Raw genomic sequence first — 59,999 nt, forward strand, 5'->3', positions numbered from 1 at the left:
TCTTCAGTAATAAAATTCTTTTTTGTAAATTTCCAGGGTAATAATGGAACATTCGAAATGTATATTGATGATGATCGGGGTATTTTCGATGTGACGCAGAGACATGGTATCAATGAAGCCACATTTCTAATCAGGGTGAAGGATCCCACCAAATTGGATTACGAAACCACCAAAGGTAATTGGTTAGCCTTGAATTTATTTATTCATTACGAACTACTGTATTTGACATTAAGTTTTAACAAGTTCCAACTATGTTTCTATTTTGTAGCGATATTGTTTAATGTATTTATATTTATTCTAGTAAGTTACACTGTATTATTTATTCAATTGCATCTGTAATGTCGAGGTTGAGTGGTAGAGAGGACTTCAAAGTCCTAACTCCGCCTAATGAAGAAGAATTCATTATTTAATTTTCATTTTTTTTAATTAAAATAATGTCTTGCAGACTAAATCATGTCTTGTAGACTATATTTATTGAGAAAAATATGAGTATTTACTCACTGACTGGAGCATGCTTTCGAATCTCATGGGGATTCATTGTCAACAGTTAACAATGAATTCCATGCGATTCGACAGCATTCACCAGTCAGTGAGTGAATACTCATATTTTTCACAATTGATATAGTTCGTAAGTCATCATTCTAGAGTTAAAAAACTGTTTAGCTTATATTCATTGACATTGATAATATTCGAACTTCACTGTTTAAAGGGTTGAAGATGTGATTACATGTTACCTGAAGTGTTTACCAACACTTGAAATAATAGAATCTGACAGTTAAGATTTTATCTATTGGTAGAAAGCAATTTAAATCCATTCATGCCACTTCTAAGATTAAATTGTCCAAAGATTTATGGCATAGAGAAAAGATAGCATAAGAAGATATCCCATGGTATAGGGTGCTATGTTCCAAATTCCAATATTAACTCAGGCAGAATAGTTCAGCTTAATAGGTCTTAATAGTTCTTTTTCTTGAAGCTGTGTGAGAGTGTGACGCTGGTAGTCTTTCATACTATGCCGTTCTTAAGGTGCGTACAGATATACGCGCCGCGAACATGAGCAATTCACTTTTAATCAGCTGACTATATCTGTATTTTTACAGAAACGGTAAGATACAGATATAAAAAGCTTGGCATCAGCTGATTAAAAGTGAATTGCTCATGTTCGCAGAGCGTATATCTGTACGCACCTTTACCCTCTCACCCGGTCAAAACAGTAATAACAGACAGTAATGGACAGTAATCACCTTGAGTTAACACAAATCGGTTTGAATTTGGAACATAAACGACCTATACCATGGAATATCTTCTTATGCTATCTTTCTCCATGATAATTCAAGTGGCAGAACATTCCATTCACGGAAGCCAAAAATTCCTAAACGTTTATATATTTTCACTGATAATTAATTTTTTGACTTTTCAATAGTGATGAACTTCACACTGGTCGCCAAAAAGAGTGTACCAACAGATCCGAAATTCAGCTTTGCATCGGTGACTGTCTACATTCGAGATGTCAACGACAATTTTCCTGAATTTGCCAAACCTGTGTACGAGGTAAGTACGATTTTCAATTGAAAGAAAACTGTGAGTCATTTGTTTTCATGAAAAACTAATCATACAAATCTGTGCTCCATTTATACTGCTAGTTGGTAAGGCATTTATTAATGAGTGACAAATCATAATTCACAATATGATCGGGAGAGGATAACAAGCAGAGCCCAAAACGAAAGCTGCGCGGGGCTCAAAAGTAATCTACTATTGGAGAGTTTAATTAGACAATATCTATTGATCAATACATATCGCATGACCCTTCCAATAATTTATTCAGATTTGGTGATCAGAAGTGATTAAATTCAGATCAGGTGAATTATCATGGATAAATTTTTGTATTTCCACAAACAGATAATATATGTTAATTATATGTTATTAACGTTTCCATTGAAATGAAAATACAATATCTTGTTCAATTATTTTTTCTTCCGTCGTTTTCTTGATTCTTCCATGAAGTCTTATGAAACAACATAAGTTTGAAGACACTTCATTCACATCGGCTACTTTTATATAACCTGACGATGGTGTGATCACCGAAACTATAGTGAGGTCCACGTTATAATGGCAGTGTAGAATTGACAATACTGTTGCTGTCCTTTTCTATCATACAACAAAACAGATAACGCTATCTCTCTTTAGCTTTGCAATGTTGTCTGTTTGCCAGAATATTTTATTGTTACTTTTGACAGTGACTGTACAAAAGTAGACAAACAATATTCTCAGCCGCCATTTTTTTCACCATTCTATCAAAATACTCTAGTACACAAATCGTATAATTGATTTAAAATGTATTTTTGAAACAATTGAATAATTTTTAGACATTACTTTATGAGAAACACAAATTAAAATACCTGAATTGACTTCTTAAAAGTTGATAACTAACCATCCTAGACTTCATCCATGCTTCAGTTAGCCTACACGTATAGGTTAGACCTACTCGTACCGGTATAATTAATATTGAAAGGTTATTTCAGAATTATTCTCATTTGAATTACTTATTTTAATAGGATTTCTATTTTTCTATTATTTTTAAAAGAAATTGGAATAGAATGTCTACCAAATAGCTTAATTTCTGTTGTTTTGAAATTCAGATTTGTATATCACAGCTTTTTAAATTAGCCGCCATTTCAGGTTTGTATAAAAATAAAAATCTGATCTCAGTCATGAAAGCAAATTTTCGAATCAAATTATGAAAAAATATAAATATTCCTGATTAATTTGACATTAAATTGATTATTTTATCAAGGAAATGATAATTATTATTAGATCAAGTTTAATGGGATGAATTGAGTAACAACTGTGATGAATTGAGTCAGTGGCAAAATTGAGAGACTTGTCAACGTTTATCTCATATCTTTCTTCACTGCCATTATAACGTGGACCTCACTATAGTTGTGAACTATTTTAAACTTTTTTTAAAAATTAAGGGTGCTTTGAGATTTTTATATTGTTTTATAAGTTTGAAGTTATCAAACTTCTAGTTCTATTCTGATAATCAACTGTCATCTTCAATTTTTCAATCTCATTCCAATGTTCTAGTTTCCTTGTTTCACTGTTGATCCCATGTTCTATTGAGTGAAATACTGTTGTCAAGTAATTTTTGTTCTGGTGTTAATACCGATTTAAATGTTGTAACTTTCTTGTGTCACTGTTGAATGAAATGCTATTGTTGATTGAGTGAAATGTTGTTTCAGGTGTCAATACCGGAGAACTCGGGCCCTGGCACAACAGTAGTCTGGGTACAGGCTACTGATGACGATTCTGGAAATTTTGGATCTCAGGGAATTCGTTACACCAATCTAAGGGGTAGCGTCGCTGAAATGTGAGCTCTTACTATGAATTTAGGTTAGGATGACTTCATTTTTTCATGCTTTACTATAATATTCTATTAATATGCTGCTAAGAGTACAGTAGATGAGGCAAAAACACCGGCAAAAGGAGGATTCCTTGTGCGCCAGTGTGAGTCGTAAAATCAGCCCAAAATAAGATAATACCTGTAATGCAGCCCATGCAGTGTTTATCATTAAATTGTGTAATAGAATTGTACTCAACACGAGCTTTATTCGACATTAAATATGTGTCTTAGTAACAGAGATTACAGATTATAAATATTACAGCTGTTTTATCATCACAATCTTCCCCCCTTAATATCAATCGGCACTCGTGGGGTATGGGGCGAGCTGGCGAAGTGAGACTGTCGATTCTCTGCCGTCGTTGTGGCGAACAAACGCATATTCAGGGTTACTCTCGATTAATTCAACTTTTTCAACTTGCGATTCTTGTTTTGAGTTTTTTGTCATCTTCTTCAACCATACTGGTCCAGGTGTCAATAGCCAGGTTGGTAATGGTTTTCCATTACTTGAGTTTCTTGCATGTAAAAACATCCGCTCATGTGGTGTGCAGTTGGTGCTTGTGCATAATAGGGAACGAATAGAGTTAAGGGCATCGGGGAGAACTTGTTCCCAGTGACTGTTGTTCAAACCTCTCGATTTTAGGGCTAGCATAGATTATAGGATGGATTATAGGGCGATGTTCTGCTGCTGGCAATTCCTTTTGATAGTAGGAATTTTTCAAAGCTGATGACATAAACGATGTTCTTCTATCGGAATGTATGTAAGACGGTACACCAAAAAGAGAGAATAGTGATGTAAGGTGTTTTATTACTGTATTAGTAGTCATGTCAGGACAGGGGAAGGCAAATGGGAATCTGGAATATTCGTCTATAAGAACTAAAATATACTTGTTCCTTGAACTTGATTGTAGTGGGCCTTTGAAATCCATATTAAGACGTTCAAATGGTCGAGTTGCTTTGATAAGGCGGCCAGTTCCTTTGGCATAGCGTGGTTTCATTTCAGAACATGTAATACATTTGGAACATACTTCTTTTACATCATCTATTGAATATGGTAAGTTCTTTGTTTTGGTCCAATGATGGAGTCGAGTAACTCCTGGATGACACAGGTCCTCATGAATTTTTATCAGTTTTTTATATCTGTATGGCATCCAACAGTGGCACAGACTCTTGATAGTGATCTGCTGGTATATTCTCTTTTCCAACTCTATAAATTATATTGAACTTATATTCTGACAATTCAAGGCGCCATCGTTGGATTTTGTCATTCTTAATCTTGCTGGTTTGTTTATTACTAAACATGAATGAAACTGATTTCTGGTCTGTGATAAGTGTAAATTCTCGTCCAAGTAAGTAATGTCGCCATTTCCTGATTGATTCCACAATGGCATAAGCTTCTTTTTCCACTGCAGAGTGCCTAGTTTCAGATGTGGAAAGAGTTCTTGAGAAAAACGCCACTGGTCTCTCATTCTGTGTTAATACTGCTCCAATAGCGTAATCTGAGGCATCAGTTTCCAAAGTGAACGGGACTTTTTCATCAATGTGCACTAGAACTGCAGATCCTATTTCTTTCTTTAATGATTCAAATATATTTCTGCATTCTTCATTCAACGGGAAGTGAGTATTATGCACAAGTGGATGGATCTTTTTTGAAAATTCTTTTATCCATTTGGAGTAGTGTGCAAGCATTCCAAGGACACGCTTCAATTCTTTCTGATTTTTTGGAGCTGGTAAGTCAAGGAGTGGTTTCAATCGATCTGGATCGGGCTTAATCATACCCTGACCAATTTCGAATCCCAGAAAGGTTAAATTCTCCATAGATATTTTACACTTTTCTTCATTAATCGTGAGGCCATATTTTTCTGTTGCTCTCCAGAAATTTTCTAAATTTTCATCATGTTCTTCTTGGGTCCTTCCGCATACAATAATATCATCTAAATAGGCATAACATGATGTCAAATTTTCTTGTTCTATGATTTGATCAATCACTTTCTGGAAAGCAGCTACTCCATTCGTGACTCCGAACGGAATTCTTTTGAATTGATACAGTTTGTGTCCAACTTCAAATGCGGTGAAATGCCTTTCCTCAGGCAAGATTGGTATCTGGTGATAGGCAGATTTTAGGTCAATAGATGAGAATAATTTATATTGCGCTACCTTATTGGCTAATTCTTCCATTAGTGGTAGTGGATAGGCATCCAAATTCGTGAATTTGTTGATGGTCTGTGAATAGTCAATCACCATACGTTTCTTTTGGTTCTCTCTTGAAGTAACAAATGCTTGAGCTCTCCAAGAAGAATGACTATTTTCTATAATATCAGCATCTTTAAGCCGTTTGACTTCATTCATCATAAACAAGTAATCCTCTTCTGAATGTCGTCTCGATTTAGTTATTATAGGCCGACAGTCCGGTTGAAGATCACGAAACAATGAGACAGGTTCTACTGTAGCTTGGGCTAGAGCACACTTTTTAATTTCATAAGTAGGCCTTCTTGCGTCATTGTCTTCATTCAGTTGTAGTGCTGCTTTAGATCCACCGAAATCAAAAGTGATGGATGAAAAGTTCTTTAGAAAATCGTGTCCCAAAATTACACTAGCGCAACATTTGTTCAATACGATCAAAGGAAAATCATTATATTCTTCGTTCTGGAAATATATTTCACTCAAAGCGCACTCAGTTGTTTTAGTGTTGCAGGCACTTGAAGCAAATGTAATCAAATTGGAATATGGCATAGTTTTCATCTTCGATTGTACTACTAGTTTCTTATCTATAAAACTTGCTGTGCTCCCAGTGTCTAATAGTGCCAATGTATCTATTCCATTAACACGTATAGGAACAAGACATTTTGAGAGGTCAGTGCTGGTATTTGCTGCTGAAATTACTGTGGCAGATACCATTTGGTTTTTTTTATCGTTCCGTGCTCTGCATACTTTTGAAAAATGGCCTATTCGATTACAAGTTAGGCATGGTTGTCCTTTTGCTGGGCATTGGCTATTATCAGTATGATTATTATAGCCACAAAATCTGCATTGAATCTTCTTTTGGTAAGAATTACGGACTAAAGTCGTTTTCTCGGTATTTTTATTCTCGTTTGCTAGGACTGTGTTAACATATTCTGAACTGGTTTCGTATTCTTTAGCAATGTTTTCAGCATTCTCTAACATTCGTGCTTGTGAGATAGCGTCTTGCAAAGTTAGCGATTTCATTTCGAAAAGATGTTGTCTGATTTTCGATGATTCTAATCCGGAGATGAACGCGTCTCGGATATATTCACTTTTGTTATCGTCAGCCGTGACTGCTTGAAAGTTACATGGTAAACTTAGCCGTTTTAGTTTATTATAGAATTGATCAATTGATTCTCCATGGGTTTGTTTTGCTTTAGATAAGCAGTAACGTGCATGTACTACATTTTGAGGTTTTATAAAGCTTTCTTCAAGAGTTGTTATAGCTTCTTCAAATGATATACAATTGCAAATACTTTCAAAAATATTCGGTGACACATAATTGATCAAAACATTCAATTCATCCTTTTTCGGGATTGAACTGTTTTTTAAGAAGTTTAAAAATGTTACCTTCCAATGTCTCCACGTTTTCGGTGCTTCATCTGAATCTTGGTCAATCGATAAAACTGTTGGTTTCAGTATTTTTCCAAGCATTTGGTTTTGCGAATCGTTTTCTCCTTCACTGACTAAATCTTGACGTTTACTCGTTTTTCTTTTCGGACCCATTTATTTTATATTTAATGTCGAACAAATTGTAATAGAATTGGACTCAACACGAGCTTTATTCGACATTAAATATGTGTCTTAGTAACAGAGATAACAGATTATAAATATTACAGCTGTTTTATTATCACAAATTGATTATTGATAATATATAAAAGTCAGTGGTTAGAATTAATCCAAGTTTAGCCATGCTTCTATGGATCTTTTCCTGTGTTTATTACTTCAGAAATTATTTGTTAGTCCGATTATCCAGTCCAGTTCCGAGGCTATTTATATTACTTTGAATCCGTTTTAATCTGACGTGTGGGGATTAGCCCAATGACATCTTCTTGAAATGAAATGTCTCCGAAGAATAGTTGGAAAAACAAGACGAGACAGAGTAAGAAATGACCGCATAAGAGAAGAATTGCACATTAAAGCGATTGAAACAACAATTAATGAACGAATACTCTCCTGGTATGGACATCTCCTGAGAATGGACGAAAACAGAGAGCCTCGCCAATACATGGAGGCCAGGGCACAAGGCAGACGAATGGCAGGAGGACCACGGGTGACATGGGAGGCAACTGTTTCACGGATAACAGCAGAAAGAGGCAAGACCGTGAATCAGTTGAAGAGAATGGCTGCGGACAGAGAGCAGTGGAAAAGATAGATTCGAGGCGAATAGTAAGGGCTATGAGCCTGTTTTTTCGTTTCCAATCATTTTATGATTAAGTTGTTTTATCATTGTTAAATAAATAAATATAGTTCAATAGCTTTTCCTATTTTTTACAAATGTTATGTTGTGTTTCAGGCTATCATTGGATTCAAGAACTGGAATAATTACGATTAAGAATGATGGTGCACATTTCGATCGAGAACAAATGTCAAGGCATTATCTCACTGTCGAAGCCAGGGATGACATGGGTTTAGGAAATAGGTAAGATATTTAAACACATGACTACACTATTTCCATAATTTATTTTTTGAAAAAACCCTGCTAAATACAGTAGTATGATAATTATTGGTTTCCGGAGTGATTATTTCGATTTTAAAGAAGCTATAAGATCTTATGTCTAAAATAAGGTAATCTATATATTCTTAAGATAAAAATTATTATTGGGTTGCAGTGTGTTTATTTTGTTTCGAAAAAGAGGCTATAGGATCTGAATGTTAAAAATAAGGAAATCAATAATGTATTCCAATGAAAGTGTTCAAGTTTTCTTAGTGACTGTTTCCCTTGAGAATACTTCTAAAACGTGCAGCAATATTCCTGTTCTACTTTATGTTTGAAAGTTTTGTTACTTTTGACTTTGTCTTTTGCTTTCTCGGCTTGCTGACAATCAAATTTTATCTATTGTTGTATTGGTGTTGTTTCATTCCTTTGTAAATTGTCAGCTCTTAGGCCTCTTACGAAGCCTCTTACGATTTTAAATCCAATCTTGCTATAAAATCCAGTTCAAATTTAACTTTGGTTATTATAAATTTTTGTGCTCAAGAATAAAATACAATAATAATGGGATATAAACATTTTTTATCACACCTATTTAATTGAAAACAAATTTTGTTTTGTTTTCATGTTTTCTCATTTGATTTTTGTAATCAACTTGAATTTAATTCAAATTTTAAATTTATTTTCCATTTTCATACAATACAAAACATGATCCAATATACGGTAGTAAAAATGAATATTAACTAAATAATTGATCATAACTAATATTAAAATTAATATGAATTATCAATCAATTTTCAGGAATACCGCTCAATTAGTTTTAAACATCGAAGATGTAAATGATAATGCTCCAATTTTCCTGCAAAGCCGCTACGAAGGCAGACTCCACGAAAACCAAATGGATTTTGATACTCCCCTGGTTATTGAAGCTAGAGATATGGATCTCAATGGTAAAAATCAATTTTTATATTTTGACGTGACACGTCTTATAAATTGGTTCCGGGTGACACTTCAAGAACTGCGTTACGTTCCCACGTTATGCGCTCACAATGAGAGCGAGTGAGAGCGTTCGTTTCGGTTCACGGTCGTCTGGAAAGAGCACGAATAGGAGCAGTGGCGAGCAACGCAGCCTGCAGCAATCCGAAGGCATTCACCTGGAGAGAGAGTGAAACGGAGCAGTCAACCTGCGCAGGCGCAAGCAATCTCCTGCGACTGCGCCTGCTTAGGTGAACTCTATACTAACTATGTTAGTATAGAGTTCACTGAGGTGAATAAGTGAATAGGTTATGTTGTAGTAATCACAATAATGCATAATCACATAATCATGCATAAGTGAATAGGTATGTTGTAGTAATCACAATGTTGTGGTTCAGTGCGAGATTCTTTTATAATAATGTTTAAATATAATTCTTTGTATAATAAATGTTTTAAATAATTGCTACTATTATTTCATCCTTCTTCCTACTATACGAATGAATATTCACATTAGAATTATTTTACCACTGAAGTCGTTGTCACGTAAAACTTTCGCCCGTATACCGACTTTACAGGCAACCATACAATTTTTTTATTATTATTATTTACCGAAAATTTCATAAATGTGCTACTTTATGTGAATGTAAAATGTTGATTGAATCATAAATTCCAATAAAATTCGCATATGATAACTATGAACTATCATTATTTCCAAAAAGTGAAATCAGTTGTAGGTTGAGATATCTGTCATTCAAAATAATATAGGTAGCCTGTAATATATTATTGTTTCGAAATCAATAACGAACTGTGACTATGACTAGCCATTCGAATTCTTACTTAGAGATTAATAAGTCATCTATAAGTTATAGATTTCATTATATTACTCATACAACGTTAATCTCTCAATAATATTATTATATAATAATACTCACTCCACTCTTTGGGGCTACTGAGGCACAATAAAAGTTATTAACCATCCTTTTCATTTTATCAAAAAGCAACTAGCACAACTCTTCATTTATTTCCTATTTGCAATTCCACATGAAAATGGCTCTTGAAGAATTAAAATTAGTTGTGTTTTGATAAAATAAAAAGTATAGGCCTACTTGATAAATTCTATTGAGTTTCAATATTGTATACTATTCATGTTCCCTCAATACGATTGCTCATTGTTTTCAGAACAATTCAATCATTATGTCTGTCAGTTTTATGACTAACTTAGAAGTTGATGTTTGTTTACCGTACTACAAAATAATAATTCATCTGAAAAAAGAGACTTGAGAATTACATAAATGACGAAACTAGTCGTGTTTAGTTTGAAAATATTGATGAAATACTAGAATATTGTCAAAAAGTATCACGAATTTGTTGAAAGGTTACATACAATGGTTAAAAGGTTGAAGGCTTATCCCGATAAAATTAAGTTGAGAAGTGCTACACATACACATAATACACGATAGAATATAATACATAATACACATTGAAGTCAATCTTTGAATGCAACAAGAAGCAGACTCCACAAGACACATCAAAGCCCCACTAATATCAAAATTTTGAATAGACTGTTCATTGAAATAAGAAAACTTAATTACAAAAGGTTTAGAAATGTGTTAGAAATATTACTCGTAGATAATCCCGTCTACTCTGTCAAAGAATATATGGAGAAAAATTATAATCAAGTGATTTTGAAATAAATGAAAAATAATGTATATCTTAAAATAATGTGTATTATTGTATATTATGAAATGTATGTACTGTAATGTATATTTGTAAGTTGAGTCCAATGTACTGTGACTGTTTATTGAAGTGTTGTATTGACTGCTTTTATTGTGCTTTATTGTATTGTGTTGACTGGCCTATATGTCAAATTGTAATGTACTTTTGATGCTAATAAACTGCAGTGTGCACACACCCCAAGCTAATTTCCTATTTTCATCATATTTTTTTACAAATACGACCCTCCACATATTAGGACAGCTATGGTTGTTTTGTGGCACAAATCGCAAGTAAATTAATCCAATATATCTGTGGCTTGGTGCAAGAACTATCTATATGTCAAAATATCAACTTTCTCACAAATCAGCTTAAAGTTCACCTTGTATTTTCCAACTATGGCATTTCGATTCGGAAATGCGAGTGCTAGAAGTGCAGAAGTCGACATTGGTAGTTCTGGCACGGAGTATGAATGACAATCTAAAAAAATATGTCTTCATTGGTAGTTTTCGCACTCTGAAGTTTTCCACCCCCGAGTGGAATAACTAAATCTTGACATTGGTAGTATAAATTTTATAAATTTTTATTGCTTTGAGACACGACAATGGCACTTAAAATAATCGATATTAGTGTATTAAACTCTTTTTGAAAAAAAATGAGTATATTAAAAAAATGAGTGTATTAAACTCATTTTTGAAAAAAATGACATTGGTAGTTTTTACACCAAGCCACAAATCTATTCTATTCTACATGTTTCTAGACCTATGATATATCTTTATATCTTAAAAAATCAGTTTCTGAAGTTGAAAATATTACAAGGGTTAATTTCTACAATTAAACATTCAAGTAGCCCTACTAAAATACTTCATTAGATTAACTTCCTATTACTTTGACAGGCACAAAAAACAGTCGAATAACATACAGCATCTCGGAGTGGGACCGCTCCAAGGCCAACTTCACAATAGACCCGGCGACAGGCACTCTAAAGCTGATGGGTCGCATTGACTTTGAGCGGCTGCCCAGAGGAGGCGGTCAAAAGGCGTTGAATCCGTTTCCCGTCCACCTGAAGGTGAGGGCCACGGACATGGGCTCTCCCCCCCTCCACTCCGAGGTGCCTGTCACCATCTACATCCATGATGTCAACGACTTTGCGCCCCAGTTCGAGGTCGACAGCTATGAGAAAACTATACCCGAAGATCTGTCTGAAGGCAGTTCTGTTCTACAAGTAAGTGTACAGTGTAGTGTGATTTATTTATTATAATGAATACTTGATAAAATATAAATCACATTCTTCTCGCAACTCAATCGTCACTAATTATAATTTAAGGCCACTGCAAACAGATATGTTACACTTCACGCCAATATTGATTATTCAAGAAGGCAGTTTATTTAAGTACAAAAATAATATACCTTGTTCCGGACCATTTTCTCACAGATTCAACAGATATGTTTCCAATGTTGATGTGCCCACACCAATATTGATTGTTCAAGGAAGCAGTTTATCTATCTTAGAACTAAAATAATAGACCTTAGGAATACTTTCACAGCCGGTTTCCGAGCTCGGGATTTAGCTAACTTTAAACAACTGGAGTCAGAAAATTGGCTTCCGAAACGGGACGTAGTCGCAGTCCACGTTTAAATTGAATTTCGAAAAACTAGAAAATTGAACACAAAATAAAATAAAGAGAAAAGTGTAGTTTCAGCTATTTTGAATTATTGACCGAGCGAAGTGAGGTCTAAGATTCAAGTCGATGGTTTGGCATTTCTCTTAATGTTTGAATGTTTAAATGTTTATATGTTGCGCATTTACGGCGAAACGCGGTAATAGATTTTCATGAGATTGACAGGTATGTTCCTTCTTTAATTGCGCGTCGACGTATATACAAGGTTTTTGGAAATTTTGCATTTCAAGGATAATATAAAAGGAAAAAGGAGCCTCCTTCATACGCCACTATTAGAGTGAAAATCAGACTACAGAATTATTCATCATAAATCAGCTGACAAGTGATTAGACAGATGTGTGGAGAAGCCAGTCTATTGCTGTATTTCCATAACGTCTATAGTTTCAATCAGGTACTTGTGGATGAGAATACTGCGTGAGGTCTACTGTTCACAGAACTACTAGTTTAGGAATGTTACATTTCGTCAAAGAAAAACGTTCCCAATTATGGAAATGAGAAAATAAAGATTTATTTTGCTGCGACTATGTACTACGACTACGCCCCGTTTCGGAAAGTCAATTTTCTGACTCCAGCTGTATAAAGTTTAGAACTTACCTGAATCCCGAGCTCGGAAACCAGCCCTAAGGTTAGTAGAGAAATTGAACTAGATAAAAAAAGTGGAACTTTTTCTTCCATAACGATGTATGAGGTTCAAGATTTCTGCTCATACTAATGAATGCAATGACATTTCTCCAGCCTATATTTGTTAGAAGTGGACTCGCTTACAAACCTAGCTCGTCTTTTTTTCTATTCCTCTCCCTTTCTTCCCTGTTTTACTCCTCTTCACATTTCGTTCCTTACTTTTCTACCCTTCATCAACCTATTACATTAGAAACCATAATTTTCTTGTTACTTCTCCTCCTCTCATTTATTTAAGCACACCATGAAGCTTGTTTTTGTATTTTTATTCGAAATTTGTATTTTTAATTTTTGAGTGTTTGTGTTGAATAACGTTATTGATTGATTGAATTAATACGAGAGAGACGCTTATCATCATAAACCATTGAAGCTACAGATAATAGATTTTTGTCTTTCATTTAATCTACTGAACTCATTTTTTTTGTTCACACTGAAAGTTTGACACAAATTAAGTGAAAGAAACATAACCTACTTCTTAGACCAGTATTTGAATACAAAATTGGGGAGAGGAACAGTTAAGTTAAGGACTGTGCTTGTTGGCGATCCCCAATCATGTTTATGATTCCTCATCATTTTTATGAATTGCTTGTATTTGTTATTCTAGTGTTATTTGTTTCTGAAAAAATAGTGTTCTACTTTTGGTAGATAAATAAATGTCAAGGTAGGTAAATAGTCATCAATTGAAATGAATGTGTTTGGTAGGTGAACGCGTGGGACGGTGACGGCTCGCCGCCGAACAACGTGGTGGTGTACCGCATCCAATCGGGCGCCGGCGACAAGTTCACCATGGACGTGGCGACCGGCGTGATTCGGGTGGCGCGCGGCGCGAGTCTCGACCCGGACGGCACGCAGCCGCGCACGCTGCGTTACGCGCTGGTCATTGTGGCGCTCGACGGCGGAATTGGCGCGCACCAGCTCAGCGCAACTGTTCCCGTGCAGATCACGATCGATGACGTCAACAATAAGCCGCCTGTGCTTGCCGAACCCGGGACTGTGCGCATCAAGGAGAACACTAGGGTCAGTCAAGCTACCAATCAAATTGTAAAAGCTAATTGTAAAGCTACGTTGGCAACGCTCACTCGAGTACCTTTTAATAATAATAATAATATTTATTCATGCATGTAAATTTACATTCAATGTTTCGCATTTGTGTCAGTTACAATAAAAAATTATACAATTTGTCAGGTCATCAAAATGTCCGTGAATATTTGGAGTCAAAAATAAAGATGACATCATCTTAACTATTATAATTTCTCTAGGTTCATTTCTCACACTGTATATGATAAAAACTCCATCAAACTGTAAAAAATCTCTCTTGTAGCCAATTCCTCAGTAGTCTCTTGAATGTTATGCTATTTGAAGTATCGAGAATTTCCACAGGTAGTGCGTTCAAGATCCTTCGACTCACATGCTCTGGCTTAGCTTCAAAAAATCTTGTTCGATGAGGTTGGAGTCTCAGCATATTCCTTGTCCCAGTGTTGCAGCCATATACAGTAGCGCCTGTAGTCCACTCGTCGTTGCGGGAAAATCCATACAATGCAGTCTCCAGAATATACAGACATGGCAACGGCAGGATCTTAGCTTCCCTGAATAACTCTCTGCATGGGGTCCTTGGTGGCTTCCTGAACATCATTCTCAGTAGCCGTTTTTGCACTCTGAAGGCCATCAATAAAGCGGATGCCGCACCCTAGAATATCAAGCCATACGTTAGAGCTGCCTGAAAATATCCATAGTACGCTATTCAAACTATTCTCTGGTCCACCTCCCTTATCAATCTTGATATTGCAAACCCTGCTGTATTGAGCCTTTTTACCACTTGATCAATGTGATTGTTCCACTTCAGTCTTACATCAACATTGAATCCTAAGAATCCAAATTTTTCTACTGGCATTATACTTGTTGAATCCACAGCAAAATTTAAGTTATTGGGTGTGTCCGAATGGTCAATATTGAAGCTCATATAGGATGTTTTCTTTACGTTGACTGTCAACTCATTAGCCTCACACCACTCCTCCATGCACTTGATTACTTCTTCTCCTTCAATTTGTGATTCTCAAATGTATCACCTGTCAGTAGAAAATTAGCATTGTCAGTAAATCATACGCTGTTTACGGTTGAGGGTAAATTTCCGGGGAAGTCATTAATATACAGTGAGAACAATATTGGGCCAAGTATAGTTCCCTGTGGCACTCCTTTCTTTTCTGTTCTAGTTATTTAAAACTCAGTCCTGTTGTCCTGAAAATTCATTCAGGGTGTCCCACGAAAGGCGTAACAGCCGATAGCAATGAAAATTTAGATTCCACATTAAAAATTTGCAATAAAAAATGTCCAATGAAACTTTTTTATATCGATCTTAGTTTTCGAGCGTTCAAACAGTTTGAAATTTGGTCTTGAAGTTAACGAATGTACTTTGTCAATTTTTAGCGCTTATAAAAAGCTCAAAACGTGAAACAAATGAGAAGATTATATGAATCTTATTGGAAATTTCTTCCTCTTTCCAACCATAGCCTTAAAATTAGATTTTGACTGATAGTTTTCTAGAAAAATCTTTACATAAAATCGAAAAGTGAGGTCGATATGAGACATTTTATGTAGAAACGATGGTCTTCGGCTGTTACACCTTTCGTGGGTAACACTTTAGGTTGAGCATAATATATCAATTTTAGGTTCGAATTGAGTATTTTTATGGTGTTTTGTTTTGAAAATTGTACGATTTTATTGAACAAATGAAGAGTTTGACGATTTGGGTTATTGTACAGGTGGGTCAAGTGGTGCACAGAGTGGTTGCCCAGGACCCAGACGAGAGCCCAGTGCTGCGATACACCCTGGACGCGGACAGCTGTGAGGCTCGCAGCGAGGAGGGCACACTCGTCAAGGCGGCTGAGTTCGACTTTGTCGCCGCATTCGAGCTCAATCCACTCGACGGACGGCTTAAGGTTCGTTGTCATATTTTCACTATGCTAAAAAGTTATTAAGTCTCACTCCCAGTTGCACGTAAGTGCACTTACGTGCAACTGCCAGCTCGTATTAGACTGCTCGACAGTTATCGCTGTTCAGTGCGGCTGTTGTGGCGTTGATCAGGGGGGGGGGAGGGCTTGGCTAGGCGGTTTTGCACTGTATTCTTTAGAGATGTGAATGTGTGCGTGTGTGTGTGTGTGTGAGAGAGAGTGTGTGTGTGTGGCGTGGTGTGGTGTGTGTGTGTGTGTGTGAGTCGATATTTTTGTAATTATGATTTATCTTCACTATGAAGATTTCTTGCTTTTTGTTTTCTCTGTTTCTTTTTCATTCATTTGATTTATAATTTAGGTATTAATTTAGTTGCTTTATTGGTATTGTAATTGATATTTTGCTTCGTTGTGAAATGTTGTATGATTAAGGTATATTTTTATTTATATTTTTTTTATGTTACCAATAACATCGTGGGTTAAGTGGAAGAGGGGGCTCTTGTTGCCACAACTTCGCCCACATCACTTTTTGTAATGTTGTAAAGTGGAAATAAAAGACAGTTATCTATCTATCTATCTACGTGGTTCAAATATGAAGATTAACGCCGATTAACAAAACGACCTTCAACATTGAAGTTAACCGACCTTTGTGCAACTAGGGGTAGGTTTTTAAATGAATTTTATAATCTTATGTGTTCAATGTAGATGGTCGATAGATGACTATTGTGAATATTCTCTGTTGTATAGCCTGTAACAAATAATAAAATGAGTTGGATTGAATTGAAGGTGGTGCGGCTGCTGGACAGAGAGCGTGTGGAGACCATCCGGCTGGCGATCCGAGTCGAGGATCTGGGGTCGACTACCGGCGTGCAGACCGATACCGGTAACAAGAATCAAAAATTTATTTCTCATGATATTTTACAAAATACAGCGAGATCGTTAAGCGTCTTCATGGCTCACAGGTCTCACTCTCTGTTTAGTCAAATAATGTCATAAGTAATGAAATTAATTGGAAATAGATGTGATATAGAAATTATTGTTCTAACACTTCTTAGTAAAATTCATACAATATTAGTACAAATTTTCTTCTACACTCGACTAGTTTTGCCTGTTCACGCCATTATCAAGTGTCAAACATATAGGTGCGTACAGATATACACGCCGCGAACATGAGCATTCACTTTTAATCAGCTGATGCCAAGCTTTTTATATCTGTATCTTACCGTTTCTATAAAAATACAGATATAGTCAGCTGATTAAAAGTGAATTGCTCATGTTCGCGGCGCGTATCTGTACGCACCTTAACACAAACACACCATCACCGAGAACAGCCAAAATGGGATCACCATTGTCAACATTGTGGCTGATGACGCCGATAAGAATCGAACCATCTCGTACTCTCTTGAAGGTGAATAAATTTTATTGATCTCAACATTAGAATAAATGTTATTTTCCTCGAAATCAGTTTGATCAAATTGGTGAAATAATCATTATGCTCATTTGATTGGATTACTTGTTTGCTTACAAGAAAAATTAATCAATGTAATATATTTTATTTTTTAGTGAAATAAGCATCAAATAATAAGAATGGTGCTAACAAAATTTTGGGTAAGCTACAATAAAGACGTATATACGATTGAATGAATCAATTTGTGCTCATAAAATGATTTATTTGTGATTAAGATAACTATATTTATGAAGAAAATAGTATTTGGGCTAGCACCTGTTTCTTGTTTCTTTTCAATGTAGTAATTTTCTTGACCTAATAATGAATATTTATATGAAATATTTTGCTGTTGGATTTTTGGGTGATGTAGACTATGCTTTGAATAAAGACTGCGATTGAATGGATGAATTTTTTGTGATAAAAAATGTATATCAATTAGCAAGTTTATTATTTAAAAAATCCGGCTGCCTGAAAAGCAGTCGTTAGGTCATGTCAGAGCCCTGAAATTGATCAGTTGCGTCCTGAAAACTCTGACACCAGACCTGAGCCAGCCAGGTCACATTATATATTTTATTTTAAAAAAAAATGTATTGAATGAAAAAGACTAAGAAATTGTCAAAAAAACCACTGATTTATTGATAATTAGAAAGACCGGTGGTGTAATAACCGAAACCGGTCTTTCTAATTATCAATAAATCAGTGGTTTTTTGACAATTTCTTAGTCTTTTTCATTCAATATGAATAATTACCACAATATCAACTTCTCAACTACACAAAAAGTAAAAAATGTATATTATCACATTTGGTTGTATCATGTTAGGTTTCTTGAGCTTTTATTGTATGTTTTGGCAAATAAACTGAATTTGTATTTGTCTTACATCTCTTTTCAGTGTCAGAGGTTACGAAAATGTGATACAACTGTAGTTCACGTTTAAAAATTGAGTATTGATGAATAATAACGTGTAGTTGTTTAATTAGTAGGGCTCTTATATCGCAAAAACATGGTTCGTGGGCAAGTTCGTGAAGATGGAAACATACCCAAATATTCTAATTCTAGAATCACTTCACTGTAAGGGCAACTTCATTAAAATATCAATAAAAACAATATAAAACATGAAGCGCCACTTTGGACTGTTGTAAAAATTAGAATTGGAACCGTTTGGGCGCGTAGCCTGTGGTACTTTTCTGTAAGTTGTATAATTCTAAATGATGAATAAATAAATAAAACATATCAAGAACTAAACTTGTGAGCACAAAAATAGGAAAACGGACGACATAGGACCAATGCGTGTGGACGCAATTTTACATCCGTCTTTTGCTTGAACCAAACGATCCGTCTTTTGATTGAGCAAAAGACTGATGGTAAACTTGAGTGTCTGGACCCGGCTTAAGATTAGTAGAAAAATAAACTAGATAGAAAAAAGTAACTTTTCTTCCATAACGACGTATGAGGCTCAAGATTTGCTCATACTAATGAATGCAATGACATTTCTCCAGCCTATATTTGTTAGAAGTGGACTCGCTTACAAACTTAGCTTGTCTTTTTTCTCTTCCTCCTTTCTCATTCTTTCTCATCCTTTCTCTTTCTTCCCTCTTCACTCTTCGTTCCTTACTTTTCTACCCTTCATCAACCTATTACAAGGGAAACCATAATTGGCTTGGTATTTTTCCTACTCTCAATCATTTAAGCACACCATGAAGCTTGTTTTTGTATTTTTATTCGAAATTTGTATTTTGATTTTTTGAGTGTTTGTGTTGAATAAAGTTATTGATTGATTGAATTAGTACGAGAGAGAGACGCTTATCATTATAAACCATTAAATTAATATTGCAGCTAGAGATAATAGATTTCTGTGTTTATTTAATCTATTGAACTCAAAATTTTTTGTTTGCACTGGCATTTGGACACAAATTTATTAAGTGAAAAAAACATAACCTTCTTCTTGGATCAGTGTATGAATCAAAATTCGGAGAGGAACAGTTAAGGACTGTGCTTGTGGCGATCCCAATAATTTTATGATTCCTCATCATTTTTATGAATTGCTTGTATTTGTTATTCTAGTGTTATTTGTTTCTGAAAAATTAGTGTTTTACTGTTGTTAGGTAATAAATGTCAAAGGTAGGTAAATAGTCATCAAGTGAAATGAATGTTTGTGTTGGTAGGTGAACGCGTGGGACGGTGACGGCTCGCCGCCGAACAACGTGGTGGTGTACCGCATCCAATCAGGCGCCGGCGACAAGTCACAGACGTGGCGACCGGCGTGATTCGGGTGGCGCGCGGGGCGAGTCTCGACCCGGACGGCACGCAGCCGCGCACGCTGCGTTACGCGCTGGTCATTGTGGCGCTCGACGGCGGAATTGGCGCGCATCAGCTTAGTGCAACTGTTCCCGTGCAGATCACGATCGATGACGTCAACAATAAGCTCTGTGCTTGCCGAACCCGGGGACTGTGCGCATCAAGGAGAACACTAGGGTCAGTCAAGCTACCAATCAAATTGTAAAACTATTCAACCCTCCGTTGGCAACGCTCACTCGAATACCTTGATAATTATACTAATAATATAGTTATTCAGCATGTACATTTACATTCAATGTTTCGCATTTGTCAGTTACAATAAAAATTATACAATTTGTCAGGTCATCAAAATGTCCGTGAATATTTGGAGTCAAAAATAAGATGGCATCATCTTAACTATTATAATTTTACTAGGTTCATGTCTCACTGTAATATGAGAAAACTCCATCAAACTGTAACACATCTCTTGTAGCCCATTTCTCAGTAGTCCCATTCCTCAGTAGTCCCCATCCTCAGTAGTCTCTTGAATGTTATGCTATTTGAAGTATCGAGAATTTCCACAGGTAGTTCGTTCAAGATCCTTCGACTCACATGCTCTGGCTTAGCTTCAAAAAATCTTGTTCGATGAGGTTGGAGTCTCAGCATATTCGTTGCCCGTATGTTGTAGCCATATACAGTAGCGCCTGTAGTCCACTCGTCCTTGCGGGAAAATTCATACAATGCAGATGCAATGCAAATTCATGGATATACAGACATGGCAACGGTTCTTAGCTTCCTGAATAACTCTTCATGGGGTTCTGGTGGCTTCCTAAACATCATTCTCAGTAGCGTTTTTGCACTCTGAAGGCCATCAATAGAGGGTGCCGCACCCACAATATCAAGCCATACGTTAGAGCTGGCTAAAAATATCCATAGTACGCTATTCGAACTATTCTTTGGTCCTCCTCCCTTATCAATCTTGATATTGCAAACCCTGCTGTATGAGCCTTTTTACCCCTAATCAATGTGATTGTTCCACTTCAGTCTTACATCAACATTGAATCCCATCTACATTCTTCCACTGGCATTATACTTGTTGAATCCACAGCAAAATTGAAATTATTGGGGTGTGTCCGAATGGCCAATATTGAAGCTCATAAGGATGTTTTCTTTACGTTGATTGTCAACTCATTAGCCTCATACAACTCCTTCATGCACTGTTTACTTCTTCTCCTTCATTTGTAATCCTTCAAATGTATCACTGTCAGTAGAAAATTAGCATCGTCAGCAAATCATACGCTGTTTACGGTGAGGGTGAAATTTCCGGGCAAGTCATAATATACAGTGAGAACATATTGGGCCAATATAGTTCCCTGTGGCACTCCTTTCTTTTCTGTTCAGTTATTTAAAACTCAGCCCTATTGTCTGAAATTCATCCAGGGTGTCCCACGAAAGGTGTAACAGCCGATAGCAATGAAAATTAGATTCCACATTAAAAATTTGCAATAAAAAAGGTCCAATGAAACTTTTTCATATCGATCTTAGTTTTCGAGCGTTCAAACAGTTTGAAATTGGGTCTGAAGTTAACGAATGTACTTTGTCAATTTTAGCGCTTATAAAAAGCTCAAAAACGTGAAACAAATGAGAAGATTATATGAATCTGATTGGAAATTTCTTCCTCTTTCAACCATAGCCCTTAAAATTAGATTGTGACTGATAGTTTTCTAGAAAAATCTTTATATAAAATCGAAAAGTGAGGTCGATATGAGACATTTATGTAGAAACGATGGTCTTCGGCTGTTACACCTTTCGTGGGGTAACACTCTATGTTGAGCAAATATATCAATTTTAGGTTCGAATTGAGTATTTTAGGTGTTTTGTTTTGAAATTGTACGATTTTATTGAACAAATGAAGAGTTTGACGATTGGGTTATTGTACAGGTGGTCAAGTGGTGCACAGAGTGGTTGCCCAGGACCCGGACGAGAGCCCGGTGCTGCGATACAACTGGACGCGGACAGCTGTGGGCTCGCAGCGAGGAGGGCACCCTCGTCAAGGCGGCTGAATTCGACTATGTCGCGGCATTCGAGCTCAATCCCTCGACGGACGACTTAAGGTTCGTTGTCATATTTTACTATGCTAAAAAAGTTATTAAGTCTCACTCCCAGTTGCCGTAAGTGCACTTACGTGCAACTGCCAGCTCGTATTTGACTGCTCGACAGTTATCGCTGTTCAGTGCGGATGTTGTGGCGTTGATCAGGGGGGAGGGCTTGGCTAGGCGGTTTTGCACTGTATTCTTAAAGATGTTAATGTGTGCGTGTGTGTGGTGTATATGGTGAGTGGATATTTGTGTAATTATGATTTATCCACTATGAAGATTTCTTGCTTTTGTTTTCTGTTTCTTTTTCATTCATTTGATTTATAATTAGGTATTATTTAGTGCTTATTGGAACTGTAATTGATATTTGGCTTCGTTGTGAAATGTTGTATGATTGAGGTATATTTATTTATATTTTTTTCATGTTATCAATAACATCGTGGGTTAAGTGGAAGAGGGGGCTCTGTTGCCACACTTCGCCCACATCACTTTTTGTAATGTTGTAAAGTGGAAATAAAAGACAGTTATCTATCTATCTATCTAAGTGGTTCAAATATGAAGATTAACGCCGATTAACAAAACGACCTTCAACATTGAAGTTAACCGACTTTGTGCAACTAGGGTAGGTTTTTTAATGAATTTTATAATCTATGTGTTCATTAGATGGTAGATAGATGACTATTGTGAATGTTCTCTGTTGTATAGCCTGTAACAAATAATAAATGAGTGGGATTGAATTGAAGTGGTGCGGCTGCTGGACAGAGAGCGTGTGGAGACCATCCGGCTGGCGATCCGAGTAGAGGATCTGGGGTCGACTACCGGCGTGCAGACCGATACCGGTAACAAGAATCAAAATTTATTTCTCATGATATTTTACAAAATACAGCGAGATCGTTAAGCGTCTTCATGGCTCACAGGTATCATTCTCTGTGTAGTCAAATGATGTCATAAGTAATGAAATTAATGGAAATAGATGTGATATAGCAATTGTGTAATACTTCTTAGTAAAATACATTCAATACTAGTACAATTTTTCTTTTAGACTCGACTAGTTTTGCCTGTTCACGCCATTATCAAGTGTCAAAACATAACACAAACGTCATACAGTTAAATTCAGTGCGTCTAGCCATTGGATGTATCTGGTGTTGCTTGATGCACCTCGTCAAGGTTTCCATTAATTTAAAATTGGGCATTCTAATATTAATATTTCACTTTTCTTATGTATTTGAACACGACATGCAGTCGTTATTAAGTAAATATTAAAACTTTTACTTACTGACTGAAGTATACTTTCAATCGTCTAGCGATCATTTTCAACAGTGTAGACCGGAAATGTTTTGATGTTAGGAAGATTAGTGGTGTTATTATGTGATCAAAAAGTTTGTTGGATTTGAAATCAGTTGTTCATTCAGTATGTTGTTACTCTAGGATGGTGGCTTTATAAAATTCAAACTGTTCTGCGTTTAATTCAGTCCATTTTTTACTTTCAATATGTAAGGTTGGTATTTATGTTTGTGTAGGAGGCCCGGTTCATTTAAATTGTTGCAAAAGCTTTGTGTCGCCACATTCACATACAGCAGAGCCAGAAAATGATGGATTGATAAAGTTTTTTTTTTAAAAGAATAGGGTAATAGTAATTTCTATGTACTTCCCATTCAATCAATGTTGCTAGTATAAAGTACTTATTAGGTAATTATTAAAGTAATTATTTCATCACTTTTGATTTAGTTCTAGATTCAATTAATTCAATTCACGGACTTGTTCCATATTGATGGAGTAACTTTCAAAGGAATGTATTGTAAAATGTACACTTTCTGAAAAGTAAAGTCAATTTGAATAAACAAAAATGAATTCGGATTCAATCTGGAGTTATTGTGCTCTTTGTTACTGAAATATGTTATTTTGTAGGGTAAGTTTCAAATCAATCCAGAAACGGGAGTGCTGAACATATCTGATCGCCTGAACAGAGAGGAGCAGAGTGCCTACATGCTTGTCATTGAGGCCTGGGACAACTATCAGTTTGGATATGCTAGTGGCGAGAGTCGCAACGCTTTCAAGCAGATTGTGTAAGCATTCTCCACTCTCATCTTCAATGATCTCTTTGGTAGAGAGTTAGTGGGAAGGATATTTTTAATATTCTTTCCGAAGAATGGACATTGATAATTTGATATGTCCAAAGCTCCGCCAATTTATGTAGATGCATAACAATATAATTATCTATAGTTACTTTATTACAAATTTCTTTTTCATATCATATACAGTTCAATAATTATTTTCTTAGTCTATATTATGTGAATTCATCTATAATTTTGCTGTATTGTAAGCTATTGTATATGAGTGTATAAGCCAGTATATATTGTAATCTATATAAATAAAGTAGGTACTCAATCAATTAATAAATTGAACAATGTAGATGTAGAATGATATTAAAAACAATATAAAAACATGAAGTACTTTGAACATGAAATATGAAGTATTTTAAACTTGAAAATGGCCAAAGTAGGCAGAAACTAGTTGTTTGAAATGTTTTAAATAAAAGGGTACTTCATGCTTTTATATTGTTTTTAATAGTTTTAATAAAGTAGCCCATATAAGTGAAGTGATTTTATGTAGAATGTTTTATGATGAAATAGAAACACAATAGAAACTGATAGAATTTGTTGAGTAGAAATTGATATTGTGGAATTTCTCCTTATATTGAAAAACACAGTTTTATTTTTGTCACATCCATATCTATTGGATTGTACACAGGACTGCAGTTTCGTGTGAAACTAACACATCTACAGCTGCATGCACTACACTACAGCTAAAGATATGTTGGTTTCAACACGAAACTGCAGTGCCTGTGTACAAATCTAATAAATTTGGATGTGACAAAAATGAAGCTGTTTTTTCAACAATAAAAACTCTTGAAAGACTTTTATCTTGTTCAATAAATTAAGCACTGTCGATGTTGTAGAATTTTTACTTACTCTGCCATCTCAGAGGCATGTTGGCAAAAGTCATCAAAGATGACTCTGCCATCCTTGTATGTATTTGCCTGCTTGAAGATAATGGAGAGGAATATCTGTCAATATATCGAGGTCAATCGCAATGTACATAAGTATGATAGACGAGAGAAAAATAACTTGAGAATCAAAAAGTGCAACTATAGTTCCTCTCAAAAGAACTGGGAGTATATGTCAATTAGGTTTTTTTAATTTTCTTCCCAAAAATGTGAGAACAATGGAAATCCACTCTTTTGATAGGTATTTGAAAGTTTCATTGATGAAGAGATGCCTATATAATGTACAAGTATTATTTTATACTAATTTAAATTACTGATTTTATGTTTTATTTTGCATGATCTGAATATTGTTCTATGTTACTGCTGTGAATTGTATTGACGTTGTCGTGACACTTTTTGTTTTTGACAATAAATTATTTGATTTATGATAAAATTAAACACAATAACATTTCTTCAATAAAAACTCTTCTATTGGTAACATTCTTTTAAAACAAAACCAAGGGGTTTCGATACTCAAGACATCAACTTCAGTTGGTCTTTCACTGGGCTTTGTAAAAATAAAACATCGCCAGTAGAAAAGACTGAGTTTTGTGTTTTTATTCCAATTAGCTCTTTGAATAATTGATCCATTTTATTAATTCTAGGACTATTTCTTCCATCACTTCTCAACATTGTGACAAACTTTCTATTCCTCTGATATTATTTATTCTGTGGTATACTCATATTTATATTAACTTTCATAGTAAGGGCTATGTACTCATATATACATGAAGATTAGAAATCAAAGTACCTTCGTATCAAGTTTGAAATTACATTATAAGTAGAAACATGTTGTGAGAAATAACATTTGAAAAAGGGTTCCTTGATTTTAAATTTTCAACGAAATTTTGTATATATTTATTTTATGTTATATTCACATTCATTGTATGTTACATTTATATTTATTCTAAGATGTGTTAATGAAAAATGTGTGTTTTGCAGAGTGAACGTATTGGACGTGAATGACGAGGCGCCGGTGCTGGACCGCTTGCCTGAGCAGTGCGTGACCGTGACTGAGTTCCACGATCCCAGTGACGTCATCACGCAGCTCAAGGCCACAGATGCTGACGACCCCAACACACCCAACAGCTGGGTGCAGTTCTCCTTCATCGCTGGCAATGATGATGGTAAAACACATGTCTCAACAAGACACATAATAATATGTAATATATTATATTGCTCAGTTACTTCGATATGTGGTAATCCGCCTCAAGTCTAGGTACCTTAGCTAAAGATAACATTAGCTATATCTTGTTTATGGTAATAGCTTGGAATAAGGAAAATATATGGTACTGTCCTGTAGAATAGTAGTTCCATACGAAAACACATTAGATGATGATGATGGTAAGTCACATCTCTCAACCAATAGTATCTTGCTCTATAACTTTCAGTGAATCTGATACTGGTATGTGGTAATCCGCCTCAAGTCTAGGTACCTTGGCTAAAGATAGCATATGCTATTTGTCTATGGTAATTGCAAGGAATAAGGAAAATATATGGAGCTGTCCTGTAGAATAGTAGTTGCAAACGAAAATATATTAATGTATTTCTTATTGATGTCATGAAGAGAATGAAAATTCTTCCACACTTTGCTAATACACGTCCTCAGCTCCAATTCACGATATAGGTTGATACCCGGCGCACTCTCTTTCAAAATTTTTATAAAGATGTGGAGAGGATAATATCTTAGAGAAAAGATAGCATAATTTATGCTATATTTCCTCTATGATAACATCAAGTGGCAGAGCATTCCACTCACGGAAGCTGTAACATAATGAAGCTCTGAATATTGCCGTTTGTATTTGGAGAGTGAATTGGTGCAACTGAGTGTCGATTTGATGAATAGATGTAAGGGTGGCCTCTAACGACTGGACAAGTGTGTTGAGCATGTGCTCGCCTTGCATGTTGGGTCATCAGCGAGAGCCTTCGAACAAAAAACAGGTGTTTGACAGCAGCTTCTAACATAGAATAAACAATCAATAACAATGAACCACTGGAAAATTACAAATTGTAATGATAAAAAAATTTAACCTCAAATAGAGCAGCAAAGAAAAGTTCAACAACTAAAATTCAAAACCTAACCTCAAATGTTGTTCGAAGCCTTTTCTGTGATGACACAACAATGTATGTCATACATCACACTTGTCCTGTCGTTAGTGGCCACCGTAAAAGGTAGAAGTCTTTTTTCTTTCAATATTCCGGACCAGTACCTTGCACAATCATTTAGGGCCGGTTTCCGAGCTCGGGATTTAGATAAGTTCTAGACTTTAAACAGCCGAAGTCAGAAAATTGGCTTTTCGAAACGGGGCGTAGTCGTAGTCATCGTCAAAGTCACGTTTAAATTAAATTTCAAAAAGCTAGAAGATTGAACACAAAATGAAATGAAGAAATAAAGAGAAAATAGTGTAAAGTTCCAGCTATTTTGAATTATTTAGTAATGTTTCATTTCGTCAAGGAAAAACGTTTCCAATTATAGAAATGAGAAAATAAAGATTTGTTTTGCAGCAACTATTCACTGCGACTACGCCCCGTTTTGGAAAGCCAATTTTCTGACTCCAGCTGTTTGAAGTGTAGAACTTACCTAAATCCCGAGCTCGGAAACCACCGGCCCTTAGTAGGTTTGACATAGTATATAGTATAAGGTACAGTTTCAGCCAATCAATTCTCTATGAAGAGATGTTACGTCATCATTCCATCGAGCATAAAAAAATCTCAGAGCGTACTTTAATGTCCTTTGAAGACTCATTGAGCTCTCCAAAAATGTAGACACTGTACACCAACTATTGATTATTTATTGATTCTTCATCACAAATTGCAATGTATTTTCAGTTCTTTTAAGAACCATTGCATACTAAGACTAACAATAATCAAAATGTATGATTGTGTGCTTACAGGTCTATTCCAGATCAAGCCGGTGGACAACTGGTCAGCGCATGTGTTGAGCACCGGTCCTCTGAAGAAGCGCTACGGCAATTACAGTTTAGTGGTGCGCGCGCAGGATCTCGGGATGCCGCCAAACTCGGTGGTCGCCAATCTGCACATCTGTGTCACAGATTTCAACGACAACGCACCACGCTTCCTCAGTCCGCCGCACAATATCACCATACGCGTCGCTGAGGTAGGTTCACGCTCTTGTATAGTCAGTGAGAATGATTGGACGGTTTTTCTCACCACCTCATGTAGTAAATAGTACGAGGGTCATTTTTTCAACCTCCGATCACATATCATGAGACACAGACAAGCGACTTCCACAGAACTAAACAGCTTGTCATCTCCATTGAACGCCCTGTGATCGTTACAGCCAGATCGTCAATTGTTGTCGTGTTATAGACCCACAAACATGGCCTTGTTTGCCTAGTTTACACATTGCCAATTGGCAAGACAATTAATCGTCAGAAGACAACTGACCGGCATGAAATTACTGTCTTCGTATGAACACTTTAGGTCAACTGCCTTGCCAATTGTCCTGAACTGTCTCCGGGAGTAGACTGAGACAGTCATTGGGCCCAGCAAGCCCCCCCCCCCACCACCACTCGAAATCTCAGTTGTCGCGACAATTGGCACGTTGTGAACGGTGTAGTTCAGTAGCCCCAATACCTACTATTACTTCAGACCTCACAACTGAAGCTCTGATAAACTGTGACGTCATAACATGTAGATCGATGATCTACCAGCAATAAGCAAGTGAAATAAGGGCGCTGATGCTTGTTATCGCATCTGATAAGGTAAAAAACAAAATTCTAATTACGAGTTCTATTTTCAATGTCTTCCATTTCAATAAATATGGTTTGTTTATCATTCTTCTAAAATTCGTTTGTGGAAAGTAATAGTGAATTTGGGGTTTTAAATCATGGAATTCTGCTGTTGTGTACCTTATTGTCGTGGGAATTATAACAAGACTCTGAAAGTTTCCGTTTTCTCTTTTTCGAAAGATGAAACTTTGAAACAAAAATGGATACGAGCGATGAAGAAAGAACTTCAATCCTACAAAACAGCAGTTTACATTGAGTGTAAAAGAACAGTTTAAATAAAGTGTGAAAGGAAAGTGATATTAAAATCTGAAAGACCAGTGAAAATAAAGTGTGAAATAACAGTGTAATTAGAGTGTGAAAGAACAGTGTAAATAAAGTGTGAATGAATGTTTAATAATATGAAAGAACTGTTAAACTGATGAATTAAAAAGTAAATGAAAGTTTTGGAACTGTCCAGAACATCATCAGATAGAAAGGTTTTACCTAACTGGAAAACATTCTCCTGATGGGTTTCTCTGTACCACAGATTTATTGTGATTTAAGTCTGTGGGAGCCTCTTCCCATTAAAGAGATACCTCTGATATGGTTTATAGATTTAAATACCATAATTTATAGCACAATATAGTATAATTCTTCAATAGCTCTATCATTGAATAAAATATGTCTACCAAGCCGAAAGTATGGATAAATTATTGCATGTGGAATGAAGTGTTCTTATTTTAATAAAATTGCTATTTAATAAAATACAAATGTCTTTAATCTGGAGTTTAGATAGTAGTAAAAAATCGATACAGCAACAAAAGTTGGAGAGAATACATTGATAAGCTAGTGTGATTCTATGAAGAATCAATCTACATGTTATGACGTTATTGATTAGTTGTGGGGCCTGAAGTAATAGTAGGTATTGGTTGTGGGGCCTGAAGCAATACCTACTATTACTTAGTAATAGAAGGTATTGGTAGCGCTGTCTTGTTTTTGCCAGCTCAGTCGCAACAGACACAACAGATGACGAGCCATATGATGACGAAGATAGGCTATGTTTAGCTGTCATTTGCCGTGCCAATAGTTGACCGCGTTTAAACAACTTCTCGTTCAACTGGCCTCGTCTCCGACAATCCGCAACCACGTGATGACAATTGTCGAAAGACAACTGTCTCGCCAATTGGCGATGTGTAAACTAAGCTTATCTGTTAATTCCAAATTCAGTAATTATTGATAACACTAACCAGTTTTGTTATGAATACTTATAACTATATCATATAATATATATTTTTCAAATTAATATTATATCATACAACTCACTATCATTAAATCAACTTATCTTGATTCAATTTGGTATTGCAGAATGAGACAATTGGAACGCCAGTGATAACAGTTGAAGCAGTTGACGACGACATAGGGCCGAACGGAGCTGTCAGATACAGACTGCGTCAGGACAACACCGGAGACTGGAGAACGTTCAACATCGACCAGGACTCTGGTCTGATTACACTCAAGCAGCCATTAGACAGAGAACGACAAAAAATCTATCAGGTAAACCTCCAACCACAAACGTTGAAAACACGTGATACCTTAACGTTGAAACGGTTTAAATTATAACGTTAACATAAAGGTTGAAGTAAAGTGTTGGAAAGACGTTGAAAAGTGATTGGAATTATAAGGTTGGAAAATTCAACCTCTAACGGTTATACAAACGTAGAAATAAAATTTCAACGTTGAAAAACATTTTGTGCCACCTTACAACAGTTCCTCACGTTGTATGAATTGGAATAGGAACAGCTATTTTAAGACCTGGCTGTATCTTGAAATTGAAAGATATTGGATAGAAAATGTCAATTCAGTATGAGTGGTTTACTATAATGTTGATCTGTCTGTCGTTCTTTACAATCCAAAAACCCACTGTAATCGACTATATCCGCTATATTCTCCACTATATTCTCAAATTCCATTTGATAAACTTTCTAAAAAATGATAAATATCTCTTCAAATGGGTTTTTGGATAACTGAACTTTTTATTATCTTAAGATTAGAAACCTTGACTAAGTATAAGCATAAGAAGATGTATCATGGTATAGGGCACTGTCAGTTTAAGTTATCTTTTCTCAATGGTATAATATTATGATCTCATTACAATTTAAATTTTTCTTCTTGTGCAGATTCGAGTGGAAGCTTACGACCATGGAGTACCAACGCCATTGTCATCCGACCTTGATCTCACAATATACGTCAAGAATATCAACGACTACCAACCGCAGTTCGTTATTGAAGAATATACTGTCAATTTCACTGGTGAGCTCTCTTTCATTCAACATTAATAATATAAAAATAAGTACAGATTCTGCCTAAATGAATAAGGTACATGACACCAAATCCCACTACCTTCCACTAAGATTGCTCTTTACTATAACATCATTTTTATAATTGAATAATAATAAAATCATCAGTTCTTTTTTGTATTTTTTTTAAAGAATAACATGCATGTTTCGACTCATGATAGTATTTTCAAAAGGCGAAACATGCTTCAACTTTTGAAAATTGCTCTCATGAGTTGAAACAAGGATGTTATGTTTTAATCTATTATATAAAGGAAGGAATTGGTTTATACATGTTCGGGGTACAAAATACATGTTGACGCATCATCAAAACTGAACTGATCAACTTGAATTTTCTACATAGATTATTCACCGAGGATGGCTATAATATTCACTGAGGATGGAGATTAACTATAAATTAATGTAATAATCAAAACAAATTTAATCTATATCAGCATGTACTATAAAACTGGATTCCATCTATTTGTGCTTTCAACAGACCCTTGCTGAGCATAAGTAACACCTGCTCGTAAAATATAAAAAGACACTGATGATTTCCATTTTAAGCGAGCCATTCACTATCCGACAATTTGGTCCAACTACGTTGAATCTTTTGCCACTCATGCTCCGGCTGGTTAGTCCAACATCCCCACTCACATTTCAAATCGAACCTGACTAGGTGGCTGACATGGAGGTCGGACAAGACAGGGGAACAGTTCACTAGACTTCCGACAGCATTCGCCCCGCCCACAACAATCCTATTCACAGTTTGACGTCGAATTAATGGACTTCAAGTTGGACAAAATATCGGATAGTGAATGGCCCACTTCAATAATAGTAGTTGCCCTTTAAAGAAAAAGTAGACATTTTGTATAAATTTGAATAATTTGCATTTTCGGTTTGTTCAAAAATGTTTCAATAACTTCAGAGGATTATCTCATGAATGTTGCTTCGTCAATTTTTTACTCAACTTAAAACTCAATTTGATTGTTTTAGAGCATGTACTTCCGGGCACTGAGAGACGTCAGCTGGCGGAGACGATTGACAGGGATGAAGTGGATGACCTTGACGACCCTCCAACTCCAGTCTGCTACTTCATTGTGGCTGGCAACGAGGATGGATTCTTCGGAATTGAGCCTCTCATACATCAGATCACAGTAAGTGTTTTGATTAGATAATCGAAATTATTATGGTTGTGGTAACAGAATGTCCTACGAAAGGCGTAACAGCCGAATACAATAGATTCTACATAATAACAATAACAACAATAGTTGGCCCCTTACAGCCAACCCGTTCCACCACATGGCGCCAAGTGATTGAATGAGTATGCTTAGGCAAATTTTATGTGCAATAGAACGGCTTCTTACGTAGAAATGGAACTGATTTCTCAAATTGCGCGTTGGCACAACAATTCCAATTCCTCGATTGCCAATCTTCAGGTGGTGATAGGCAGGCAGTGATACTAAAATAAAGCATCCAGTTTCTTTCTAGGCCATTCAAGTGAGTCCAAGATGGCTTCCTGACAAAACTGGTTGTAAGAAAGCTGCTGTAGATCTGGTTGGAGGCGCTTCAGTATTCGACGCACAAATATCCTCTGAACATGAAGGATATTCTAAGTATTTCTTTCCAAAGAATGGACATTGATATATGTTCAAAGCTCCGCACATTTATGTAGATACAAAATAATATATATCTTTTACTATTGCATTTTTTCATGTCATGTACAGTTATTAAATTATTATTTCAGTTTATATTTTGTAAATTCATATTCACCTTTGCTTTATTGTAAGCTATTATATATTGTGTATAAGCCAATATATTGTAATATGCAGTTGTGCTGTGGTGCTTTTTCGTAATGAAAAACTTGAGTAAACTTTATGCCATTAGGCCAGATCGATACTACTCTATTATTTCTAAATCCCATGGTAACATTTCAATTAGACATATGATTTCTCAATACATTACAGTGTTGTGGTACGTTTTCGTAATGAAAAACTTGAGTAAACTTTATGCCATTAGGCAAGATCGAATACTACTCTATTATTTCTAAATCCCATGGTAACATTTCAATTAGACATATGATTTCTCAATACATTACAGTGTTGTGGTACGTTTTCGTAATGAAAAACTTGAGTAAACTTTATGCCATTAGGCCAGATCGAATACTACTCTATTATTTCTAAATCCCATGGTAACATTTCAATTAGACATATGATTTCTCAATACATTACAGTGTTGTGGTACGTTTTCGTAATGAAAAACTTGAGTAAACTTTATGCCATTAGGCAAGATCGAATACTACTCTATTATTTATAAATCCCATGGTAACATTTCAATTAGACATATGATTTCTCAATACATTACAGTGTTGTGGTACGTTTTCGTAATGAAAAACTTGAGTAAACTTTATGCCATTAGGCCAGATCGAATACTACTCTATTATTTCTAAATCCCATGGTAACATTTCAATTAGACATATGATTTCTCATACATTACAGTGTTGTGGTACGTTTTCGTAATGAAAAACTTGAGTAAACTTTATGCCATTAGGCAAGATCGAATACTACTCTATTATTATAAATCCCATGGTAACATTTCAATTAGACATATGATTTCTCAATACATACAGTGTTGTGGTACGTTTTCGTAATGAAAAACTTGAGTAAACTTGATGCCATTAGGCCAGATCGAATACTACTCTATTATTTCTAAATCCCATGGTAACATTTCAATTAGACATATGATTTCTCAATACATTACAGTGTTGTGGTACGTTTTCGTAATGAAAAACTTGAGTAAACTTTATGCCATTAGGCAAGATCGAATACTACTCTATTATTTATAAATCCCATGGTAACATTTCAATTAAACATATTGATTTCTCAATACATTACAGTGTTGTGGTACATTTTTGTAATGAAAAACTCATTGTAAACAAACGAGCTGAAGATGTGACTGGAGAAGCCATGAAACCAGGTTCTGTTTATATACGAGTAGTATTACATAATGTAAAAGTGTTTGGCAATTTCAATTTGTGTTCTTAATTGTTGTAATCTACGTGCATAATTTAATTCAATTGTGTAAGAATTGTGTAAGATTTGTGTATATTCAAATGATTATCGAATTCTTCTCTCCCTTTGCATCGAACAGGCAGTGAAAGAGCTGGACAGAGAGGTGCAAGAACGACATGAGTTGATAGTGAAGGCGAGCGAAGACTGCGCCACAACTCCACCCACCAACAACAGCTGGTTCGAGCTGCGAGATGAGACTCTGCTCAAGTTGATTGTCAACGTCAACGATATTAACGACAATCCGCCGTTGTTCGTCAAAAATGTGTTCACGGGAGGTGTGACAACCGAGGCTGATTTCGGCACTGAGTTCATGCACGTCAAGGTAATTGTATTTTTATTGCCGAAACCTCTAAACTTGTCCATACTAACTAGTGGGTTGATTGGACGAGTAATGAGTAACTCGAGTACAGAACTCGTGGGAATTTAAATGAAAATTGAATTTATTATTATTAAACGAAAATCCAAATTAAATGCTGTAATTCACCCCGTATACTTCTGCTACTGCAAAAATTGATAACAGGGTAAACAGCCAGATGGAAATTCGATGAGCGCTATTATTCAAAAATTATTTGCCAGCCCGGGAATCGAACCCAGTACCTCCTAATTGCCGGTCAGGAATGCTTACCCTTACACCAAACTGAAAATCTCTAGATAGCAGCGCTCATTTTATACGAAGCCATAGCGGCCAGCCAGTCTACAGAAATTGAATTTATTCTTCTTCGTTAATATGCATGCAGTGTACAAAAATATAAATATAATTACCCTGTTCAAAATTGTTTACTCACAATATGTTCCGGCTATATGATGCCATTATCAAGTGATTGAAAAATAAATAAAATTAAATTATAAATTGGGAATAAATTTATATTTAAGAGTAGCCATAAGGGAAAAAAGACAATAGTACAAATAGTATGAAAAAGAGTTCTCACGTGGGCTAATGCCTGTAGTTAATTATATTCTCAATGTTGTGTACGAATCAGCTTAACGGTATTTCGTCAAAATTGGCTTCAAAGCCTTTACTTCAATCATTTATTTATTACTCTTATCACCTTAACTTTTCCCACAATGCTTGTAATGTAAAAACATAGAATAAATGCATATAATAATAATAATAATAATAATAATAATATCGTGTGACCTGGCTGGCTCAGGTCTGGTGTCAGAGTTTTCAGGTCACAACTGATCAATTTCAGGGCCTCTGACATGACCTAATGACTGCTTTTCAGGCAACCGGGACCGACGGTTTAACGTGTCCATTCGAAACACGGGAGTGGCCCGAGATAAATATCTTGCCCGGGCCGGGATTTGAACCGGGGCCTCTGGATCATAAAGCCAGCATCTTATCCACTCGACTACGGCCACTCCGCATTTATAGTGAGGTCCACGTTATAATGGCAGTGTTTGATCCGCAATGATATTGCTATCCTTGTCTATCATTCAACAAAGCAAATAGCGCTATCTCTTTCTCGCTTTGCGCTGTTGCCAAATCGGCTTTTAACAATGTAGAATTGATAATTAATTGATAAAATATTTAATCTTGATAAATTATGAAAATTCATTATGAAATATTATTGAAAAATATAATTTCTTGCTTAATAAAATATAATTGATTATTTTAAACGAAAATGAACCGGTAATATTACATCAATAAACCTGTATCAGCTACCGTCTATAGAAGGCATTGACAAGACAGAGGATCGGCAACGTTTTTCTCCACTGCTATTACAACGTGTACCTCACTATATCTATTTTTCTATCTAACGCCTATCTCTAATACTCATACTAATTAGTGAGTCAAGTGGAAGAGGAGGTTCTTATTGCCTCAAGTTTGCACACAATGTTTGTAATGTTTTAAAGTACTACACTACGTCCAGTCAACGCTATCGTCAAGTTGCTGGCCATGTGGCTTGCCAAGTCGCTGGCCAAGCTAGTATGCCAGCCTTGGTCTTGCCATCCATACTGCAATGTTACCATTTGTGGATGCTCGGCTGGACACTCGTTTTCACTCAACAAAAATCGGAGCGATGGAAAGTGAAGACCAGTGAAGGCAAGCAGCCATCCACACTCTATGGTATGAATTGGGCGATAGTGTGGATGAGGCATTAAATTAGTGCATTCTTAATCTATCTATCTACTGTGTATGTATATTTACTATGTATAATCACAGAGGAAAGAAGCACTGGTATGCTTATTCCGTGGTATAATGTATATCTGTATATCAATAGTGAAGATATCGAGGGTAGTAATCAACAGTTGATCATGATCGACATTAACTAGTGAAGATATCGAGGGTAATCGATAGTTGATCATGATCGACATTAACTGGTTATCTCTATAACTTGCATAGGGGTGTGATCACATTGAATGTGTGTATCTGCAAGTGCTCTTCAGATCTTGCATGTGCCAAAAAAATGAAATATGCCATAGAAACACGTTGTGACTTGCATGTAGCTGCTCACACTGATCGCAACCAGCAAGTGCAAGCGTTCAGTGTATGTTTTCCTATAGCTCTTTCCAGATTTTTTTTCTCATCTGCACGCTTGTTAATGCATAAACAAGCTTGCACTTGCATATATACGCATTCAATGTGAATATACCCTTAGCTTAATGTTGGTTCAATAAATTACTTCGTCACTTATTAACTTCGTGATTAATTAATAAACCCCACGAGCATGCCAGAAATAGCGGGTAAAGTTTCATAATTATTGCATGAATATAGTTTCAGTTTGTGTAAACAATTGATTTTCAATGAGGCTTGTTTTGGCATAAAGCTGTAAGCCTCTATATGTTGTTGTAATTTTTCTATTGATGTAAATAAAATATAACTGAAAATGTGACACTTTCGATATCACGGGGGAATTGTGATTTGTTGTGCCATGTGAATCATTCGTGTTCCATGTTGTATGTTCAGGCAGTGGACGCGGACACGGGCGAGAACGCGGTGATCAACTACTACATGCTGGGAGAGACGCAGATGACCCTGAGCGAGGGCATGGATGGCATCCAGCAGCCGCCCTTCCTCGTTGACCAGGGCACGGGGGCCATCCACCTCAACTTCGACCCCCAGAAGGGCATGAAGGGATACTTCGACTTTATGGTCAGTCACATTCAATGAAAACTACTTAATCATGGGTCGATTGAATAAAAACTAGAATATAGTGGCTAGAAACTAGCCGTTAGTTCTAGCTAGTGTTGAAATTCAGTTGAATAATTATGTGCTATTTCTAGGTAGATGCAATTGGGAGTAATCACATGTTTCCGGAAATTTCTGAGCAAATACTAGATTTAGCAGCTCTCACTACGTCAAATATCGGGGTCCGAGCTTCGCTCTGGAGTACAAAAGCATAAAAATGTATAACGAAAGAAGAAAATTATAATATATTCATAGTTCATACAGAAATGTTCTGTATCATATCAGAAATGTTCATACAGAAATCTAATCACAGTGAATTGAGATTAATTCCCATAGGAATGCAAAAATTTCCCTCACAAAGGCCCGGTTGCACAAAAGCCGATTAAATTTTAATACTGATTAATTTCACGTGTTCAAATCAGAGAAGACAATTTCAAAAAGATGGTTCTACTGGAATCAATCAGGATTAAAAATAACCCGGCTTTTTGCAACCGGCACTAAGTACCTGATTGAATGATTACAAAAGTTCAACAGCTGTCATAATTTTGACACAGTCCCACACACATGAACTCACTTCCATCATCAACAGACGATGAAATAATTATTATCATCTGTTTTTCCAAGGATGAATAATAATTGTCCTTTTAATGTCCTTCAGCGAGTTTTTCCCAGGGATGAGACCTAGTGCAATCGAATGTTTATATTATAAACCTACTATGTTCTGAATTTCGTTAGAATCGTTAGAGCCGTTTATGAGATCCGGTGAAATACAAACATATTGAACATCTAAACAGAAATTTCTCGTTTAATAGTATAGGATTTTTATCCACACGTATTAAACACAAGATTTTATTTTTTCTAGCTCCATCTACAATTTCTATATAAAGACACAGTTTCTTCATAGCCTACAGTAACTGTAGTAACCTGGGCCTAGTTAGTACAAGCATCTTTATTCAACCGAGTCTTGAAAATAACTTGAAATTAGCAGTTGCTAGCTTTTATTTAACCGACCCATTGTCAATACATTGGTATAGTTTACTAAAAATTGACAACCAAAACAAGAATCTAACATTGTTTTAACAAACATTGTTTTAAGTCGTTTCCATTTAATATTTAGGTATAAGGATATTTACCACAATATCACCTCCACTATAGTGAGGTCCACATGGCAGTGGAGAAAGATAGAAGAACAGCGTTGCCGATCCTCAGCCTTGATACTGCCTTGTATAGAAGATAGCTAATACCGGTATATCTGATTTAAATATTAAGGCCCGGAGGCTCAAAAGCCTGTTAAATTTTAATCCTGATTAATTTCACGTGAACCAAATCAGAGAAGACAATTTCGAAAAAGATGGTTCTACTGGAATCAATCATGATTAAAAATAACCCGGCTTTTTTGCAACCGGCACTAAGTACCTGATTGAATGATTACAAAAGTTCAACAGCTGTCATAATTTTGACACAGTCCCACACACATGAACTCACTTCCATCATCAACAGACGATGAAATAATTATTATCATCTGTTTTTCCAAGGATGAATAATAATTGTCCTTTTAATGTCCTTCAGCGAGTTTTCCCAGGGATGAGACCTAGTGCAATCGAATGTTTATATTATAAACCTACTATGTTCTGAATTTCGTTAGAATCGTTAGAGCCGTTTTTGAGATCCGGTGAAATACAAACATATTGAACATCTAAACATATAAAGAGAAATTTCTCGTTTAATAGTATAGGAGTTTTATCCACACGTATTAAACACAAGATTTTATTTTTTCTAGCTCCATCTACAACTTCTATATAAAGACACAGTTCCTTCATAGCCTACAGTAACTGTAGTAACCTGGGCCTAGTTAGTACAAGCATCTTTATTCAACCGAGTCTTGAAAATAACTTGAAATTAGCAGTTGCTAGCTTTTATTCAACCAACCCAACGTCAAAACCACTGGTTTAGTTTACTAGAGATTGATAATGGTGTAACAACCGAAACAAAAATCTCAAATTGTTTTAACAAACCAGTGGCTTAGATTATATTAAGTCGTTTCCATTTAATATTTAGGTATAAGGATATTTACCACAATATCACCTCCACTATAGTGAGGTCCACATGGCAGTGGAGAAAGATAGAAGAACAGCGTTGCCGATCCTCAGCCTTGATACTGCCTTGTATAGAAGATAGCTAATACCGGTATATCTGATTTAAATATTAAGGCCCGGTTGCACAAAAGCCTGTTAAATTTTAACCATCATTAAATTCCACGAGAGGGCATCAGTAAAGGTTTTTGTTCCTGAAAAAGATAACAGACTTTTGTGCAACCGGGGGTAACTTTTCATTGTTAAATGTTAACTTTTGACTGTTCATTGGGGGTCACTGTTCATTGTCAATCATTAAAATGATCAATCATATTTTATTCGCCAAGAAAATATGTTTTTAATGATTGAATAATGAATTTTCATAATTTATTGAGATTGAATATTTTGTAAATTAATTATATTTCTATATGGTTAAAAAAAGGTCTGGCAACGTATAGGACCTAGAAAAGGATAGCGTAATATGCTTTGTCAAATGATAGACAAGGATAGTAACACAAACACTAATAAAATACTGCCATTATAACGTGGACCACACTGAAATGGTGCACACCTCTTGCACCTGTTGAAGCTGTTGGTTGCTTGTAAACGGCCAATCAATATCTGATCCTATCTAACCTGATAGGATCGATCTGATCCTATATTTTGTCAGAATTGAAATTATTTCATAGTAATCAAGCTCCATTTCTATTAACAGGTGATGGCGAACGACAGTGGTGGTCTCTATGACATGGCGCGAGTATTCATTTACCTGCTCCGTGAAGATCAGCGAGTTAGATTTGTATTACGTCAGCATCCCACCGAGATCAGAGAGAAAATCGATCATTTCAGAGAGTAAGTTCAATCATTCAAACACACATGATGGAATTTTCTTGTAATAATGTACTTTGTCAACCCAAGAATTTGTTCGGAATACACAGATGTATTTATTTAATTTTATGACAAAATTATTCCAAAAGTATACGTTTTGTTTTATGGAATTTTCTTGTTACAATGTTCTTTGTCAACACTCAATATTTTTTCCATTATATGTGGAATATTCAATTTTCATGACAAAAACATTCTAAAAGTACAGGTTCTTGTTTATAAGACCGCGACCGACTAACGAGGAAGAATACTATTTATTCTTATGAGAATGTATAAATGCGTTAATCAGTATTCTGAAAATGCTTGAACAATCTTATAAAAACCAAAGGAATTCTTTCAAGGTCCTTGGCCACGGTTGCATGAAGCGAGACCATAGAGAAAAGATAGCATAAGAAGATATTCCTTGGTATAGGACGTTTCAAAATTTGAAGCCGATTTTTTGTTAACTAAAGCAGATTACTGTCGACTACTGTCTATTATTACTGTTTTGGCCGGGTGAGAGTGTAAGAACAGCATATCATGAGAGACTACCAGCGTCACATAGCTTCAAGAAGAAGAACTACTAGGACTATCGGCTTGCGTTAACAGTAAAATTTGGAACAGGATTGCCCTATACCATAGGATATTTTCTTATGCTATTTTTTCTCTATTGCTGTACTATAATAATTTACTGGGTTATTATTATTGGGGTTGACAATAATGACTACTATTCAAGGAGTTGATTTTAAAAAGAAGAAGTTTAGTGTAGAAATCCCACTGTCTTATTATATAATAATTTCATCTCTCTCAACCGTTAATTTAAGAGTATAATTTGTTTATAATTGAATAGAATTACTATAGAAAAATTTGTGTTTGGCAGAATTTTAGGAAACGTGACTGGCGCAATAGTGAACATAGACGAGATGAAAGTGCATGAAACCCGCGACGGTCGAGTGGACAAAACACGCAGCGACCTCTACATGCATTTCGTCAACCAGACCGACCATTCTATCATGGAAGTCAACTCTGTGCTAAGACTGATTGATCAAAGCATCGAGCGGCTAGATACTCTATTCAAGGTCAGATCCAGTTTACTGTTTTCATAATCTTGAAGTATTTTTTTAGTAGCGTACACTTCAAGTTACTCTATTCAAGGTCAGATCCAGTTTACTGTTTTCATAAATTTGAAGTATTTTTTTGGTACCGTACACTTCAAGTGCGGCACAGATTATACTTACTGGAAATAATTGTATTATTTCGATACATTCATTTCTAAAATCTCGATCCAATTGAATTTTGGTTTGGTAACAAAATCAAGTCTCTTGATTGACAAAATACTTTTATTTTTTTATCATTTACAAAGTATATCTTTTGATAGAATTTTATTAAAAATTATATTTCTGATTGACAAATTTATATTGATGAATTATCGATACTTTCTCATCAACTTAAAATTTCTGATCAACCAGTTATAATTTTAATTGATCTCATTCTCTGAGATCCGAAACTTGTAATTATACAGAGTTAGTGAGATTTATTATGGAAACAGCTAAATATAATATCTTTTACAAGTATTAAACTAAATCATGAGCACAACTAGGCCTATGCATTTGAATAGCTATCCTCTAGAAGGCAGTGGCAAAGTAGAGAATCGGCAACGCTATTCTCTTATTTTTTTAAGAACTAAAAACCACCTACCACCATGTGAATAATCACCTGATGACTTACTAAACACTAATTAATAATCCGCACAAAAAAAAAACAAAACCTACTCTAGAACATGGTACGCCATAGTGGAGTAGGTCAATTTCCACACAGCAAACACTAAACATGTAGGAGGCACATTATAACTTTTTTTTTGTAACTAACTATTGTATGTAATTGTAATTTATCTAATATTTTCTGTAATTGATGTAGTAGTTTTTGTTTTTTGGGAAATAAACATTTATTTTTTACACCCATTATAACGTGGGCCTCACTGTAGGAAATCCTTCAATCCTTGAGATAGTATAAAAGGAATTAGGTAACGTGAAGAGAATGTAGGATAAATACGACACCAATTTTACACATTATACTGAAAATAATTAATATTGTAATATTTCAATAAGAATGTATCATAGGATGGGATAAAGCAAGTAAGTAAAGCAGAAAACTAGGAGATTTTCATTTGAAAAAATAGTATGGACTAAGGAGGAAATCTAAAAGGATTACAGAGTAATCAGCGAGCGAACCATAAAACAGAAGAGTACTTCAAGTACTCTTAGATTATGACTATAACGGAATAGTTATTTGTGTAACTAGTGCGTAAAGTGAGGGATTGCTGCACCGAGGGAAACAGTTTCTTTCTCGAGTGCAGTAACACACTTTACTCACGAGTTACACATACATTTGTCATGCCTTGAGGCATACATTTGAGGCAATAACACAATTTACTCATGAGTACACATTAAATTTGTCATGCATTGAGGCATATATTTGAGACAATTTTCAATTCAATTTCAATTTCATTTATTGACAATTAGAATATTCAAAACATATTACTAACTCTTTATAATATGACATATCATTAAAAATATAATAAAATAAACATAATTACTCTTAAATATACTTGAATAAAATATAAAATCTAGACATCACCAACAAAAAAAAACTTTGCTCGCTTGTGAGAGTTGCAAAACAGTAAAAGAAAAACATACTATTTTGAAATAATGCAGAAAGTTTAAGTTAAATTTACTAATAATTACAATAGAAACTTTATAACAGCAGAATCATAAAAAATCAAACAAATATTGTGCAGAGGAAAGACTATAAAATGAAAATAAGAGAATTGAAATTGTTATATTTAAGGTAAAGAAATACTCCCTCGAAATCCACTCATTGACGTTCTTTTTACTAATTTTGAAATTCAAATCAAAAGGTATTGCATTGATCAGTTTACTGCTTGTGTAAATTAGCTGTCTTCTGATCAATGAAAGTTTAGTAGGATAAACTTGAAATTCCTCTGTTACACCCGGTCTGAAATTATAAGTGTTCTTGATCAACTTTTAGACAGTAATTACATTAGAATTGAAACGCTTGTTTTTTAGGAGTTCAACGTGCTGGACACACAAGGCGCAGAGCGAGTGGAGGCGTTGCGAATCGCCGGCCCGGACAGTGTGGTGTGGATGTGGCTTGTCGGCTGCACTCTCTTCCTCACTCTGCTATTGGTTGTCGTCATCGCTCTCTGTCTGTCGCAGCGGGCTCGCTACCAGCGCCAACTCAAGGCCGCCACCATCACTGCTTTCGGTCAGTCTCAACTCTCAATAAAGCTATTACATTTAAGATTAGCAGGTAACCCGTGCTCCGCAAGGGTCTGTTCAAAGCACAAATAGATTAAATTTAGTTTTATAGTTCCATACTGATATTGAAAGTATTAAGAACTTTTATTACAATAGAAAAACGATTTGATTGGACTTTTATCCTAAGGTGCGTATAGATATACGCGCCTCCAACACGCTCCGCAATCGCTCCGATCATGAACGTTACGGGAGATGTTAGCTCTTCTCGCGTTCCACTCTTGCTCCCCGGTCGATCATCAATCAATCTGCTCGAAAGAAGTTCGATTGCGGAGCAGAGCGAAAGTCTGTACACACCTTTACGTGAGCTTTGAATCACGAATTGAATAAATTTGTTTAAATTATTAAAATCATAATTAATTGATTTACAGTTAATCAGTTGAGTAGTTCAGACGTGATGATGCATCATTCGTGTGTTTCCTATTCCGAACATGTGTAACACAATTCTTTCCTTAATTATATTATAGATATTAGATGAAATTCATATAAGATGCGATACTGTGACATGACATGTTTTGAAGTCTAGTGTCATTCTCAAGTATCAAGATAAATCTTACTTGATTTTTGAGAATGACATTATAAATCGAGCCAATAAAAAATATCACGGTAAAATGTAAATTGTAACTGTGTCGATGTAAATGCGCGTACAACTCGAACAAGTTTTATTTCATTCCACTTAGAAAGCTATAGTGAGGTCCACATTATAATGACATTGTTTGATTAGAATTGGTATAACTATTCCTGTCTATCATTTCTTTCTCGCTTTGCTCTGTTGCCAGATCGTTTTTAACAATATAGAATTCATAAATAACTTACAAAATATTTCATCTTAATTATGAATATATTGAAAAGTATAATTTCTTGCTTAATAAAATATAATTGATTATTTTAAACGAGAATGAACAGTTAATATTACATCAACAAACCTGTATCAGCTACCGTCTTTAGAAGGCATTGACAAGACAGATGATCGGCAACGTTTTTCTCCTATCTTTCTGCACTGCCATTATAACGTGGACCTTACTATAGATCAAAATCTTTTTTATATAGATGAACATTCCTCTATATTCTTTCTCATTATGTCATAAATATATAAGAAGTAATTTATAAATAAGCACAAAGCAAGTTAATATTATAAGAGCACTTTATTTATATAATTGTTGTCCAGTCATTCCAGGACACACACACGCATCACACCAGTGCCATCATCATCTGATAGTGTCACCAACCTCTCAATACAACATCTCCCTCCTTAAAGGGTATCACAAAATGATACAAACATATAAACTTGTAAATGTAATGTTATTACATTAGTGTCATTTGCATTGTAAATAAATAAAATAAAGTATTTTTTTCTACTTAAGCACTAATCTAGTAGGCTATACAATACTAACAATTGAAAAACCTAGTAGGCTATACAATACTAACAATTGAAAAACCATGCTGAATGCTTAAACATATAATACTATTGTACATCATTATAATTTTTAATCATATTGAACTTTCTATAATCTCAGGTACCACAGAATCTGATTTAACTGGCAGAGTGGCCGGAAGAGTTCCAAATACCAACATGCACAGTGTGGAGGGTTCGAACCCCATCTGGATGCAAGCTTACGAGAATGAATGGTACAAGGAGGATGATTCGATGAGGTAATATCATAAAAATATCTCATGAATAATGTCACGGTGAGGTAATATCACATGAATCACTCACAAATACATGCAGATATCAGATGCACTTTGAATGTCACTATGAGGTAATATCACAAAAATATCACATTGAGGTAATATCACAAAAATATCACATTGAGGTAATATCACAAAAATATCACTGCACTGAGCACATTGAGAATACGAAGTTTGAACCCTATAGAATGCACAATCACTTTAAAAACTAATTTCTTTGCAAATTTAATAGTTTTAGATACTTTTATTCACAATTTGGTCTTTTTCTCTGGTTTTCTGCTTCTGTGTTCTAGCTGAATGATCACCATCTCATCACTTCATACAAATTGATTTATTAATTTTCATTTCCCACGCAACCATATTCATTTCTATTTTTAAACTTTGCTATGCAATCCTTTTGTTTCTTAATTTAATTGATCCATCACGAACTGCTATAGTTCATAAAGTTTCAATACTAAAATTATTACTTTCACTTTTTGTGTACACTTTTTGACAATTTCGTAGTCTTTTTCATTTAATATTTAACTAAAATGATTACTTGCAAACTAGAGTAATAGTGAAAAAATAATATATATTCACTCACTGACTGGAGCATGCTTTTGAATCACATGCAGCTCATTTCTATTACTTTCTTTGTTGGATCCAATGTGGCATGATTAAATTTAGTCTATATTAATTCTCACCTTGTCAAGCTCGATACAAGCATAACATAATATGCCTATTTGTTTGTTGGAATAAGATCTGTGTTATTTTTATGCAAATTTATTCAAATTATCTTCATTCTAAACTACTTTATATTCTAATTGGTATTCATAGTTTAGCAGGAGTATGGCAGAGAAGCACAAATTACTTTCCATACTTTGAAACATTTAAATTGGGGTTTGTAACGGATAAAATAACTAAGCATATAATAATATTTTAATATCACCATACTTATAAAAATAGATATAATATCGGAAAATATTCCAAATATTCATGTTAAAAGGAATATTGGTATTCATATTTATTCATTCATATACATATACAATTAAGGTAAAACCAACAGTCATTTGTATTGATGTATACAAATTTCATGTGAAATACATATTCAATCATTCTACAAAGATTTCAGTAACGTTTAATCCTATATTATTATAAATTATGATATAAGCTCTAAATAATATGTGTACTTTTATAGTGAGCCCTCAAAGAAAGTAACTTGATCAGATTTGAATATATTTTTTATCAGTGTGTATTAAGGTGAGATATGATCTGTATTAATATTACAACCTCAAGTAAAACAGATCATCATCACATGAAACTCTGTGTGGTTGGATAAAGGTAGACGATATTACTTATGTAGCCCATCAATTTTCATCTACTTAGAAAAATAACTACTTGGAAAAATTATCATGCCACTCTAACTGTGCTCTGTGAGTACCGTATACCTTGTGCTTACTTCTAGCAGAGATTAGGGGAGATCTAAGATTACCAACTCCTCTCTGAATATTAAACACTCTCTCTGATTATTAAACTCCTCTCTCATTATTAAACTCTAATTTATTAAATGCATTACTAACTCCTTTCTGCTTCTAGTGGATATGTCTCAGGTTTTGAAGAAATCAAATTTCTACTAACATTTTACGAGTGTTAAAGGTCAGGTTAGGATTGATTTGTTGGGTGTTTTGAATGCTTTTCTGTGGGTGACGTAACGCAGAATGCAGTTTTATGTTTCAGTCAAGCGTCTGAACGCGACTCGCTCGATGAGAACGCTGTTGTCGCACCGACTACGCCAAACGATGGAGGCGGTAACTCCTCGTGCAACAGGTGAGTCACTCACTTCAACCATACACTAATAGTCCTATGAACAGTAGACCTCGCGCAGCCTCCTCTTATACTGTCCATCAGAATAAATCCTGTCTGTATGTCGTATGTCGCGAGATATCGGTGTGAAAACGGCTAATGGCTGTTCGGGTTGGTGTATCAAAAATGCTAACATCAAAAGCTAATCTCCTTTCAAGACATACTGGCAACAGGACAGCTCGAGTTCAAAGCAGAGAAAGTTCGAGAGACAATACTATGTTATTTAAGTTATTAATTGCATGCGTTATTGCATGCAATTTATAATCTTTCGACAGCTGATTTATGATGAATAATTCTAGAGTCTGACTTACAATGAGATATTGAATTGCATGCAATTTATAATCTTTCGACAGCTGATTTATGATAAATAATTCTATAGTATGATTTTTACTCTAATATTGGCGTATGAAGGAGGCTCCTTTTTTCTTTTATATTATCCATGAAATGCAAAATTTTCAAAAACTTTGTATATATGTCGACGCGCAATTTAAAAAGGAACATACCTGTCAAATTTCATGAAAATCTATTACCGCGTTTCGCCGTAAATGCACAACATATAAACATATAAACATTTAAACATTAAGGGCCGGTTTCCGAGCTCGGGATTTAGCCAAGTCCTAGACTTAAAACAGCTGGAGTCAGAAAATTGGCTTTCCAAAACGGGGCGTAGTCGCAGCTTTTATAACAGTAGTCGTAGTTTTTATTTTCTCATTTCTATAATTGGAAACGTTTTTCCTTGGCGAAATTAGACATTCCTTAATAATTCAAAATAGCTGAAACTTTACACTATTTTCTCTTTATTTTATTTTGTGTTCAATTTTCTAGTTTTTCGAAATTTAATTCAAACGCGACTATGACAATGACTGCGACTACGCCCCATTTTGGAAAAACAATTTTCTGACTCCAGCTGTTTAAAGTCTAGGACTTATCTAAATCCCGAGATTGGAAACCGGCCCTAAGAGAAATGCCAAACCGTCGACTTGAATCTTGGACCTCACTTCACTCGGTTAATAATTCGGCTACTTGGCACTTCCTATGGTGGCGTTTCCTACAAACCTATTAGAATTATAATTCCCGATTAATCTTAAATGGGATCATCACATTAGAGTCTTGATTGGCAGGTTATATCATGCTCTTTTTGCATTGAGAGTCATGGCTTTATAATGTGTCCAGTCAAATAAAGACTCTCAGGGTGTATCATGGCTACTTTCTGTCACTGATACGCTGCAGTGTTCTTTTCTGGGGTGGCAGTGGAACTGATATGCATGAGATTTTCATGGTGCAAAAAAAGACAGTTTGTGATCTTGTAGGTATAAACCAATTGGTCGTGACTCTTGCAGTCCAATATTCAAAAACCTGAGACTGCTAACGGTTCCAGCTATCTATTATTTGGAAGCTGTTTTGATTGTGGTCAAAAATAGCCATAAATTTGATTCAAACAGAGCCCAACATGCATATGATACTCGTCTAAAATTGCTTTCCGGTTGTTCGGAGCTCACCTAAGCTGTCCACTGATATCTTAGGCCAGTAATAATCTGATCGTTGCCATTTTGCATTTGATATCAAAGCTTGATTTTCTAAAATAAGGTTTTATATCTTTGGAACTGTAGATTGTAAGCTCTGTCTGAATTATTATTCTTTGATGAAAAATAACTTTTAATCAGGATGTAATCAACCTCAATAATAGCGACAATATATTGGGCCATATGAATAAAGTTGAGCATTTGCTTATACTTCTAAAATATGAAGCATTTGCTTTATTTTCTATGAATAAACGTGAGCAAAACCTTTTGCTCATGCTCATCAAAAAAATAGTTTGAGCATTTGCTCAAAAGTAAAAGCTTTTGCTCAAAATTGTATGAATAAACTAGAGCATTTGCTCCAGAGTTCAGGAGTAAAGCTTATTCATATAAAAATGAGCAAATGCTTTTGCTTCTACCTTTTGCTCATTAGCAAAACCTTATGTTCCATGCTCTTGCTCATGAGCATTTGCTCTGGTTTTATTCATATGGGCCATTATGTATTGTTTTTAGACCTATTCTAAAGTTGTAGAAAAAAATTCCTAGTGCCGGTTTCCGAGCTCGGGTTCTATAACTTATAAGTAGTTGAGTCCTCGACTACGTTAACGCCCTGACTCGGAAAGCCAATTTTCTGACTCCAGAGTTTAAACGTGGTTGAAGTCTAGAACTAACCTAAATCCCAAGCTCGGAAACCGGCCCTAAGTAATTAGAACGTAAAGCTTCTTTAACCACTATCAATATCAATAGATTAATTTCCCCTTCATAGATTTTATTGAGTATATTGATTATGAACATAAACGTATAGGGAGTCTATGTCGTAACTTTTACTGTTATCTCAAGCCAATTACTGTCGATTATTGTCGATTTTCACTGTTTTGTTGGGGTGAGAGTGTATGAACGGCACAATATGAGAGACTACCAGTGTCACACAGCTTCAAGGGAAAGAACTACGTGGACTATCGGCTTGAGATAACAGTAAAAGTTGCGACATAAACGCCCTATACCATGGGATATCTACTCATGCTATTGTTTTTCTATAGTAAAACTTCTTTATTGCTTTTGAAAAACTATCGTGCTCCACTACGCGACGCGCGATAACTGTTTTGCTTAAGCAATAGATTCGCGTTTACTCTTTTACTACACAAATAGCTATTCTGAATTGTAGAAGGTTGTTAATTTTCTAACTATTTGATCACGTCCAAATCAAATAGAAAAAACTTTCATTCCCCAATATTATTACAAATATAACCTGATATACAATAAAATTGTTATGTTAGGAAACCCCCTACAATACTATTCGTCTGTATGTAGGGGGGGGGGGTTAAATAAATGTAGGGTCTACATGGATTGAATGAAAATTGAAATTTATTTGCCAAATATTTTTACAGACATTTCTACAATCACAAAATAATAACCGTAATAAAGTTAACAAAAGTGCAACATTTTAGAAGTATACAGTTCATAAGATACTTGACAAGATTATGTGATAATATTAATTTATAATAAAATTTTGGCTCTACTGGCAAAAAGTAACACTTGAGCGCTAAGGTGTTTCTAAATTTTAGTGTTGATAATAATAATAATAATATCGAGTGACCTGGCTGGCTCAGGTCTGGTGTCAGAGTTTTCAGGTCGCAGCTGATTAATTATTTATTTATTTAGAGTGTTGATCATTCTCAAACTATCAAGTTAAATTATTTGCAGATTGAATAATGTTGTGTTTTTGTTTTGCAACAGTCGTTCGAACATGATCAACGTGTCGGCAGTTGACGTCCCAGCCATGGTCAAGGAGCAGAACGATCTGAACAAAAATGGCGGCGGCTACCACCAGAATCTCTACCATCATCTGGATAAGCTCAGCAATCCCTTGATTGCTAAAAAGCTTGAAACTACTGAGTTGTGAAGTTGATTCAGTTCTTTTTATTTGATTTATCCAGATGGTACTGGAGATTAACGGTAAAGCTAGCTACTTTTGAAGTTGAAGTATGTTCTTGCAGCCAATGTTGTTATAATAACTAGAATATTTGAAATCGCATATTTTTGCTAAAAAGTGGATCAATTCAGAGCTAATACTAAAATACAAAACTGTATGAAACACAATAAAAAATTATCAAAAGTACCCTTCATTTTATTCTATATTCTACTCTTCAAGAGCCATTTTCAAGAGTTTCTACTCTTCAAGAATCATTTTCCTCAATGAAACAGGTGAAAATTTTTAAATATATATTAAATCTTGGATCACACCAATCATCGAAAATGAGAAATCAACACATTTAGGCTCAACCCACACTTACGCGACCCAGGCAGAGAAGAGACTCTACTCTAGTTGAGAGCATGATTGTGTTTTCAGATGGTGACGAATCGACTGGTCTGAGTGTCACCATTCGGAAACACACGCTCTCGACTAGAGTCGAGTCTCTTCTCGACCTGAGTCGCGTAAATATGAGTTGAGCCTTAAAGAAAATATAAATAGATGGAAATAGATTGGAAGTTGCATTTGAAAATATAAATTTTCACTATAAAAGAAAGAAAGATATCAACACTTGAAAAAGGCTCTTGAAGAGTTGAAACTAGTGAATTTTCAATAAAATGAAGGGTAGTTTTGATGATATTCAATGTTTATTAATAACTAGTACCCTAGAAGGAAGAGTGGGAACTGTACAAGTAGTTATAGCATCTTCATAAGATGTTTCCTAGTGTACCTTGATATTTAATAACTTGTAAGAGTGGACACCTGGAGAGTCTAACTCTATTCTTCATTATTGTATCTTCACTGTGACGGTGAAATCTATTAACAGTTATGAAAAATCTTTTAATTCCAAATATGAACGTAGATTTATTAAAAGCAATATTATCCATCTAGGAACTTACTTTATGAATCTTTGTATATTCTATGTAGATAATCAATTCAAGAGTGTATAAATAGTATTATTGGGAAGACGAAGAACTTTTCGACAATTTCATATCAGATTTAATTTATAAAAAGTATTTCTTGATGTCATAGAGTGTAAATTTGTTGTTTTTTTATTGTGGAATTTGTTGAGGTTATTGATAAATAACTGATATACTCCACATCAGTGTGAAAGGCCAAGTTTGAATTATCTAGTGTATGTAGTAAAGATAAGAAATAATTTTTAATTTATCTGTATTGATGAGCTTATAATTATATTCCTTTTGTATAAAATGTATAGTTTCATAATGTTTGTAGAAAAATAAAGAAGTTCTTTCAATTCCTTGACTATAGTTATTGGAACCCTTTAATATATTTAATTATAATGCTCCAATTATATCATGAACTGGTAAAGTATATAAGTAAAATCAGGGATGGCTGTACAGAGTGTTCCTGAAATAGATCGACGAATTCCATATGAGTGTCAAGTCGACTGCCTTGGAGCTTAAAATTTTAACTAGTCAAAACACTACCTTCTAAATAATTAATGTACGTACTGAATAGTAGTTTTGCTAGTTTAAATTTATAAGTAGCAAAGCAACACTCCGTGTTCTACCAATATCTATAAGGTTTATTCACTTCAAATTGTAGTTTGGATAATTTTAAATTTTTTAAATTCAAATTTATAATTGAAAAAATTTGACACATTAAATCTTTAATAATATCCAGTACGGTAAGTTACACTTTTATAATGTAGTGTTGCCTATAACACATGAAATAGTTATTTGTATATCTATAGTGAAAAGTATGACTTTTTCTCCCTGTAGGAAAAAGTTTGAAGCCGAGGGCAGCAATTTTCCTGAGGGAGAAAAAGTATTTTTCGCTCGAGATGTACACAACATTTTTCCTCCATCTAAATTTTTTTATAGAAACTGCAAATAAAATCATTCTAATAACTTACGTATTGGTGACAATGATTCCTAACATAACCTAAATCTAAAACCTAAAAACCGGTCGTCTGATTGGCACTGCCGATTGCACTACCTGTATCTATCGGCAAAAGTTGTAACAATTAATTATATCAGCTGAGCAGCTACCAAAAATGGCTGACTCCAGATCACGCGGTTCAGATTTGAATTGCAGATCAAAAATATTTGTTGGCTGGTAATTTGAATAGAATAAATATTTTAAAAATTGTATAAATTTTTATCGTCTACTAATATTAAGAATATAATAATTATCATACAAACATATATTTCATGAGTTAATCAAATTTCTGGTTGTGGTATTGAATTCAGTTGACTCAATGACAGACACCTCTATTATGCTTTCTCATCTGAGCTTAGACCTTCTAACAACGAGCTATTATAGTAAACTAGTTTACTAAGTTGCCTTCTAACCTATTACAATGTAAGTTTCAAAATAGAGATGCTCCCCATGTTATTTAAATGGAGTCACTTTTACTCCCTAGGGAGTTTTTCTGTTTTTTACTACCGAGAGCGAAAAAGTGACACTTTAGTATTAGGTTTCAGGGAGTAAAGTAAGTACTTTAGACAGTAGGTGGAGGAAAACCATATATACTAATAACATATTAAAGGTTACAAAGTTTTTTATCTGGAAGTTTTTTAATTATTTCAATTAAAAATTGAAATTATTTTTATAAAGAGAATATTGAGAAGGGTACATAGTTGCAAATAAGCCTATGTTGAATTGTAATCGTGATTAAATACCAGGAGAGCCAATCAGAAAAACCTTCACTGATTGCTGGTTCTTGTAGAATTTAATCATGATTAAAATTGATAAGGCTTCAATGTGCAAGCGGGCCCAAATGTACTGCATTGTAAATAAAATATAGGTTGGTGTTTGTTTTGAACAAAAGCTGGTCAAGTTTCAATCGTGATTAATTCAACGAGAACCGCATGAATAAAATTTAACCGGCTTTTGTGCAACCGTGCCATAATGAGTGCTATACCAGAAACAGCCTTTTGAAAATTCAAAATTATTGTAATTCTAGCCAAATTAGTATTTTCAAAGACACTCCATTTTCAAGTAGTATAGCCTACCTAATAGTTCCTCGGCAAGAGGTGGAGATTGACAATTTGCTGTTCTCCTATTATTATTTTACTGTCATTATAACGTGGACATTACATTATCCATATTATTTTGGATAAATCCGAATAGTAAAAATTACTAATAATAATATAATAAATGGTTTATGGTAATAGTATATGTTTTCCAAGACGACTCCTAGGACATAGGACCGTTGGGAGGACCGAAGAAGTAAATAGTAAGAAGTAATATTTTGCATACGGTACAGTAGTTTGAATTTGCCCCCTTTTGCCTTTTCAGTCGCGCCAAGCGGCTATTCTTAGAACTACTAATAAATGAAAAACGCAACGCATGAGTAGGGAACATGAACAATAGAATAAGCAAGGTTGGAAGCGTTCCCGTTGTTGATTGTTGTGTGTTGTGCAAAAAATGTGCTTCTAGTTTACTAGTTTTTGCATGATTTCATTATAATAATTGTTTTAAGTGTACTGTTTATTTAATACTGATTGAATGTATGATTAATTACTGTTATCTGCTGAAAACTGAAATGGTAAAATCATAAAACGTGAAACTATTTGCATTATCTATGGATTTCCAGAAAAAAATCACAAGGAATTCAAAACTGGCCATTTGTCCAGAATGTTCACAACAGTTCATATTCAAAGGTAAACTATTAAGTATAATAGTACCGTAGCTTAAATCAATAAGAATATTATTTTGTATCTGATAAAATAAGGTAGCCTACAGTTTAACGTTTATCGGCTATATTACAGCAAATAGTCACACATCATGTAGGCTATTTTCTACATCTACATATTTAAATGATTTTCATGTCGGTTCATCTACTAATATAAACTGGAAGAGTAGGACTTTATCAAATAAACCAATAATTCTCCAATTAAGGTAAGCTTTGTACTGAATGAATGAAAATTATAAATGATCGTGATTTAATCTATTTTTATAGGTTAGAGTTTATAACGTAGGCTATAACTTGACTTTTTAAATAGTAGTTCATATTAATCATTTTAATACGTTATACACGATTTATCAATTTATGTTCAGGTATTCTGGAAAATAACCTGATTTTTTTATAACTTGCGTAAAATCTGCAAATACACACGTCTATTTACGATATTGCAGCTGACCGGCTAACGTTGTTCCGTATTTGATTATCTGATATTTTATTGAATTTGTTTTATGTACTATTATTTAATATTATATGTTATTATAAAAGAGGAAAAAAGTAAGTTACGTTAGCCTAATTTCAATCCTAAAATAAGAACTTTAATATAGAAATGATTAACATGTGTGTGTGCTTGATGAACATTGTGTGTACAACCATGTTCATCATGTATGTCCTCATTGTCCTGTCATTAGTGGCCAGCCTAATGTGCATCCGTCTGTATTTAATAAATTAGTTTTAAAATCATTATTGGTCGTTATTGGCCAGTCTTACGATAGGGCCTGTGGATCCAGCATTGCGACCTATACCTATACATACCAATAAAAGAGATCAATGGTCAAGCCGAGTTAAAATATTTATAACATTGTTGTCAATTTCCAAAGATTAGCTAATCAAAAAATGGCAAAAACTTGAAGCTTTTTTGTAATTTTACGTAAATCAGGCAGTAAAGAAGGCTGACAACTGTGTTGGAATGTGATTTATTTAATTTGAATGCCTTGCCTAACAAAAAATGGCTTGAAATGTACATATTGTTTACTAGCAGTAGGCTAATAATTCTAGAAGGATTAGATAAGAATTATTTTTTATCTAAATAATCTAGCGAGATTAGAAAGTCTGTTTGAAAGATATTTTTGAACAATATTCTAACTATCGAATCTGCGATCATTGAAATGATAATCTTATTCATTTATCATTCAAAATAGTGACATTTAATTATTTATCAATTTTATCGCTATTTTATAGTTTTTTTTTTTGTAAATTGATTGAATTACTCTACTTATGCAGATTACAATGTTAACAGACCTTAAAAAAGATAGCATGCTTCCCATGGCATAGGTCGTTTGTTTCAAATTTAAAGCAGTTTTTTTTGCTAACTCGGCGATTACTTTTGACTACTGTTGATTAATACTGTTTTGGCCGGGTGACAGAGTAAGAACGGCATAGTATGAGAGACTACCAGCGTCCCATAGCTTCACGAAAAAGAACTATTATCACTACTGGCTTGACTTAACGTTAGTGCACTTTGAAACATGAACGCCCTTTGCCATGGGATATCTTATCTCTATGGTATAGGCTTATTTACATTTTAATCTGCATAAGTAGAGTAATTCAATCAATCAATTTACAAAATAAAGATCAAAATATCAATGAAATTGAGTAATAGTCGAGTCAATTTCTTGAATCATAAGATTATTATATAATGATCGCCGGTGCGCTACTTCTCAGGCTGAAAATCGATAATTACATGAAAAAAATACATGAAATGAATCAGATGAAATAAAGGATAAAATAAAATTAGGATGTTGTTAAAAAATATCTTGTAGTCTTTCAATAAGACTTCCCTATCTCGCTAGATTATTTGGATAAAAATAATTCTTATCTAATCCTTCCAGGATTATTAGTGCAATTGAACATTATGCACATTTCAAGCCTAATTTTGTCAGGCTGGGCATTCGAACAGTAGTCAGCCACTTCGTTATTCTCTGCCAGGGGCCTATTTCACAAAGGTACAAGTATTGTTACTAACCATGGTTATGCACAAGTACTTGTAGTTACAAGTTTACAAGTACCTCACGTTTCACAAAAATTTATGATATAAAAGTTTACAAGTCTAAAAGTAGCCTACTTCAATAGTAAGCATAATCTATTTTCATGATAATTTCCTTTTTTCATCCTTCAAAAAGGTTACTTGTACTTTTTAATAATTACTTTTTCATCCTTTAAAAAGGTTACTTGTACTTTTTAATAATTACTTTGGAAATAGTTGAAAGCAATATAATGTTTTTTATAGTCTACTCCATTGATTGCCGAATTTGTAACCTACACAGTATACGTACTGTGCATATATATAGTATATGCACTATATATACTGTGTATATATACTATGAGGTAACACATTAATGACTTTTTTGGAAATTTATTAAATTCAATTTCCTAATGCATATATTTCCAAAATAATGAATTATAGAGGAATATAGGGCATTTTTGATTATTAGAAATATTTAAAATCATTTTAGTTATCAATTGTAAATCCTTTACATAGCTTTCCACTTCGGTAAAATTTTCTTAGTTACGAACAAGTAATTTCAACAAAAATTGTTGGCTACAATGAAAATCTTTGTGAAACACTTGTTCGTAACAAACAAATCACTTGTTCCTAACAAGCAAATCACTTGTAAACTTGTAGAAATTCATTGTAACTACAAGTTTACAATTCTGCTTTTGTGAAACGCTTGTAATCAGCAGTTCTCCAAAACCATGGTTGGCAACAATACTTGTAACCTACTTGTACATTTGAGAAACATGCCCCAGATGTACGTTAAGAAGAATCAACAAAATTTGTTATCTTAGACTAATGTAAATCACCACAACACTAGGCATCGAGAGCTGTGTGACGTCCCCAGGGTGCGCCTCTAGAGATCGCGGGTATGCTATAGGAGTGCAGCACTACGGTACCTCAACAGGTTGTCTGCAGGGATGAAGCAGTTGGACCTCAGAGAGAATTGTGACCGGTTTCTTGAAAGCCAGGGCTGTAAGGGTGTGATCACATTGAATGCGTAGTATACTATGTGCAAGTGCACGTCAGATCATGCATGAGCCGAAAAACAAAATCTGGAAAGAGCCTTACAAACACGTTGTGACGTGCATGCAGCTGCTCTCCTTGAACGCAACCAGTTGCAAGCGTTTAGTGTGACTATTCATATTGCTCTTTCCATAGTTTTTTTCCTCATCTGCTTGGTTTATGCATAACCAAGCGTGCACTTGCACATATACACATTCAATAATGATCACACCCTTACGATGTCAAAGAATTTCTGAATTCGTAATGACCTTGATGACCTGTCTCAAATGCTCTCTGGATAAATTGTTAATAAGTTGAAGATAAAGTGCCTTGAATGATAATAAAGTTTCAGTTGAATTGATCACTATTGCCATCTTGATCAATCAGTACAGTCAAATATTAAGGTGCGTACAGATATACGCGCCGCGAACATGAGCAATTCACTTTTAATCAGCTGATGCCAAGCTTTTTATAACTGTATCTTACCTTTTCTGTAAAAATACAGATATAGTCAGCTGATTAAAAGTGAATTGCTTATGTTCGCGGCGCGTATATCTGTACGCACCTTAAGGCCCGGTTTCACAAAAGCCTGTAAAATTTCAACCGATATTAAATGCTACGAGGACTATTCAGAGAAGTCGTCATTTCTAGGAAGTCATCTGTGATTGGTTCTTGTCTCATTAATTTTTTTTGTTTAATTTAATTTATGTCATTATGCCATCGATCCTACAAATGTGGGTAATGGATTTTTTTTATTATTTCTATTAAAACTAGTCACTATGACTAAACATTAATTTTGTTCTATTATTTCTTATCCTAAATTAATTTTTATTGCTAAAGTCTTCCAGTGAAGCCTACAGCTCCAATCTATAATTTAACTACTTTAAATTCTTTCACTACGCTTTCATTCAATATACTTTTTTCACTAACACTACACCAACTCGAAGGGCTTTGTTCTCTTCAACCTCCTTGTGAGTTCAGTGTTGTCTAATAGTTGGATGACTTCGGTGTTGTCGTGTTGATGAAGACGTGACTCATGATGGGCTGCCAATCGTCTTATCTCACTGGTCACATAGGGGATGTGCAGATCTCGGTGCAAATCGTTGTTCCTTATGTACCAGGGCGCATTCATCATGTTCCGCAGTAGGCTACTTTGTTTTGGAATGTTTGACTGTGCTTGATGTTAGAAGTTCTAGAGCAGCCCAAAGCTGAATTCCATACGTCCAGGTTTTAGAATGAAGGGTAATGGATGAAGAAGAATGTATACACGCAGAGAATAGTTATACATTGAATAGAATAGATTGTTTATGGTATAAGGTGTAAGAATTCAAGAAAAACAATGATTGATATGCTAATGGTCTTAATTTCAAATTGTATGTTACTACTGTTGTAGTAATTACAACAATAGTAATCTCACTGAGGTTTACAGTAGGTTTACAGAGGATTACAGTAAATAGTAATCTCACAGAGGTTTATGTTTTTTTTCAGATTATTTGAAGAAGAAGAAGCAGCCGCTGCTGATTGGCTGTGGGCATTCAGCTTGTGAGAGCTGCATTCGTTCAGCGGTGACTGCCAAGAGGGACATTGTATGCAAGTTCTGTGGCTTTACCAAACCGTTTGAACCGGAGTAAGTTGGAAACGTTTCATTCGTGATTCTTCTATCATCTCTCTTATAGGTTTATGTACTAAGTCTCTAGAACTTGCCAGGGCTCCGCTACATAGTTCTGGGATTCTATAGGCTTCTACAGGTACCGGCACATTCTTCTTCTTCTTCTTCTTCTTCTTCTTCTTCTTCTTCTTCTTCTTCTTCTTCTTCTTCTTCTCTTCTTCTTCTTCTTCTTCTTTGGCTGTGCCTTATCCCATTTAAATGGGGTCGGCATTCCTTCCTCTTAGTCTGCCTCTCCACAAAGCCCTATCCAATGCTTCCTCTCTCCTCCAACCACTCTCCCGCAAGTCAGCCGCTATTCTATCTCCCCACCTCATCCTAGGTCTACCTCGTCCTCTCACACCATCCAAAACCAAATCTTGCACTCTTCGTCCAACATAATCCTCCTCCCGTCGCTGTACATGCCCAAACCACCACATCCTTTTATCCTGCATTTTCTTTCCCAGTGGTCCAACTTTTACAGGTACCGGCACATTAATCTAACGATTTTGTAGTAATTGTTATGTTGGCTCCACTGTCATTGTTGAAAAGGCGGAAATGTTTAACATCGACAGGTCTATTACCATTTCAGTAGCCAGTATGTCGTGGTCAAGTGAACATCGAGTGTTTTTTATTGAAGCTTATTTTAAAAATAGTAACTCAATTATTTTAACACAGCGTTTATCTCGCAGACATTTCAATTCAAATCGACACGTGCCTGTTCCCAGTAGGAATACGATCTTGTTCTGGGTGAAAAATTCTAGGAACACGTCGTCTGCTTTAAAAACGAAACCAACAGGACGAAAACGGACTGTGAGAACGCCTGAAAACATTAACGCGGTAAGAGTAGCTGTTACACGGTCTTCACGACGTTCAACAGCGAAACATGCTGTTGCACTAGTCATTTCTGATCGAAGTGTACGTCGAATTCTTCATTCCGACCTGAAATGCCATCTATATAAGATAATGTTATTGCAACAACTTAATGAAAATGATTGGGCACATCGCAAAGCCGCTTGCGAGATCATTCTCGAAAATGTCCACCAGGATGCCATTATTCTTTCAAGTGATTTTCATTTGTCGGGATTCGTGAATAAACAAAATTACTGTTATTGGGCAGCCAATAATCCACAGATCTAAAGGAAGCCATTCAACGAGAGATTGA

The 59,999-nt window shown here is 35.0% G+C and overlaps 1 protein-coding gene across 1 annotated transcript; it reads left to right on the top strand.

The window, feature by feature from the left end:
• Positions 1–30: 30 nt before the first annotated feature.
• Positions 31–51,734, top strand: LOC111045701 (cadherin-23; the record flags this gene model as incomplete). Its single annotated transcript, XM_039419015.1, has 27 exons — positions 31–175; positions 1,424–1,551; positions 3,243–3,370; positions 7,920–8,045; positions 8,859–9,007; positions 11,642–11,970; positions 13,808–14,122; positions 15,865–16,041; positions 16,837–16,933; positions 18,388–18,395; positions 19,661–19,756; positions 21,714–21,886; positions 22,755–22,785; positions 23,777–23,934; positions 25,857–26,041; positions 27,809–28,032; positions 30,011–30,199; positions 30,823–30,955; positions 31,975–32,135; positions 34,129–34,371; positions 36,961–37,146; positions 39,970–40,106; positions 40,999–41,197; positions 43,205–43,403; positions 44,971–45,106; positions 46,859–46,948; positions 50,242–51,734. Coding segments are annotated over 27 exons (4,308 nt in total), but the record flags the coding sequence as incomplete, so codon positions are not given.
• Between the last annotated feature and the right edge of the window lie 8,265 nt (positions 51,735–59,999).

Source organism: Nilaparvata lugens, unplaced genomic scaffold (genome assembly GCF_014356525.2).
Source record: "Nilaparvata lugens isolate BPH unplaced genomic scaffold, ASM1435652v1 scaffold814_1, whole genome shotgun sequence".
Taxonomy (NCBI): domain Eukaryota; kingdom Metazoa; phylum Arthropoda; class Insecta; order Hemiptera; family Delphacidae; genus Nilaparvata; species Nilaparvata lugens.